Raw genomic sequence first — 72089 nt, 5'->3', positions numbered from 1 at the left:
CAACTTTTAAGACACAGCTCCACACCCACCATGCAAGAGCTGTGCTGGCTCCCAACCAGTCTAGCAGGAGCAGCTCCATGGCCTCAACAACTTGTCTGACTTTGTTGGAACCCTGGAAGCTGACAACTTTAGGCTTTCTGTGCTAACAAGCATTGACCCTCAAGCAAACACTGCATTTGACCTGAGGCCATGGAACAGGCTTCCAAAATTGAGTGACAGCACTGGGATTGTGGGTGTGGAGTTAAATAGAAGTGTGTGATATCACAGGGTGGAAAACTTAGAGTTTAAGGGTTTAATATATAGCAATATATATAAAGCAAGATGGAGGATTTAGGGTGTAGGCTAAAACCTTCTTTCACCTTCTTCATGAGTTTGGGGGTTTTTTTTAATTGGACAAAAAAATCCATATTGCGGGTTACGGGTGGTTAGTTATTGGGTTAAAAGTAAAAACAATATAGATGTTATCTCACTGGACAACATGTGCCTAAAAGACCTTGGAAAGAGTTAGAGACAGAGCCATTTTCTACGTTGCTACCTAGAACTCACAACTTGTGAGACTGTACGATAGATAAGAACTAATAAACATCTGAGTCTAAACACAAAACTTCATCTTCCAAGCTTTAATCCTGGCTCTAACTGAAGGAAGATAACAAACTCACATTACTTCAGCCTGAGCAAGTGGCTGCAGGTGAAAGGCTCTGCACTCCATCACCCATCACACTCCACCTGCTCCTGCCAGCATCCAGATATTCACTATGCAGCATTCCAAACAAGAGCCTGCTTCTCTGTCACTGCTCAAAATCAATCCTGCGAGGAGCAACCAGACCTCATAAAGAACAGCTAATAATTAATTACACTCCAATGGTCTTCCAGCTAGCTCCATACATCACAGGCTGCTGGATGCTTTTAATCAAAGTGCTTCATTATCATATAGCCATGTATCACTTTTATTTTTTTTTTTAAATAAAGGATGACATTTTTATAGCAGTAACCTTAAACTTTCCAGCCACACATCTTCCTAGCAAAGAAATGCCAAGAACAACTACAAATATTATAGCAAAATATTCTTCCCTTTAGTAAATGGCACTTTGGGGATATGAAGGAGGGAAGAAACAATGGGTACCATATTATTTCAGAAGAACAAATGTGCATGGGAACAATTTTAAAATAATTTTCCTCCTGCCCCCAGCCAGCTAGATCAGATCCCTGTTCTATCAACAGAGGGAGGTGCTGCTGAAGTCGCTGGTGCAGTGCTACAAACCAGTTGTTATTTGGCATCACTCCACATTCACCAATCTCAGGACCAATTCAGTCTTGGACAAAAGTGGTCAAAGTTTTCACATTCCTGCAAAGTTCTTTGCTGAGGGGACACACAGCACAGGGGAGAACACAAGACAGGAAACACAACTTGCAAATTTGGGTTATGAGACAGCCATCAGTCATGAGGCAAGCATCCTGCCTGCTCACCTGATACATTTAGTGCTCCATTTTTATTTTTTTTTCTTTGGAATAACCCAGAGTACTTCCCCTACATGTTCCTTATGGGTACCAACAATCCTCTGAAATAAATGATGTTTGAAAAAAGTCCCTCCTAAACAATTCCCAGCAGTGGGCTTTCCTCATTCCCTGCCTCCAGAAATATTTGTCTCTTATCAAAGAACTGGCCTCAAAAAATGCATCACAGAAAAATTTACGTTGGAAAATGCCTCCAAGATCCTTCCCTGGACACACTCCAGTCCCTCAATGTCTGTTTTGCTGTGAAGGGCCCAGAAATGGACACAGGATTTGAGATGTGGCCTCATCAGTGCTCAACACAGGTGACAACCACTGCCCTGGTTTTGCTGGCCACACTATTCCTGTTCCAGGCCTGGTGCCCTTGGCCTTCTTGGCCACCAGCACCCCCAACTCCTTTTTCTCTAGGAAACATTCCATGAAAATCTTTGTGGTGAGGGGCTTTTTTCCCCTATTTATTTCTCTCCTGCTGTTAATCTATGGGTAGTTAATACATATTTTTATGGGAGCTATACATATTATGGAAACTTCATTTGTTTTGAAGCATAACAAGAATCTGCTAACACTCTCCTTGAAAATTAATCACCCACAAGCAAATACCTCTAGCCTCCCTCTGTTCAGAAGTCAAGGGTAAGTGGCAAGCAAAATTCATATTCCAGGACCATGCCACCAGTTTCATGTTCATCACACACTCCCAAATCTGTTTGGGCTCCTAATGACAAAAAATTCTCACTGGAAAAATTGTATGGAATACAGCTTTAAAGATCCCAAACACCGTGGAAGTAAAATAGATCTCAGTCTAGACAGATACAATTTATTAAAATAAAGTAAGTGATGTAGAAATCATTCAACTGTTGTGCCATAGGACCTCCCCCATTTCTTTTCCATGGAGGCAGAAGGCACGCACCATTTTTCTACACAGGACACACTGCATGGTTTAAAAACTACGCTCTAAAGGTCAGTTTTTACCAAAGTGAGGCCACAGCTTCAAACCTTTTTCTAGGGCACATGGCCTTCGTAGCATAGTCAGTGACTGCTCCTGCAACAAGAGCTGCTCGGAGCTGCTGAGGAACAGAAAACTGAGATATTGTCTCTGTCAGTTCCCATAACTTCATATATGTTAGACCAAATCAAGGAGAAACCCTTCCACCAAACATTTGCATGGAAATGGATGGTTTCCTTCAATGAGCAATGCCTCACAAGGAAAAACAAACAATTCTCAGCTCCAAAGTACTTTAAACAATGGAAGTTAAGATGCCTTTCCTCACATAATGCTCCTCTGGGGCTGACCAGGCAGAGGATGGAAGTTTCTGTAGCACCATCCACTGCTGTTGGCACTTGACCTCAATTCTTGGCTGCTTGTGATAGGAAAGTGGGCATTCATAGTGTTCAGGAGCAATCAAGATGTAAAATAAAAAAGTATTTTAAGGAAGCTTTCTGGTCTCCTCTGTCCACCATGAAATGAATTTTAAATTGCCCCTTTAGCAAATAAGTTATTTCTACATACATGGGAATAGAAAGGTAAAGAAAAAACGGGCTGATGCTGAAACAGTGGCACTAAAATTAATGTACTGAAAACATACACATTTTTACCTTTATTCTTAACAAAAAAACAAACAAACAAAAAAAAAACCACCCCAAAACCAGAATTAGCATACAAGCCAGCTGGACAATCTGGAGTATCTTCTATTTGCTCAATCACATTTCTTGTCTTACAAGAAATTGTTATCTGGGTTCTGATAGCATTTGGTACTCAGACTGATGTTTCTGGAATGTTTATAAAATCCATCTTCCTACAGTCATTCATAAATATGTTTTCCAATCAGATATATCCTGGTAACAATGACCAATTAAGCTCAAACTCCTCAAGCTGCAGTGTCCAAGTGCTGGGGAACTGGAAAATTGTGCAGCTGGATGAGACAAAACTTATCTTCTTATATCTTCTAACTGAAAGTATTCTGGTTTTAAACAGCATGCATGCCCTCCAACAGCAGGATGGGCTGCAGGGAGTGCTCTCCATGCTCACAGCTGGCTCTTGGGAAATAATGACAGGAGTTCTCTCCCTACAAAACCAGGGATGTGGAGAACAACCTTTCCTTAGGCACACACACTTCTCATCCAGCATTGAAACATTAAATTGCCTCATAATCTGCCATATCGCACTACAGTGACTCCAGCTGATGGTGTCAAGCACACCAAGAGGTGAGGAGTTTCCTTTTTCTCTGAAGAAACAAGAAGCAAAGCCTTGCCCTCTGATGTTGACTTCTAGAGAGCTGTGCCCCCTCCACGCTGACAGAAATGGTGAGAAATGCTCACTTCCTGCCACACAAGCACAGTTTTGTCACAAAGCAGCTGGCAAGAGATGGCTCTTGTGAAGGACTCCCATGAAAAGCTAAAGTCCCAAGTTTTGGTTCCTGGAAGCCACCTCAAGACATGCTTCACATCTCCCAGCTCACACAGTCAATGCCTGCCCTCTGATCCACAGATCATGCCTATGCAAGAGGCTCCACATTTGGGATTTAACTCCTTGTCATGGTTACTTCACTGACAGCCCTGAAAAACCTGGATTTTGAGCAGCACCTGGCAACCCTTGAAACACCATAAGCACCTTCAGGTCCCTCTCATTACAAATATTTAAAAGCTAAAAAATGTTTAGACAGTGTCCTGGGGCATGCTCAGGGTGAAGTGCCAGCCTGGGCAATTCCAAGAGTGCTCACAGCAGCCCAGGTTCATTTACTGACAGGCTCTCAGACTTTTCCACCCTAGGCAGAAGTGTGTCCATGGGGTATAACTCACTTCCTGAAAATTCATTCCTTCAGATCTGCTGTCTGCCAATTGAGAGATGTCATTATTCAAAACAACAAGCCTAAAGAGGTAGAAGTCAGGAGAGTAATTCTGAATCAGGAGTATGAAGTTACTGCCACAAAAGAAAGGTCATTTCACCAATTATCTCCTGCACATATTTTGTATTAAATTCTGCATTATTAAGTTCACCAGGCTCTCTTCTGATTGCTATAAGGAGAACTGAATATTTATGTAGAGCAAAAGGTTAAATTATAAGTCATTGAAAAACTACGATGATGGATTTCAGTTTAATAAGCAGTGACATAAGGAATAAAATATATATGCATATATATAAAGTAAATATACTGTGCTTAATTGATTGAAATAACCTGCTTTCCTACTCTAGGTGATCTCCCAGCCATGCAAGGAAAGCAGCATCAGGAAGGGTTTCAGGTTAAGCACTATCCCCCACAGTGATTACGCACTCCACGGCAAGGCAATTTAAAAGAGTTTAATTTCCTTTACGATTTAACATTCCGATTGTTAAGCCTTTTCTAATTCCAGTGTGTTAACATAAAACCACCTCCATCTCCAAATTTTGATACAGAACAGAAGCCACATATAAAAGCAAGCTTTTGTTTGATGTTTTTCCCCTCCCCTCGCCCATTTCTTTCGGAGCAGGTCCCTGATTTTGCAGAGGAGCTGGAGGGCACCAGGCCCCCTCTCACCTGTGACTGATGAGGCTGGGAGGGGGCCAGGCTGGAGCCCAGGCACAAAACCCATGGGCTGGCAGTGACAGGGACAGATGCCTCTCTGTGGCTGTGCAGATGGCACCAGCAAGGCATCTCTGGCTCCTCCAACTCGGGGATGATGTTATCCCACGAAGAAAGTGTCTCTGAGCAGAGATAAGAGGAGCAGGGGGGAAGGCATCAGCTTGCCTATCAAGTGGGAGAGATCTGGAGGCAGATTGAATAGCAAAGGATAAGAAAATTCTGAGTGTTCCAAAAGCAACAATCTGGCCCAGGGGGCTGAAATCTGGGGAAGTGATAAGGAGCTGTAAGAGAGTCTATCAGAAGGAGCAGCAGCCTGACACTCAGGGAAGCTCGCTTGGATGTCTTTAGAGCAACCCGAGGAGCAGGGGAGAGAGGGAGGAACAAATGGGAGCTCTAATACTTGAACCAGCACTCGAAGAGATTTTTCTGGGCAAACTCCACAACTGAGCATCACTCTCTCTGTAGGAACAACACACGAATGTACTACATTAAATATCAAGTGTAATTCAATGTGAAATGACAAAAAAAAAAAAAAAAAAAAAAAAAAAAAAAAAAAAAAAAACCCCAAGGGTGATGTCACTGTTTACTATCATCAGACCTAAAGCAGCCCAAAAAAGAAGCCACTTATGCGTAGGGCAGAGAACTTCATCTAGGGATGTTGATAAAGTAGCACAGACCCACACTGACCACTTGGAATTCAATGGGATAATCTCTGGATAAACTCCCTTAACCACCTTGAGCTACTGAAAAAAAAAAAAAAAAAAAATTAGTGAAAGTACTAGAGGGGAGTTATTTCTGCTCCAGTCCTGACTAACAAGAGAATAGAAGAGAAGCAATTGAGAATTTGACATATGGGAGTAATAAATAACATTGTGAATTAAAGCAGTCAAAAAAAAGCATGTGTATATACATACATAATTATTTTAAGCAAAACAGCTTTTCTTCTGATAGAGAGGAACAGAATGCATAGCAAGACCATCACGGCTGTGCCAGAAAGAGGCACTTGAAAACAGAAAGAAACGTAAATCATATGTCAAAAACAGGTTTACATGGCTGAGGAATACAAAAGAACCAACATTAATCACAGTGCATTAAAGACAAGACACAAAGCTAACTAGAAGGGGACAAAATGCATCAGGAACAAATTGGTTCACATATAACAAGAGGAAACAAAGGAAAGCAAGACTTTGTTCCTAAAGAGAAGATGATGCATGTACTCCTTTGTGCCAAGGAGTTCACCAAAAGGGGAAGTGCTCCCATCCTCCTGAGGTAAGTAATGGGAGAGCAGCCCAAGGGCTTCCTTTTCCTCCTTTAGAAAGTCTTTGAAAGGATAAATAGACAGGTACTTCTCTGCAGTTCTTCAGTGCCTCCTTGATCTCCATGGGAAGTTCTCCATTGATAGGGGATAATTAGGGAATTGCACACTGCTGGGATCAGTGGGAGCACACAGCTCTGTGTGCAGTGGTTACAAAGTGGTAGGTTGGCTCCAATAAAACCTAAATTAGGGCAGCATTCCCCTATCATTATCTTTGACTTCTCTGGGAAACCAAATAGCAGAGAGGGAACACTGAACTGTCCTCTCCAATCCAGCTGTGTTTGCACAACTGACAAGGACACAGAGCCCAAACCCTGCTCGCCTCAAACACATGGAATGGGCACATCTGGAAAAGAAGAAAATTTTAAACAGGGCTGGAAGATACAGTGCAACCAGTAACAGATCTTGAAAACAAGTTGGTCCTATAGGACATGTGAGAAAGCACATTTTGAGACAGCAGAAGCTGCTTTTAATCTTGTATCTCACTGATGTGTTGTGTGGGTACACTGTTGTGTTGATACTACAAACATAGGAGGATTTCTGAAAATGCTCCTTAAATTTTAAGCAAACAAACTCCTTGGAAAATTAAACTGATGGAGGATTTCCCTATATTAGCCCTGACTTAAATCAGTTTTTACAGGAGAAGTACACCAGGAAATACTAAATTGAGTTTATGTTTTCAGAATGCTTAACAGTACTCAGTGGATGAGCAATGCCAGGAATACACCAGAACCAAGTTTTGAACCATTCACAGTGTAATAAATGTTACATTTTAAATGACTGTTATTGAAATGGTAGCTATAGTCTTCACATTGAATCAATTTTCCATTTTGTGGGGGAAAAAAGCTACTTCATTAGAGCTGTATCTCACAAACCTCAGTTTCAAAAGCTTACAACAGGAAATGGCCCAATACCATCTGATCAGAAGTTATTGTGCAAGGAGAAGACTTTGGCTCAATGAAAGAGGCTGTAGACATGAGCCAGATGATTTCTACCTTGCTATAGGCAATTTGTATACACATTAAAGGGCAAGGAAACTTTCATTTGCATCAAAACCCATAAAAACATACCTTGTTTAGGAACAGCGCAAAAAACAAGCAGCAGCCAAGGATCAGATCAGTCAGACATCCATCACAAATGACTTCAGTGTACTTGATGGCTCTCTGGTGCATTACTTTTTTTACAAGTTTCCTCTGCCTTTGTAGTTTGATCAATCTTTTCTCAAGATCTCCTAGAAATCAAGCAGGAGATGCTGCTGCTGTAAACCACAATCAGGCACCAGAATGGTGACGTGGGGGGATTTGCTGTCATTATTTGATCTCCAATGATCTTCAATACTGCTTTGCTGTGGCAATAATTTGCATTCTTATTAAGATGAATTAAGATCATCATGTTGTATCATAACATAGCCCATCAATACAAAGCAGCTTTGGAGCTTTATCAGTGATATTCATTTTCCCCAAAAGCCCCACACCCTCGCACTAAAAAGCTTTTAATGTTGTTACCTTTCTACTGCATGAACACAACAAATCCTTTCTATGGCTTCCCGATGTATTATAAAGTATTTCATGTACATTTTGCTCAGCATATATTGGAAGCACAAGGGTTGTGTCAATACTGCCCTTGTACTGCTCCTGGCTTTCATATCCAGAGATAACACAGTGCATTAACACACTCCACTGGATTTAGTTTTACAGCTGAGCAATGAAAAGATAACCATTTATAAAACTTGATATGATGCTGGATCCATTTGGAGCAGGACCAGGTATAGATGCTTGGTGTGATGGGGAACAGAAGACTTTGCCTCTACCCCCACACACTCTTATTTTGACTTGGGAACATGATATACTTTTAAATACACTCTCTTCAAGTAGCGTGGTGGAGAAATTTCCTCTCTAAAAAGCAGGAAGCTATTTTTCAAAGGCTACCTTTTAATTTTGAAAGGGACTGCATTCAAGCCAGAAGATCAGCTACCAATATTTTTTAAGTGATCTAAAGCAGGACAAGCTTAGCCAGCAATAGAAAACCCATACAATCTATCCGCTATTGTCTGAGGGTTAATATAGTTATACCAAGCCTATTACTTCTGAGCCTCCTAATGAAAAATGTTCTATTTAACAAAGTGAACATCAACATCCTGAAGAGGTTCTTCTGCTATCTGTCTTCTACCTTTAATTTTAATTAAGAAAACAAATGGACAGTAAATTTGAAGCAAAGAATCAACATTAATCTCTAAATCAAAACGATTTATATTGAGATTACAATTAATCATATGCATGAAATATCTTATTTAATAGGGTGATGCCCTCAGTTACTTTGTTTAATCACTAAAACAATTCAATTTCCAAAATTAGAATTTGGAACCATTCCAAACATAACCCATTAAGATTATCAATCCAGCAAGAACAGTGACAGTGAACCTCTGAAAAATAAACTCTTCAAAACTTTTTTATCCCTACATTTAAGAATGTAAAGTGGGCCCAGACAGAGTAAACCTCAATTAAAAACAGGGAGGGGTAATGCAACATCTAAACAAGGAGATGACCTCAGGACATTTGCCCTTAAACCTGCTGGTGACATTACTCAATCCCCATTCAAATAAAGGCCACCAGGCCAGATTTTAACCTTGAGTAAACAACTCAACTTCACAAAATTACTGGATTTACCTCCACTTACAGTGGTTTGGTTAATTAATAAAGGCAAGATTTTTCCAGCATCCTTAATGAACAGCAGAGAGGACACAACCTTAGCTTTGCAGTTGGGATCAGCAGTTCTCACGTGGGACATTGCACAGAGACCAGGTCTTGGCCCAGAGGCACACACAGGCTGTCACGAAAATGTACCAGGGTACACCAGTGGTGGCTTCTACAGCTGGATAAACCTTTTATTCAGGTTAAACATTTAAAAATGTCTCTTCAGCTACCTTATTCAAACAGTGTTACCACCATCGTGGTCCACACCCTCCTGTTGTAACAGGGAATCCGATGACCCTCACAACAGTCTCTTGTTGTCCTCAAAAACAGGTGGAGGCAGGATTTGAGCAGGCAAACCAAAGCAGCCAGCTTTGATTTAGCTGGGCCATAATATTTCAGCCAGCACATCAAAACATGGCTGGAACACTTCATGGAAACATGAATTTACACACACACACATCTTTTCCTCCAGCCAAATGCCATAAGTCTTGAGACGCTGCCTCAGCAAGATTAACACAAGACTATTCATTATGGGATCAATAAGCCTGTCCTCTCAGGGACTCTTTTCCTCCTGCCCCACTTAGCTTTCCACTCTGTGGCAGGGTGGATTTATTTAAAGGATAAAAGTCTTCTTAACTGAAGACTGCCCAACAATTTCTGTTCTTGTCTTGTATTCTAGCATTATGTCTCCAAAATTAAAAAAAAAAAAAAAAAAAAAAAAAGAGCAGGGAAGGGAATCAAGAAGAAACTGGGTCATGGTGCTCTGGACACCCAAAAGCGTGTTTGTATGTCTCCATGTCACATCTTAATAGAGAAGAGCAGTCGCGTTCTGCTTTTTTACTTACATGACACTTCTCATCTAAAAATTCATTTTTCAAGTAGATTTTCCTCGCTTCACGTGCTCAGAGTCACCCTGCCAGCAGAGGAGAACAAGCCCTTCTGGCTCCCTGCCCCCTCCATGTGCCAAATCTCCTCTGGTGGCACCTCAGCCTCCTTCTCCTTTTCTGCCTCACACGGCTCCAGCTTCTCCCTGCTCTGAAAATCCCCCAGGAGAGACAGCAAAGCAAAAAGCACCCCCAGCTCTAAAGGCAGAGCTGGCACTGAGACCCCCCCCCAGCACATCCCCACCTTCACACAGGCCACCAGGACTCCTGCTATGACACACTGATCCACCTCGGCCAGGGACAACCCCAATTGTCACAAGAGACAATAACATTCATTGTTACTCTTCAAACCATCAGCCCAGAAGGGGTGAGAAATGCCCCTCCATCCTCTCACCCTCAAGAAAACACAAGTTTGCCCATTAGAGCAAGGTTCTTCATCCTAAAAGCTTCTTGAGGTAAAAATGTACTTTTATGTCACACAACTCTCTCTGGAGGTTCTTTTTGGGAAGATGCCACATGGCTGTTTAGGGAACAGTCCTAACTCTAACCACTATTTCTCGCTTGCTGGAAAACATTATTTTGTTACCTCCAGGACACTACAGGCTCGCATTTGTCTGGATTGCTGATTTGTGTGGAGGAAGTACTTGCAGTTAATGTTAAATGGGACAAGCTACTGGAGGGGGCACTATTTTATTTCATAAATAAATAAATAAAATAAGTTATTCTCCTCTTGTCTTCTTGACATATCAACTCCCATGTTGTCTTCAGGCAAGAAATAACGAATATTAACCAACAAATCAAGTAAACACATTTTGTGTGCTGCTTTCAGAGTGCAGCCTGATATGGGTTTCCTAAATAATTCTCCCTTTTGCTGGTGCCAAACCAAAAGAGGGATAAATACAGCAGCAGCCCATCTCGCCTCTTCTGAGCATGCACAGGGATTGAAAGGGAGTCAGGAACAAAGTAGTGGACTGCTCAGTTCCATAAAACCCATTGAAAAATTCGGCAAGACAACACAAACACCTGAAACGAAGGGTCATGACAACAATGTGACACCTCATGAAGCTGGCTGTTGCTCCAGCAGGAGCACTTGTCCTTCCCAGAAGTCCCCATCCCCCTGGAAGCTGTGCCAGCTGCAGCTCCTCAGGGTAAGGACGAGGCCCTGTCACAGAGCCCGTGCTCAGCTAGAGGGGACCCAGGCAGCCACAGGCACCCCACACAGCTGCCCCACACCCCACTGATCCCATTAATGGGGAAATGGAACACCTTTTCCTGGTGGGGAACCCGATCCTCCTTGTTGGCCCGTGCTGAGGAGAGGGTGATTAATGGAGAAGAATTGATCCTCACAGTCCTTGTCAGGCAGCCAACTGCTGCCCCAGACAAAGAGGTCTATGTGGAGCGCTACCAGGCAGCCACTCAAATCATGCCACAGCTTATAATGCCTCCCCATACCTTCCCCTTTCCTTTTTCACAGCTACTTATGCGCTAAACAACCTCTTTTTCTACACGTTTCGAAGACTGACAGCGGAAACCCATCCCTGAGGTACGGCAGCCTGATCCACCCAGCTGCCCCCAGATCACCTCCCCCTTTCTCTCAGAAACAAGGCCATGAACAGTTTTCAGAAAAACTCAGAGGAGACCAGGCCAAATAAACTCTTCCAAAGAATAGAGACAGATGGGGGGACATTTTGTGAAGCTTCCTGGCTGAGACAGCCAACAGGTAAGGAAGGAATGGGGGGGAGGATGCGCAGAGCTTTCAGGACTGAAGTGTGCTCTGTCAAAACCCAGCTTGGACTAGACACAATGAAGTATTATCACTGTCTTTTGGCAGTATGCATCACATCCCTAAATTTTTTTTTTTTTTTTTTCAATCTTGACACATTTTTTTATTCCCTGAATTAACTCCATAGCATGGCGAAGCAGGAGAGCAGCATCAATCCCTGCATGAAGGGCAGGAGCACACCTCTCCTTCAGGTTCGACCCTCAAATCTCATTAACTGCAGCAGCCTCCTCAGGGCCCCGTGTTTGCACACGACATTCCCGACAGGAGAAGGGAGGGAGAGGAGATGAGCGCTCCCCACAGGAGCAGACGGCTGACTGCTCGCTCTGGCTCCCTTCCACCCTCTCCCTGGGAGTCCCCAGGGCAAAGCTCTGCTAACAAAAAGGGGCTCTGCAAATACCACGCGAGATAAGCACGGTAGCACACGCAGCTCTTGGCATCTGTTTATCATTAAAGATAACCTCACCTGGCTGGCTGGGGAAAAGGCCCACCTGCTCTTTAAAGATAGGTTTCATCTCTCCTCTCACAGCAATCTGCCTGCGCTGAGTGATGCTTTAAAAATATACCAAGACATGGTGCTAACACTGAAGCATTTCCTTACCCAGCCGGGCAGGGATAAGATCTGCATCTCACAAAAGGCCAACATATGGTGCTGATAGCTCCCTGATTATGTCAACATTTATTAGTTAAGTAAAAATCACCAGCCTTCTTTAAAGGAAGGAGCCCAGATGCCTGCAATTAATATTTCTCCACTCCGCCGAAGAAACTGTAATGCAACTCCTAATGTCTCTACTCGAGAAGGCTCAAAACTCACAAATTATGTCATTAGAAACTGCAACGGGGTAACGAAGGGTTCGGTATAATGTATTTTCATTAGCCGAGGCTAATTGGAGCCAAATGAGTAAAACAATGCAGGGAGGGCGAAGCAACAGAAATCCTCGGGTCTTTAGGAGCCGAAATAAATGAGGGTAATCAGCGGTGTGTGCAGAATACAGCATGTTCAATTAATATAAATGGGAGAGCAGTCAACTGCTGGTGGGCAGCAGGCGTCTCGTGGTGGTGGGCAAACACCAGCAGGATGGCAGCCTGGGACAGGGAGGATGCTCAGCTCTGAGGGACACCCAGAACAACAGGATTAGGGGGTGAAAACCCCCACAAGGCGGGTATCTGAGCAGGGAAAACTGACCTGGGGAGGAGATAGCTGCCTGGTTGTGGGGACGCCTGAAAAAACAGAGCTAGGGTTGAAAACCCCCACAAATTACCACAAAAGGGATATATATCTGAGCAGGGAAAGCAGCATGGATCTCAGGAGGAGGTGGAAAATGGGAGGAGACAGACATCTGTTGAAGGGACACCCAAAAAAACAGGATTGGAGGTTAAAACCCCAAAGATGGCTAGAGGAGGGGAAGCTGAGCAGATAAACCAGCATGGATCATTGGAGGAGATGGAGAAAGGAGAGGAGATGGCTGCCCACATGAGTGGCACCCAAAAATCAGTGAAAGGGGGTTAAAAACCCCAAAAATCACCACAGGAGGAAAATCTGAGCAGGGAAAGCAGCACAGACCTTGGGAGGAGATGGAAAAGGGGAGGAGATGGCCGCCTGTCACATCAGAGGAAAGGCAGTCGTGGCAGCTCTACCCTTGGCAGCTCCAACACTTGCCACCTGCACACACAGATATTTTGTGGGGGTGGATTCTCTGATCCATCCTCCTCCTCCTCCTCCATCTTTTCATCACGTCAGTTTAATTGTTACAGTAACCACAGTAAATTGATTTTGCAATTTAGCTTTCAGACCCTTCTGAAGCGAGAACAAGCAACCTTGTCTTTCGTTTCAATCTTCTTCTCAATAAGATCAAGGCTGCTGTCCTTCAATTTTTCTCTTCTTTTAGAAGAGAGAATAATGATGAGCTCTCTCTTCAGCATTTGCTTCTGGTCCAATCTGTGGCAGAGCAAGAATTTTTTTTTTCCAATTCCTGTTAGGCAAATCTCCTTTATTAATATTGTGCTTTGGGACTTAAGGGTTTAGAGATGATGTTATTTTGTAGCTCAAAAGACACAAAATGCCTATGCTTTTTCAAGTTACTAGCATTTTTATGCAATTGTTGATACACATATTTTTTGCCTTTGCCAAAGAAGAATTGCCAATAAATCTATTATTCTCCAGTACAAAGCTAAGAGGCTCATATACCTGTAAACACTGAATTTTACTGTACAAATCCTATTGAAATTAAGCAAATTATATGAAAGCTTAGTGAGCTGTCCATCACTCACAGCCATAGATACCCCGCCTCTTCTTCATATTCTGGAAAACAATAATAAGATTCTGCATCCATTAATAAAATTGCAATTTCATGATCAAGTCTGCACTGACTAACCTTGTCTTTCATCACTTCCCATCAATAAATGATGGTCTGTGACTAGAGCACTGTAAGATAAACATGTTTTCAGTCAAAGACCAATTTTATCTTAAAGCAATTAATTCATTTTTGGTTTAGCGTTTGGTGCAAGGGTTTAGATGGGGGTTGGTCTTAATTCCAAGATTCTCCTCCCTCCTTATTCTCTCCTAGAAAAAAATTAGCTTTCAGACTAAAAAAATTTGAGGGAAAAAACAGAAGTTAAATACTAGGAAGGTCAAAAAGTTTTATCATTGAGGAAAGTGAAGATGAGGCAGAATTTCCTTTCATGCCCCACTACATTGATTGTGTCTAAAGATTAGGACAGACAGCAAATTACACAGGAGCTATCCATGCAATACAATCAGACATAAAAAAATAGCCAAACATACAAGATGGCACACCAGGAGTGGTTTAGGAAATAATTAAATAGAGAAGCAAAGAGTTAAAGCAATTATGGGTCCTAAGTCCTGCAAAATTACCGATGAGCAGCTGAACATTCATATCCAGGAGCTGTTAAAATATTTTCCAAGTTCCTGAAGTTTGCCTGGGCATTTTTCTCTCAGCTCGGCTTGTGGGTCCCAGAAATCCATCTATGTATATCAAATAAAAAAACCCAAAGAGTTCCTACTGCAAAATCAAACAGCCCTGATCCTGCAGCAAGTTTTTGAAGGAGGCCTGAGGCTGCATCATCCTTTAAAACCCAAGCAGAGGCCAACTTCAGACCCTGCTAATGCTGAATCCAGAATAAGGGGCTCTTATGAGAGCAAATGCAAGCCTATAATGTCCTGGAGATAACAAATTCACAGAAAAAAAAAAATAAAAGCTGAAAAAAAAATCATCCAAATACTCCAAGTTTAACATGCAGCAATTGCTGGTATTATTTTATTTATTCTGCTCCTGCCCAATTTTGCTGAAAGATATTAATTTTTTGCTGTCCTGTGTAATTGAAATAGAATGAGTTATAAGGCAGACCATGCAAATAACCTGAAATAAGCAAAACTACAGGTCTGGCCTGACCAAGATTGTTGGCAGCACAGATAGACAATGATCAGCTCCTTGGATACCTTACAAGTCCTACAAAAGAAGTTTAACTTAGGTTTAATTTTTTTGTTTTTCAGAGAAAAACACATTCCAGGGATATCTCCTCCAAAATAATTCTGCCCCCTTCCTCCCTTAGTGATATACGACAACAACAGAGGAAGAATATACAGATCCAAGAGAAGATTCAATAACTGTTTTTAAACAGAGAAGAATCTGTGAGGATAGGGCAAAAAACTACAACACTTATTTGAGATTAAATCCTGGTCTCTATTAAGACAGTGAGAAAACCTGCAAGAAGTTTATAGATTTGCTTCTTCTGCTTTAATATATTCCTCCCTCCATTTTCATGCAATTAAACATTAAAAAGGTTAAAAGAAAAAAAATCCTGAAATATTCCTGTAAACCCTCCCCAAAAGAAAAAACCTCAAACCCATACTCAAATAAATAATAGTGTTTCCTCCAAAATAGCATGAATATGTAAAGCAACAGTTAAAGATACCTGTGTGAATACTTTGATGTGGAGGAACTACAGTGACATTTATTTCCATTTTAGAAATTAATCATGATGAGTATTTCTATTAATAAATACATATTTTGAGGTAAGAATAATTTTCTAGAAGATGGCAGGAAAAATACAAGTCTAAAGGTGTTATTCCCAAGCAGAGCATCCAAAACCACCTTCCAAGTCAAATCCTACAGATTTTACTATTTTAGCAGTATTTTGCTTTGACACAAAAGAGTGGGAGAAAGTACAGGGGGATGGTCAGTGAGAATAAGCTGCACATTTTTCAGCATATGTTTGTAAATACATAATATTAAAATATCTCAGTTAAGTCCCTGCTAGAAAAGTCCTAAAAGATCTGCTGAAAGTGAGGAGCCAGGTAGATTTCAGCTCCAGGAAGTCACAGAGGCAACTGGCAACAAACAGAACACAAACAATTCAGATTTTCCAGACAAACAGAACTTGGTGCAGAATCTGTTTCCCCAAATGACAGGGAAAAGTGTGTTCTGTGTAAAACCTGGTTCAGCTCTTACTATATAGGTCAGAGTATGTAGGGCAGGCAACTTGTGGGACACCAGAGGTGACACTACACAGTCTACCTGCAGCAACTCATTTTTCCAGCAGCCAGCCCATCCCAAAGGTTTCTCTGATAGATTGCTTAGGTTAAGCTCCTGCACTCCAACTCACCTTAATGTTCATGTTTGGGCATCAGTGCCCAAATGCTCCCTGTTTCCCACCAGCCCAGCATCCTTGGTTTTGTCCTTGCCCTATATTGTCTTTGGTATGGAGGGAAAAGGAAATTGTGGCTTTCAAAGACAATAACAGGAGAAGGCACAGTAATTGAAAATTACTCTCTCAGGCTTGGATATCACCCTTAAAAACAAGAGCTAACCCAGTGACCTGCCCATCAATAGTAGCTAGAACAGGGGTCTTGTATTATTATTTTTGTTCCTTGGAAAAATAAAGTTCAAAACACTACTGCTAAACCCACAGAGCCTTGTGTCACTGTATAACAGAAGAGTATTTTATGTTGCATTTTACAACATCAGCACTTGAAGGGGACAAAACCATCCAGGAGCATTTCCACTTCACCACAGACAGAGAAAAGCACTGGACACTTCCCAGTTTTATCTCACAGCTAAATAAAATGAAGATTGTTCACCTGATGTTGATTTGCCAGGCTCACAGCTGAGGGCTCCCCTGTGCAGTGCCCAGCTGAGCACATTAGCTGGACACCAGTGAGTGTTTCTCTGCAGATGCTCTTTATTTGCCAAGCAGGAACTGGAGCAGGGGAAGGCCTTTCTGCCATGGCAGGATATCTCAGGCTTTTGGGACTCCTCACATGCCCTTCCTTGCCAGTGGACACAGAAACCTGAGGGGTGTTCCCTAGCAAGGAGGCTTAGGAGGCTCCCAATATCCTTGTTCTGATCAAGAGTCCTGCATCTGTTATTTCCAAAGAGGAATATTTATTCTCTCTCTCCACTCCCTGAAACTCATGTCAATCTTTCACCTTTACACACTCCAAAAGAAAAAAGCTCCGCTACATCCCTTCTGAAAACTGTATTATCCACAGTTCATTGCTTTGCTTTGACATTTTTAGGATTTTCCTCCCAAGAACCAAGTTTTCTTCAGGGGCGGGAGGAGAATCTCAATCACCAGGATATCCCAAACTCACATCTCTCCTTTCACAGCTCCTGGCATCAGACAAGGAAGCAGTGCTGCTGGCATCACAGACGTGAAAAAAGCCTGAACAGAAAGTCCCAGACAGGAGCAAAGGTTGGGGTTTTTTTTCCTCCCCTCGTTTCCAACAAAGTGCTGATGAAGTTGCACATCATTCCTGTGCTTCAAACATTAAAATAGCAGGTAAAGGTCAGCATAGCTCCTAACTGCCCTGTTAGCATGCAAGTTTCAACTCTGATTTCTCTTTTAAAACAAGAGGTGATTCTCTGTCCCGCCTGTATTTAAAAAGAAGATTGATTTGCTCTCAAGCAATACCACTTGTGGTTACAGAGAGTAGATAAACCAGAGTATGGGAGCAGGAGAGAGAAGAGAGCACCAGGACTTTTTGAAGACACTTCTCAGAGCTGAGACAGGAGGCACTGAGATTTTTCAGAAGGGTCACCACCTGTGCTAAAGCACTAACGCAAACAGAGGCTATATTCTTTTCCAAGAAGACGCAGATAAGCAAAAAAATGCCTCACACTCACCAACACTAAATAATTTCAGAATACCTTAGCTCAGGCCCATGAGCCTCCCACAGACAAAGGGAGAACAAAAGCTGCTACTGCTGTTTATTTACAGGTCTCTTCTGAGAGAACTTTCACCATGACCATGAAGACCAAGCCAGCAAGGAGTAACTGCATCCCTCCATCCAACACCAGCATCAGCTTTGAATTTCCATGCCAATAGCCCACCACAAACAAACTCTAGTTCTAAAAATGACCAAACAAGCTCCTTCTAGCAATAATCTCTCTCTCCCTGGCCATCACTGCTATTATCAGGTCAGTTCTGGATACCAGACCCAGTTGGACACATGAAAGACCAGCTCACACAGACTGTGGGGGTGGTGTGAGTGTGAGAACACAAAAATATTCTCATCACCTCCTGCTTTCCCCCAGTCTCTATATTCAATTCACATAAACCATGTGGGATGAGATTTTTATACCACCTGAAGTGAGACATGTGCCACAAGACAGGGTTGTCTGAGGGCTCTTGCAATGCTGTTTTTCTTTGTTATTCTATCTGATATTGCTATAAAGCATTCCAGAAATGAGAGAGGAACTTTCACCAACCTTCTCTGCACCAGGCCAAGGTCAACCAGGGGGGTCCTTCTGCTGGGGAAAGGGCTCATTCCACTCAAACAAGGAATCTTCTAAAAGTTCCTCAAAGTAAAATCCCATTGTACTCCAGAAGAGAGAAAGAACCTAAGCTGCCTCGCTGCCTAATTTTTATATTACACTCCCATCAGCCCTTGCTATTGACAAGTCAGCAGTGATTAATCACCTGTGATTGATGGATCAGGACACTCCACAAAACACTGATTAATAGATTTGCAAATACAGATGACTGCTACCTCCAGCAGCACTTTAAAAACATTAACTGATCAAGGTTTCTTAAACTCTCTTCACTGTCTCTCACCTGGCTCCCTCCCATCTCTTTCCCCTCCTCTTGCTTACTTGCAGGGAAGCTCTTTCCTCTCCCAGCAGTGAAAAATCTGTATTCTGCCCTACCCACACCTTACTTGCTCCCTCATCTTCTCTTTTCCTCTTTTCACCCTTAGGCATCCTTGTTCCAATTAAAAAGCCCAGACGGAGCAGCTGGAAGATGCCTAAATATCCTAATGAACAGTGAGATGCAGCAAAAGAGATATTTCAGGCTTCACAAGGAGGTGAGCAGCACAGAAGGAAGGAAATGTGAGTGACAGAAATAGGGTAAGGCATGTTTGCCTAAAAATGAGGATAGCAGAGAGCTCCAAAAGGCAGAGAATAAGCAGAAAAGAGGAAAAGAACCAAGCCCATTAGCATTTGTCTTTCCTTATCAAGAAGGTTTCAGGTGTGGTGAGTTCTCTTGTTGCAAGCTGCCCGTGGAGACACAGCACCATGTAAGCCTGTAGGAAAGAGCAGAAGCTGATGCTGACAGATATTTAAAATGCACTGAAATTCAATAGCTCTGGTTTCATTCCCCATAAATTTCCAGGTATCCACAGAATTGAAGTGAGATGTGAATAAAATTCATTTTGTGTTCCAGAAAGAAGAAAGGAAAATTATACAATAAATACCAAAGTTTCAAAATAAGTTGTCTTCTTTTTGTTCAGGATGACTTAAAAAAAAATTACAATAGAAATTTCAATGAGAGAATAAATAATTTCATTTGAAGTCAGTGTGCGCACAAAATCACATTGTAATAACTTCATGGAATCATGGAATGGTTTGGGTGAACCTTAAAGCTCATCCAGTCCCACCCCTGCCATGGGCAGGGACACCTTCCACTATCCCAGGGTGCTCCAAGCCCAGTCCAAATCTGTCCTTGGGCACTTCTCTGGTCACCCTGTGCCAGGGCCTCCCCACCCTCAGAGTCAAGAATTTCTTTCTAATATCCCACCCAAGTATCTCCTATTTTAGTTTAAAACCATTTCCCCTTTCCTATCACTGTCTGTCCATGCAAAAGTCAATCTCCGTTTTTGATATAAGCCCCCTTTAGGCACTGCAAGGAGCAATGTGTTTCTCATGTCTGCAATTTCCAAAGCTCAGATGCAGCACTTTGGACTTCTTTATCACCTTCACTAATTCATGAATAAATTTTAAAGCAACCATCTGAAACTTTCTAAGAAGACAGAAGTTCTCAAAAGGCCTTTCAAGCAAGATGGTGCTGCAACAGCTCCAGCCTGACAGCCTGATGGAAATGGCTGTACAACCAAATACAATAGAGATCCATAGAGAAAAAATAGAGAAAAAGAAGTTCAGCTGGTGATACCAGATTCCCAGAATCTCTGAGCAGGTTCAGAAGGGGTGGATCACTCTTAGTTTCACCCTTGCTCATGCTGCAATAGTTCTGCACTGTCAGGTGCACTGTGAGTGTCCACCACAGGCTGCCTTTCTTCCCTTGAGACATAGCTTGCCTTTTCCAAGGAAATTTCCAAGGTTCCTGTGAGACGTTGCAGACACCAGACACCTCAGGTGGGAATTTGCAATATGCTTTTGGTACTCAGTGCCTGATTGTCTGGTCTGGGGTAAGAAAGGTGAGACCAAGTGGTGCCTTTCTGTCTTTAACTTTCTTTCACAAAAATATGATTTGATTTCCTAGAAAAATCCAGGAATTTGCCACAGGCCAACCTTCAAAGACAGTCACAATGCAGACAGGGACTGCTGTACCACAGAGCAGCACCTGCCCTGTTTGCACAGTGCAATGCTGATTAAAAACCAACCAGTAGGATGGCCATGCTAGAAGTTTTATTCTTGTTTTGCAAGTGATGGGAAAAAAAAAAAAAAAAAAAAAAAAAAAAAAAAAAAGCGCATTGTGGTAAAAGTGGCTCAATAAATTACGTGCAGCAGAGTTAATGCAGGTGTGCTTTCTTGGCCATGGAGCAGGCAAGGGACTCAAGAAGTGACTCCGAGGCAGAGAAATTTGAGACCAGTGGTGCTGCCTTCAGCAGAAAACTGATTATTTGGAATTAATGTTCATAAATCTAGCTCTCTTTTCCTATACCCACTCCCCGTTGTCCCAGCCCTGCCACAAAGCCTCTCTGCACACTGCTGGCCGATTACAGTATCCAGCACAAAACAATCCCCTTCCCCTTCTTTGTGTCACGTATTTCCACTGATACAGAACCTTTGTGTCTCTTGCCGTGGCTGACATGCCAGCCAGAGCCAGCAATCTTCACTTGGCAGGAATTTCCATGTGAAAGGGATATTTTGAAGAAAGCCTGTGGGCCGGAGCCAAGGTAAAAGCTCCTCGCTCTCTCCAGCAAATGCTGCTTTTCCAGTGTGAAACTATTGAGCCACTGCCCTCCAAAGCGCTGCTCCCATGGATTTGTCCCAGGTTGGAGCCTGTCATCATCACAGCAGGAGTAGGAAGAGGGTTTTTCAGAGGGATGGGGATCGCCAACAGCACAGACATTGTTTCTTCACAAAGGAAACAAACTTGAGCCCGAGGTTTTGGCCGGCAACACATCCCTAATGCAAACAGCCCTCGGTTCCATTGCTCTAGGAAGGGTGACTGGGCCTAGCAGGGAGAGGAATAACCCCAGGCAGGGGCTGACAGCTAAATCCAGGTCATTGAAAATGGGAAGCAAAGTGCACGTTTTTCACAGCTACCCCCTGAAAGGAACTGCCAGGGGGTGAAGCTGGGCAGTTCAGGTTTTGTTTAGACTTTTCAGATCAAGATTCGGGTGCCCTTTCTGCATCACAAGTTATTGCAGAGCTGAGCAGGACTGGCTGAGCTGCAAACACCCTGGCAGGGAGCGAGCACTGCGAAAGAATGAAGCTTTGTAGATAACCAGGGTTTCAGCGAGAATTAAATGACCCATATTGGCACTGCTGCTCTTTCAACTCCAGCCATGAGCTGGATTTGGCCTTGCCCACAGCGTCCCTCAGGAGGAGAGGCGGGCATTGGTGCCGGGAATGTCTTCACACTGCAACTTTCCCGGCGATGCCAAGCCCTTCGCAGTCACCTCAGCATCACCCCTCCTCTCCTGGCTTTCATCACTGCGTGCCACGAGCGTCACCATCGGCTTTCCTGCCGCCTCCCACTGCGCCCGATACCTGCTGCTCACGGAACGACGGCTGTGCCCCAGGGAAGTCCCATCCAGGAGTTTGCCTCCAGACTCTAAAGCAAAACGGTGGAGTTTTAGCCAGGAAATCTGACTGTTGTAGCCACCCGCTCCTGGCAGGACCAGGGCGTGAAGCGAGGCGGGAGAGGGCATGGGATACACGATTGATCCCGTCTCGCTTGCCCTGTGGAACTCGAACCCTCCGGCCGTGGCAAAGGGCGGGCTCTCTTTCCTGCCTTTCCCCCGGTTTTTTCCCGGTTTTTTTCCCGTCTTTTGCCACGGCGGGACAAGAGCTCCGCGGCGCGGCGGCTGCGCGCACTGCGGGTGGAGCGGAGCGGGGCTCTGCCCTCTCCTCCCGAGCCCTCCCGGGGACTCCAGCTCTGACCGACCGCCTTTGTGGCTCAGGTTTTACGGCTCAGGTTCACTAAATCCCGGGCAAGCATTACCCTGAGGGGAAGGGAGCGCTGCCTTCTCCATCCCGCCTTCTTCGAGCCACCCCTCGCTTTGTCATGCCCACAGAAGTTTCTTATCCCAGCTTTAATGCTGCCACTGAAGTTTTGTAGTCCTGCTTGAAGGAATTTCTCAGTTACCTGTAATATGGGTGATTTTGAGCTGTGTCCCTGCTGTCTTCGTAACTGCGGGAAAAACAAACTCTCCAACAACATTTTAATGTTAGAGAATCAAGGCATTACTTTATGCTGGCCAGGATGCTGTTCTGGACGGGATGGGCAACAGAAATCATTGCAGCCACACCGGGCCTGGGCTGTGCAGAGGAAATCGTTCCATCGCACATCAATTTTACTGGATTTTTCACATACTTTATAGAGTCAAAACTCATAGAAACTCATTGGTTCAATGTTCTTCGGGCCCAAGTTACACAGTTCTTAGTATTTGGCTCCTATTGGCTATCGATCTCTTTGCCTTGGATGTTAGTTAGGTTGTCATTCCTTAGTTCTATTATCAGGTTTTTCCCGACCAGGTGTCTCTGACCATGCCGGGGGTGTTGTTTGGAGCTGATGGTCATTGATGGTTGTTATCCTTTGTGTATCTTCTGAGCTACTCCCAGTCTGTTGAGAAATTCAGCTCATCAGGCCTTGAATGCTGAAACCGCTCTTTGAAAAGAAACTTAAAATTCCCTTCCCCCGAGGCAAAGGCCCCTGACTAAAGTTATATAAAAATATTTTCAACTCGGTATCACTCCCAACACTACCACTTAATACTAAGGGCCTCCTGCTTGTAGGGCTTTTCCTTACTGACCGGCTGGAGCACACAGGGCATCCCACATGGAACCACACACACGGAGTTTTCCACTGGCATTAAATCTGCCAGATGGGAGGCAACCCCACAAATATTCTGCACAGCACTCAGGGACAACACGTATTCCATGGAGAAAGGCAGATTTCCCCACTGTGACCCCTGGAGGCCCGTGCCCTGTGCCTGTTCCTGCTCTGCACCCTCTACCTCCATCCTCCTCCCCCAGCCCCTCAGTTCCTCTGCACCCTGTCCCCTTCACCCCATCAGCGACCCCTTATCTCTGCGATGATCTCTGGAAATGTCTTTTGTCTCCAACAGCTCATCGCCCTGCCCCTCACCTGCTGAGATCAGCTGCTTTCCTACTGGGAAAAAAGAATAAAAAATGAACCCTGGGAATAATGAGGAGTTCGGAGAGCTTTCAAGTTCCAAAAATAAATAAATAAAGGGAAGGAGGAAGGGAGAATTGCGTGCTTCTTTTGATTAATTCCCAAAGACCATGCAGTAAATAAAACGAAGTCCAGCCCTGACAGACACAAACCTTGACTGTCTGTTTATAGATGGTGTGAGTGCCAATATTCCAGCGGGACTGTGCAGAACGAATCTGTCAGGGAATCAGAGCACATGTTACAGAGTGTGAAGGTACATGCTTCACATTAAAAACAAATCCTTCAGAAAGCGCAGAATACCCTAAATCTACATCTGCCACGCCGGTTATTCCTGTTGCGTTCTTAAAATTCATCCTGAATTTTATTTGCCACATCTTGCAAGTGTTGGATCTGCAAAACAGCATTATAAGTGCAGCTGTAGTGAAGTTCAGCTCTGCATAGCTATGGAGCTGAATGCTGGCTCGAATTCTGATTTTTACCTCTGAATACTTTCCCATCTTTTGGAAGCTGCCCAGTTTGAGAAAAGCATCTCTTGCGCCTATGATCACTGATACCATCACATTTCAGGGTGACGTGAGGTGCCATCTTTTCACATCTGACTCAACCCAGCTCTAGCACCACCTTATCCTAATTGCCTCAATTCCTCAGCACCAACTCCCTGTGCAGCTGCTTTTGCTTCTGTATTGCCATTACTGTGTCCCCAAGAGCCACATTCAGTGCCACTGATGTCATTGAAAATAACGTCAAGGAGCAGAAAGAAGCCTAGTAAATGACTAATTTATTTTTTAAAAAAATCCTTTGTCACTATCACCATCTTCTGACAAAGGAAGCAGACTTGAGGAGGGTCTGTGCTATTTGCAGCAATTTACAGTGTAAATTTTGAGCAAGGTCTTTGATCACACTGGAATTCAGTCATCTGTATTACCAAGCAAATACAACACAAAAACCTGCCCAGTTCTGAGACACGGTTTAGTATCAGCTGATGACCCTATTGATTTATTTTGTATTTTTCATAATGAGTTATAGCTACATTATAGAGTTGCCTGCATTGGATTGCAGTTTGACTTTCCAAGTGCTATTTCTCAGACATGAGGGTTTTATAAAAGCTTTCCTCACAACAAAAGCCACACACCTATAATCTTAACAGAACACTGTTGCAAGTTTGTACCTACAGTTCAATAACAAATTAAAACCTTTTTATTTTTGTCTACACACCCATGAGCAGAGGTTGGACCACAGCAGAACAGGCCAACGTGCTCCCTCTGATCCCATTTTTCCTTATTTTTCCTTGGAGGTGGAGGAGAAGAACACTGACTATTTCTCCTCTGCTCCTACACATCAACACTACTGGAAGCTATCACCTCTCTCTGGTTGGACTTTGCCAATAAAAATAGAATAAAACATTTTAGCTCAGCATTCCTAGCTCACAGCTCTTCCTACAGGACTTTGCCTGAAAAATCTGTTTCCTCAGCCAACAGTTCATCCCCTTCCCATCCTTCAGCTGGAACTAACACCAGCCAAAGGCACCAGTACAACTTTGCCAGGTCTGAGTTGTGTCTCTGAAGACTGTACAATGTCCTGACACAAAACAAAGCTTAAAAAACAAAACAAAACAAAACAAAAAACTACCACACTCCTCCCACACGTTATGGATTCCAAACCTTGGCTTATGTGTCAATTCATAAGTATGAAAAATGCCACAGGGAAGGAAGAGCTGGAAAATATTCTTTTCCCTGATTTCTCAAAATCAAGGTCCCAAGTGCTTGCTGGTGATTTTGTATGATTGCATGTTCTCCTCATGTGTCTGTCTGTCACCAGCAGACCAAACTCCCTGGCCCCTGCATTTCCCCAGGGCCCAGAGCAGAGGGAACATCCCCTCAGGTGGGTCACTGTCCCTCACAATTATTCTGCCACTTTGCTTCCTTCAGGACATTCAGAGTGACCAACACACTGAACATGCAACTTGTCCTGAGTACAAACAGAAAACATCCCTTCTTCTGCTCAGGAATAGGAACAGAGCTTCTTGTTTCATCCCAAATCCTTCTTTCAAGGAAACACAGAGCTAATGGTGCTGTCAGAGATGAACCACCAGCCCCCAGACAAAATTTTTGAATAAGTCTTTAGGGATGGCACAAAATTAGAAATAGAAAGTGACTTGATCAATGTAAAATGTTATTTCAGCTGAGAGGGAAAAGGGATACTTCTCTCTGTACATTAAAAAGGAGAACAAATGCATACAGGTGCAACATTTGCTACCAGCAAGGCAGCAACCCCCAGAACTGCTCCAAGAGACAACTTCCTTCCCCTTCTACTCACCTCAGGTTTTGGGATACACAAGAGGATTTAAAATGGGAAAAAAAGAGGAAAAAAAAAGAAGGTAAGAAGGACCCTAATGAGCTTGCAATAGTCAACCTGGCACTGTTCCTTGAGGATATTTCCTAGAGTGCACTCAGTAGTTGAGAAAATACTGACAAGATATTCTCTCTATTCTCTCAAGAGCTCAAAATAGCTTTATGGGCACTTTAGAAAAATCAAGGAAGTTTGGCAAAGGGTTTCCCACAACATCCAGTCTACATAAAACACTTCTCAGAGCATTAACTTGGCCCATTCAATTTAGCAAACTTTAAGCCCATTTGACATTAAGTTACCCAAAATGCTCCAAAAAGAGGGAATTATAAGAGGAAGAAAGAGAGGGAGAGACAGGAAGACAGAAAAGACACAGAAAAGCACACAGGCCACATACACATTCAGAGAATGCAAGAATTTGAAATTTAAACATCCTGAATACCATTCAGGAGCACACAATTAATCAGATACCTTTTACCTGCAGAGATCAAACTACATCAAAAAAAGTAGCTACAAATAGAAATCCAGTCCAGCAGCCCTTCACTTTTGACCTGGGATCTGTAGACGTATTTTCCTGGTTTAATTTTACTTCTGTTTAAAATCTAGAATACTACAAAAAGCCTAACTTCAGACAGTAGATTCCTCAGGTTAAAAATAGACATTGAAGGTGTTCTGATTAAACTTCTTTGTTTAATCACTGGGACTGGGAGAAGGGGAGCAACCTTCCAGCAGCACCATTTTCCTATTACACAGTGAAATTGTTAGGGATTTTCCAATATGGACTGTGTTACTATCTTGTGGGGACACTGAGAGCAGAAGGAATCTGTAAGTGAAGTGAGGAGCTCAGAATTTCAAAGTGAAAAGGCTGAAAACTAAAAGATAAAAGAAGTGAAACTAATTTTAAGCCCATTCCCTAATTTGTAATGCTCTAGTTACTGCGAGCAGATATGGAAATGCAAAGCCTCTGATTCCCTCCAGCCCTGCCCAAGATGCAGGAGGCCTGGGGAAGCGCACAGGGAGGTGGAACAAGTGCCTTCTGATGAAAAGTCCAGATTTAGGACACTCCAAGTGAATTAGACAGAAGGAACTGTCCCATGTAACTGCACCACCTCCATGCAATTGAAAGATGGCACAGTTACTAATTAAACTTGCACATTTATAGAATGCTTATGGCTTCCAGGACATGAGAAATCACAGCTGACATCATGCAAGCAAGAGGCAGGACACTTCTGCTCAGCAGCTTCCCACATGTGGAGTCACAAGTCCCAGAAACACATTTTAGGATAAGCAGACACTTTTATCTCTTCCCAGGTCCCGTGGAGGACAGGGTGGGTGGTCTTTTCCAAAAGGCTGCAGAGCTGTCTCCTTGTTTCACAGGACCACTGGAAGGGCTCATCCACACACCAGCTTCTCCCCAAGGAACCCACAGCCAGATATTTTCCATGGCAGGGTTTAAAAAAATCCTATCCATCATGCTTAGCTGTGTCAGCCTGCTGCCAAAGTTTGTCAGCTATAGCCTGGAAGCATCCAACTTTTTTAGGTTGGAATCCAAGCCCTCTGTTCCATATGTAAAAGCTTTAGGGCAAACACAGTGTTTGCACTCCAAGTGCAAAATTTTTTGTGGGTGGTTTTCTCTCCGATGCAAAAACTCGTAACAGTGTTTGAATTAGAATGTTTTCAACATGTTAATTTCATGATCTAGTGGTTTTATTGTCACCACTGACACTGCTGATGTTTCCCATCCTGGGCTGAAGCAGGAGCTGCTTTGCCAGTGACAAACCAGCTCTCCTGGGCTCCTACAAAATCTGGCAGATCCATAACACAATCCCAGTCCGGGTCAGTAAAATGGAAGACCAACTAGCACTGAAATTCAGGGAATAATTTGCCCTTCTGTTGCTCAGAAAGCTTTTGTCCTTGTTGTTAACCCTCACTGAGCTCGAAGTCAATTGTGTGATGTTCTCCTGCCTCCAGCAGAGTCCTTGCCTGTTAGATCTAGGGAAAGCAGCTGCTGGAGACAGCTGGAAGGAGACTTTTATGATTATTACAGTAGCTGCAACATCATCTGTGCCATGGTAGCACTCAGATATTTATCAGTTTCTGCCACCCACACAAGTTTTAATGTAGAAATGGGTCCGCAGGCAGCCAGGGGAACCCACAACAGCCCAGCCCAGCCACGTCTCAATAGAGAGGCAGCTGCAAGGAGCTGGCAATTCCCCAGAAGATGCATGAGACATTGCTGGGAGCTCGTGGTTTGGTCACTGTCAGGATGCCACAGATGTGACAAAATGGAAAATTGAACTGTAAACTGTAAATACTGAGATCCTTTTAGTGTCATGAGATGGATTTCTAATGGTGGCATTTAAAGAGTTTGTGTCTCGTAAGATGATCTTTCTAATTTCAGAGAACAAAAATGACTGCTCATCTGAGCCCTTCAGATGCACATCAGCCAACAAGTAATTGAAGACAAAGTGGTTTTCTGTAATAAACCTTCATAATGAAGCACCAGAGGAAAATCCTAAAGTTCAACTCAATACATCATGCTTATCTGCAGAATGGGATTTTCCTGCCACTAATCTTGTTAGAGCTGGGGCACTGTGCAAATATATCTAAACACATAATTACTGAAGAGATATTAAACGGATCGATTTATTTCAATAAAAAATGCAAACTTCGAGGAGAATTCATTAATACTCAAAATCCAGCCAGGCAATAAATAACACTAATGAACTGAGAAAAAGGAATAGATGAACAAGTACTGACATGATGTCTTATGCTTATTGCTGTTAAAGAGGAGCTGACAATTACTCCATTTGAAACATAAATCCTGCAAGGGAAATGCTAGAAAGTGAGTGAAAGACTTGTCAAAAATATCTATGTACATATATATACACACATTTTAGGAAGGCATTAGGATGAAAACTAATTTAATTTCATCCTAAGGAGGCCATATTACCATTTTCATCACCCTTAAGCTGTGTTTACATTAGCAAACAGTGCTGTGCAACAGGAGCATGAAACAGCTGTTGCTGAGATGCTGCCAGCACACCATCTCTAAATGTGTTGGGGGGTTGTTGCCAGCCAGCTCCAGGGTGGTCCTGCAGCCCGAGTGCCTCACAGAGAGCAGGGTACCCTGCCCACAGAGCTGCAGGATCTCCCTGGCCCATTTTGTCCCAAGGGAATTCCAGGAGGAATGCTCTGTAATGTGAATCAGATCACAGGGACTGTGGGTGTGGCAGCAAACACAGCACTTTCCTCAAGAGCAGCCTCCTGGCTGGCACTAAAATGTTTCCTGCAGCAGAAGCACTCAGGGCACTCTAAAGGGCTCACCCTGGGACAAAAGAGCCAGACACAGCAGAGACCTCAGTGCATCACTCACCCACACAACCCAAATGACCCAGTGACAACCAGGGGTATCTAAAACAGCCTTTTCAGTAAGGGCTGTAAGCACTTGTCGAGACAGGACCCAAAACCACGTTTTTCCTTATGCTTGGGAGGTTCTACAATTTGCCAACAGAAAAAATCAAAACATTTGGTTTGCTATTTTGGAATTATAAACATGGTATTCAAACAGCACACTTGGGAGTTATCCAGGCTGTTTCAGAGGACACTTGCAGTGATTTTCTACAGTCTCCTGAAACAGAAGAAAGACATTGAGGGGCTGAGGTGTGTCCAGAGAAGGGAACAGTCTTGGGGAAGGGTCTGGGGCACAAGTCTATTGTGGACTATTGTGGACTAGCTCAGAGATCTGGGGTTGTTTAGCCAGAAGGCAGCTCAGGGGGACATCACCACCCTCTACAGATAACTTAAATGAGGGTGTTGTGAGGTCAGGGATAGTGGTCTTTTCCAGGGGAAAACGACAGGAAGATGGAAATGGTCTCAAGTTTTGCCAGGGGACGCTTAGATCAGGTATTACGAAGAATTTCCTCACTGCAAGGCTGGTCAGGCATTGGAACAGGCTGCTTAGGGAACTGATGGAATTGCCAGCCCTGGAAGTGGCCAACAATGTGTGGATGCGGCACCTACAAGTTTTAATCAATCCCACAGTTCTTATGGCAAAGGAGGTGCTGCCACCTCTCCTGGTGGAAGAACCCCAGTTTATTCACTCATTCTTGACCTGCTCCTGCCCATTATTTGGGACAACAGACTTCAGCAGCTGAGGAGGAAGAAAGCTCAGATACCAAAGATGAGCCTGTTTTGTTAAATCACAGTCAAGTTATTAAAAATCAACATTTCCTTTCAGTAGTCTTATGTGGGAAAATGCTGGCAAAGCACCCAAACCTCATCTAGATGAGCAGCTCAGGCTTTTACTGGTTATAAAATAAGTGATTTATGGCAGCATGTACAACATGATGTTATTTCCCTTGCAATTTATGCTCTCAAAGGGCAGAGAAGGGGAATTACACATCCCTTGCTCCTTCCAGCAGATGCCTCTCTGCAAAAACACTTTTACAAAAATCTTTTTTGTTCTAACCCACATCTCTACAGAGTTTCTGTGAGGGCAATTACTACTGGAAACAAGCCAAATAAATGTTGTAATTTTGTCATTTCTTTAAGTTTATCCTGGAAAGAGAGGATGTTTCTTAGTTTTCATTCTGCTGAGGAATCCCCTTCAAGCTTTCCTTTAAACCAAGGCAAGGGGGAACCTGGCAATTCCAGGGCTTTGCTGCCAGCAAGGAGTGGGATCAAGCAGCCAGTTCAGCACAGTCTCCTCGGGACTGCAGCTCCAGGCAAGTGATGAATCTGCCACCAGATGTCACCCAGTGGCCACTCCTGTCACCTGCTGAGACTCCAGCAAACCCCTGGATTTCCTGCAGGCAGCAGGGATGGTCACAGCACCATCATCACTCCCTGCAGTTGCACCCACATTTAACTACAGATTTCTACTCTGTACCGTGAAAAAGAAAAGAAACTTGCAAAGCCGCAGAAGTTTTCAGAATGCTTTGAAAACTGAAATATTTTTCATGACCTAAAAGCAAAATGCTATGGTTGTTGATATCTTTACTGGAGGCATGTATTTCTCCTTTTACAGAATTTTATCACCTTGCAGAGTTTACCCTTATCTAACTCTTAGGGGAAAAACAACAAGCTACTGAGACAGGTAATGGTTTGCAAGAAAACAGCAGGCAATGCTGAAAGAAGCAGAAGCACCTTGTGACAAGGGAAGATAAAAGATTTCCTGTCATAATAAAGACAATTATAACAGGAAAAAACCCAGCAGAATAAAAAATTATAAAGTCTAAACAGAGGGATTATTAGACACCTTTTACAAACTCCTGAATACAATTAAAACCTTCATTTCATGGGGAGCATCCAAGGAAAGCACAGAGGGACATAATTTCCACTCTTGCACATTCAGAAAGTTCCACGTGCTTTGCTACAAGTTAGAATTTTGCTTTTTATCAAATTATTTACCAGAGAGAGATCTAGAAAGCACAAATTTAGCACTGCAGCTTCAGTGGTAGTGACAGACATAAGAAAGAAACTGTTATTGAAAATACTTGTTGTGATAAGGAAACAGGGGGAAATGGATAACACTTTTGAAGGAATTTTACTTGATTTTTTCAGTCTCCTAAGTACAACTAAAATGTCCAGTGCTTCCAAGGGTAAATCAACAATTAATTACTTCAGCTCTGAATAGCAGCATCTAAAAAGAGGGATGAAATCATTCCTGTAAATATTTCAGCTTTTTGAAACTTGTCCAGCTCCATTTAAACAAGTCCTAACTTTTCCCTTATAGTCAAGGTTAAGGTAAAAGTACCTTCCCAAAATTGTCACACAGTTAATGTTTTTCTACTGTTAAACAGCTTTGCCTGTGACAATGAACAGAAAATTGAATTTGGAACTCTCAGTAAGGATATTTATTCTAAACAACAGAAAAATGAGAAGCCACAACTCAGCTGTTTATTGAGAAAGAACATTCCAACACAGTATCTGAACGTTTGCTTAGAAATTACTTCATAGAGAAAGCAAGATTGAGACTGTTCCTAAAAATCAGTTCTGTGCATACTTGAACCTTCTTGTTTCCTCTCATCCAGCCATACTTTGCCATGACAAACCTGGGAACAGTTCCTTTGGTTCTGCTAAGTTATGGGGAATGTTTATGTTTTCAGAACTTTGAATAGTGAAGCCACAAAATTAAAACAAAACTCCCAAACAATCCAAACAGGATGCAGAAAAAGAAGATTTCACCTCTAATCCCCTATAAATAGATAGATTTTTTTAAAAAAATCAAGTTTTACACTGGCAATAATTTCAGTTATTAAGCAGTAATTTTCTTTGCATGACCTATCATTGTACCACCCAGTGGTAACAAATGGACTTTCAGTACCTGCAATAAAACAGCTCAGAGTAAACAAAATACTTATTTGGAGAAAAACATACAAAAATCACAACTATTATATTAAGAACTCTGTTGTAATTATACACAAAATAACTAACAGAGCATTTGGTTCATACAGTGTTGCTGCAAGTTTTTGAAATCAAGTTCTTGATCCAAGACAGCCAGTGCTAGAAATGGGCAACCATCTCAAGCTTGCCTGCTTGGGGACACAGACAGAGCAATCTGTGTGCATTCATGACAAAGCTGGAACCATAAGGTAAAAGGACAGGAAGGAACTAATGCAAAGAAACTAAAAAAAAAGACTTCAGCCATGCCAAGCTCCCTGCACTGTCCCATTAAACCATGTTTAGAACATCCACAGCAGCTGCCTCCATTCACAGTGTTTTGGTTTGGGTTTTCTATTTGTTTTCTTGGGACTCAGATGTCCATTTAGACACTCAGCCCTCCCAAATTTCAAAAGCCAGATGCAATGACTTCCTGCTACAGCCAGGTAAGAGTTTCAAGTGGTGTCCTGAAGAGAATCTGCAATTTGTGAACCCCTCAATACACAATGCTGCCAATCCATATTTAAATGTAACCATGAATAACCCAACTCCGCTCTAATGACAGTGCAAAACCTGAAGGAATACCCATGAAACATTTGTCAGCTCTTGGAAAGTGCCCACAAGCATCACCTGTGTTAATAATACCCTGTAACTCAGCAAATCTTACTCAGAGAAGGGAAACTGCATGGCAGCAACAACCCAGCCCCTCACCCAGCTGTGACAAAATGCTCAGAATTTCTGAGGTTCAGACAGTGAGTTCATTCCCATCGTAGAACTCTCTCAGTTGGTTTGGCTCATATTTTACGCAAGGTTCTTCCATTCGCATTCCAGGCTCCATGGCATTCTCTCCTACTATTTTAAGGTTCACCAGTTTTATTTTCCAGGTGTAATTCCTCACAGGGCAGCTGATGAGCCCAAAGATTTGCTCAAAAACACCCAAACAAGCATTGTCCCTGTGCACTGTGCCAGCCACTGCCACCAGCACCAATCCATGAGGGGACATGGCACATTTCAGGCCGTTGGAATGCAGATTTGGGTTGAAGAGGAGACATTCCTCTTTAACCAAGGACAGCAGGCGCAGGCTCACCATGTCTGCACCCACATATTGTTCCACGTTTTTTTCCAAAGTGTTGTAACTGAGCTTCAGTTTGGCATCCTCCCAAAAATGCTGTGGTCCCCATGTCTCTTCAGATTTTACTCCCAAAGGGTGCTGAGAGTTCAGGAGTTCAAAGTACCACTGGCAGAATTCTCCTCCCAGACCACCAATGTCATCTTGTGGTGGCTTCTGTCCGTTTCCACGACTCTGCAGTCAAGCAAATTTTTTTCTTAGAACTGTTTAGCAAGATTATCACTTAGAAAAACATCAGATCATGCACATACTTATATTAAACCTTTTAAGTGTTCTGAGCCAGAGGGCCTGAAGAGAAGCACTGAAGTAAAATCTCGTTTATTTTTACAAACCTGATTATCTAATGTAGAGAACCAGGACAGGATCCTTGGGTTATACCTAGAAACTTCTTCAGTATCTTGGGCTTTTTACAAACAAAGAGGAAAATCCTAACTCCACTGAAAAAGGGCAGGGGAAGGATGTAAAGTGACATTTTTTGGAACTAAATGTACAGTAACTTATTAGGACTTCTCAGTATTTATGACTTGACAGTAAGACTGTTTTAGAAGTAAATTAAATGTCAAGTTTGCTCACACCGAAGTCTAGGAAGTATTAAATTGTGTTATAAGAGAATTCTGTGTAGAAATGCTGCATTTGTTTCACCGCAAGTTGAAATTAATTTCCAGTTCTGTTGCACAGGTTCAGGTTTTCCATTTCTTCAAAGTGGTGAAGAAATAAGAGATGAGAATTAAGAGAAAACAAATACAAAGAAAGATGTATGTGACAAATAAATCAACTGATTTTCTTTTAAATTTTTGAATGTGTTTTAAGGACTTCATTTATGAACCATCGACCACAAAACTTTGCTAAGAGAAACCTTTTTTCTTTTCTCGAATTATGCATGTGGAATATTGTTCTGAAAACGATTCTCAGCTAAATCCTAACTGACATCAGTTAATCCCCGAGTGAAAGCTCAGTGCAATAGGCTCTCAACAGGGACAGAGCTCTCACAGCCCAGGAGGTGGGGCTGCTGCCCATGAGGGCTCTGAGCTACAGCAATTAGAGCCACAAATAAACCCTTTCGAGTTCATTACACCACAAAGATTTGCTAAATGGCAAAGATTTTAACTTCAAAATAACTTATTATTGCCAAAACACATTTCCTTACACTGTAATAAGTATTACAAATACCAAGGGAAAACAAATAATCCTGACCTGTCACTGCTGGAAACTGCACATTTTATCAATATATTAACTCACTAAAATCACAAGGGCCTCTGCAGGATTTCTGTGCCACTCATGCTGATTTCAGTTGTCCCTGAACCCACAAAACTATTTGTGAATATCTTCTATTTTAGCCTATAGGACAATTTAAAAATTCAAAGCATGGAGAAGACCCCACAACACTAGAGGTTCGAATACTGTGGGGAAAACAGAGCAGACACCTTCAGACGCTGTAATTTAAAAACCAACCAAACAAGCCCAAACCAAGCAAGAGTTTAAAATATTTGGGACCCTCCTAGAGGTGCAGAGCCACATTTGCAGCAGTGCTGAGCTCCCTGAGGATTTCCAGCGGCAGCACTGACCTGTGCAGGAGGTTTCCTGTGGCCCGGCCCCGCGGCTGAAGCCGAGAGCTGCCCGCTCCAGAGCTGCCTCACACGCTCGATGAGGAGGTGCTTCTCCGAGGAGGGAGGCACTGCCACCCCCTGCGCCGCCAAATACTTGAAGATGATTTCTCTGTAGACTTTCCTGCGCCTCAGGAGCTCTTCCACGTTCTGGCTGTACACCAGAATGGCCTGAATGGCCTCTGCAAAGAAAGGAACTGAAGTTAGACTCACCTTCTTTCACAATAAAACCTCAAACCTAAGCCATTTCTTAAACTCCTGACCTCCAAACACCGTACAAGACAAGGTGACAGGACACAAAGAGACTGAAAGTTCATCTGTAAACTGAAATCTCATCATATCAGACACAGAATACACCCACAGGCTTGCAAATATGCTTCTTGGACAAGAATTCCAATGAAGTGTTTCAGCAATGCACAGCAGCTTGTGAAAGTGAAGTTCCACCTCCTTCCTGAAGCCTGCTGGAAACGGAATTAAATCTGTTTTATTCCTACACTAAGGCAGTTACAACTCCCATGTTCATAAGGAAATGGATCTTAGCACAACAACAACGCATCGAATGGCAACAATAAACAAAATTCAGCTACAAGGCTCTGCGACAAAATGAGGAAACATGACAAACTTAAATTCACTTTTAATGCAGTCACAGCAGACAGTTCCCACCTGAACTGAGCCTAGTACTATAAAAACCCTAAATCTAACCAGAAAGAAACAGCTAAAATAAAACACAATTTATATTTTTTTTAATGTAACCTACAACCATTGTAAAAAGCGAGGGGAAAAAAGGTAAGGAAAAGAAAAAACATATAGGCAAAAGACCTTTAAAAAAATGCTTTGGCCAAGTCTTAGAGGCTTTAGTTACATCACATGAAACATGCTCAAGGCCTGCCATATATATCACGATAACAAACCCAGTGGTCTCAGGAAAGTCACATTAAAAAAATGAAATCTTAAGAAACAAATGTCAACAAAGTGATGGGGGACAGTCACAACTGGAAACGTCCTGCAAAAAAAAAAAGGAAGTTCAATGTACATTCGCATTTCACCCTTTCAAAACCTGAAAGCAAACGTGCCTGACGCCAACAGCGAGAGACTCTTGAACTTTGAATAGTTTTAAGCAGTACGGGCACGGCCGCGCTCGCAGCTCGCTGCAGAGCTCTGGGAGGGAGAAGATGCGCGGAGAGCTCAAGATCCGCTACGAGCCGAAGACCCGCTACCAGCCCGTCGCCACCGCAACTTCCCCGGGCCCCAACAACCCCAAGCTCCGGCAGCCGACCCCCAGAACCGCTGGGCTGTGCAGGAGAAGGCTCCCGGCAGGCAGCGACCCCGGAGCCCCGGCCGAGCCCTGCGAGCCCCGCCCGGCCAGCCCCGCCAGGCCCGGGGATCCACCGCCCAGCTCGGGGCAGGGCCCGGCCCCGCTCCGCAGGCCCCCGACCGGCGCTGCCCGCGCACCTTGGCGGCTCTCCGGGTGCACCAGGCGGTTGGTGACGGTGTCGGTGAGCGCCAGCAGCTCCTCGGTCTGCAGCAGCTCCAGCAGGTCCCGGCAGCCCGCCCGCTCCCGCTCGCTCAGCCCCGAGGCCGCCATGGCCGCCCCGCCCGGTGCAGCGCCCGCCGCCGGCTGGAAAGAGCGGCCCGCAACGGAGGTTCCGCACGGGAAAACGGCCGCGGAGCAGCTTCGGTGTGTGGATTATGGATTATACACTGAGAGAGTTTGTGACTGACTGTGTCCTGCCCTGCCAGCCCGTCCTGAATTAATGCTGAGCTCTGGGGAGGTGCTGGAGAGCAGCGCCATGGAAAGGGATGCGTCATGGGTTCAGTGGATGTGAGCCGGCAGTGCCCGGGAGCCTGGGGTGACAGCCCTGTCCGGGGACATCAGGGACAGCACGGCCAGCCGGGGGGACATCCCTGTCCTGGGGACATCAGGGACACACAGCACAGCCATCCAGGGGATTGTCCTGGAGACATCAGGGACACACAGCACGGCCAGCCAGGACAGTGAGGGGATTGTCCCGCTGTGCTCTGGGCTGGGGCGGCCTCACCTCCAGGCCTGGGACAGCTGTGGGCACCACGCTATCAGAAGGTTATAAAGCCATTAGTGGGTCCCAGGGAGGGTGACAAAGATGGGGAAGGGCCTGGAGGAGAAGCTGTATGAGGAGAGCTTGGTCTCGTCAGAGGGACACGAGGAGGCCTCGCTGCAATTACAACATCCTCATGGGAGGGAAAAAGAAGGGCCAGACACTGATCACTCTGTGGTGACAGTGACAGGACCCGAGGGAAGGATCTGAAGTGCCAGGGAAGGTTTAACCTGGATATTCGAAAAAAAGGTTGTTCTCCCCAGCACCAGGCTGGCAGAGTTCAAGCAGTGTCTTGCCACTGCTCTTGGTGCAGCATGTGATTTTCAGGGGGCTCCTGTCTGAGGCCAGGAGTTGGACTCCGTGACCCTTGTGCATCCCATCCAGATCAGGATAATCTCTGACAGTCATTCTGTGATTCCTACCACTGGTCACCTCATCTGGACTAAGCCCTCTCTGAACATCTGAGCTGCAGCTCCCGTGGGCAGCAAGCAAGTCATCCACTTGTGACTGAGGCAAGAACTGCATGTTCCCAAGTGATGCATGTCCCCAGGACTGAGAAATCCAACACACACCGCCTCTTTAAGGAAATGAAGTCCTGTGAGCTAAAGATGCCTTCTTTTCTTTTCTTTTTTTTTTTTTTTCACTAAATGCAAACTTTCGACCTTGTGCTGCTCTTCTACTTGGCACTATTTTCTCTGTCAGAGGCAGAGCAACCAGTGATGGACACTTCATAAAACAGGGAGAAAAGAGAAAGGAGGAAAGATGAACAAAACAAGGAATAGAAGGCAGCAGAAGCTTCCAATGTGCTAAGCATCATAAACTATATGCCAAGACTAATAAAGTGCTTGACTTCTCTGTGGCAGAAAAAGCCAACACTCTCCTGCACCCCACGCTTCAATATGGATGTGTAAGGAGACCACCTTTTTGTGCTAAAGCTGCCTGTGATTTCAAACCCAGGAAGACCCAGATTCTGTAAAGACACAAAGAAGAACATTTGAATTACTGATGATGCTTTTGCACAAACAACTGAACTCATCATTATGGTGTGCTCTGTTCAGAGCTGCCCTCAAGATCTGAACCTACAACAGAACACTGATGGGAAGAGAGAACACTGCTTATCCCTGTATTTTAGATGATTGTTTCCTCTTTGAGATCTAAAAAAAGTCCCTGCAGATGTCCCAGGTTGATCAGAAGGAAACCCAACACACAGAGCTGTTCTCTTGAGCTGCTGCAATGAATTCCATATAAGCCAGAAACAGCTGAACAAAACTTGCCCATGAATTTTAAGTTCAACATTCAAATAAAAATTCAATCTGGAAGCATCTGAAAAGTTTTAACATAATAATAATGCTTATTGTCTGCTGTGCCAAACTTCCCCTCACGTGTACACTGATTTAATATTCTTGATTAGTATCAATAGTGTAAAGTACAAATTAGACAATGCATCTGAGAAATAGAAATTATCTTTGCTTCATTTTGCCTATGTTTCAATGAGCCTTTATTTAGATTTGCAGGCTTCAAGGAATAATAGCCAAATTTTCTGGAATTCAGGAGAAAAAAAACCAAACAAAACCATCAGGATGCTATTTTGAAAATTAGATTGAGATGTTTACTGTGTTTTCAGCAAGAAATGAGAGGGTGGGAGGGCAAGGGAGGAGGCTGCCTCAGAATGGTCACATTCCCATTAATCCTTATAGAGGAAAAGTACACTGCCATCAGGGAGAGTGGAGAGAATTTTCTATGTTCAGGACTGATGTCTCCCCACAGCACCCCACCCTTCCTGTTCTAAACCAAGACCAACCCTTTCAGCAGGATTTATAATTATTTATAATATATTTATATATTATTTTACTTTGTAAGTGCTTCCCCTTTGGAGGTGATGGGAGTGGAAAGGGGATAATCTCAGAAGTAGGTTTCATTTTTTCCCTCTCTTTCTCGTAACTCTGAATTCCCTTTAGAGTTTTTATTCAACCTTTTAATTGACTTGAGCATTCAGCAGGAACTGGCATTCCCAAAGGGGAAGAAACATGAAAATTATTAGCCTATATAAACCAAAAGGTGAACAGTACTCTTGTACTGTAAGAATAAATTGCTGTCGTAATTCAAGAAGTTACTACAAGGGCTTTTGTTGTATTTTCTCTCTCCTGTTCATCAGAGGAGGGGCAAAGTTTATATTTGATGTTAATATATTTAATGATGAATTTATTAAATTGCTTATGTACACAGTGCCATTTTAATAAATATTTTTGCTGGCAAAAGGTCCCTGATGCCCCTTACCCTTATACCCATGCTTAACTTCCCCAGGCAAGGTCCTTGTCAAAATTATCCAAAGTAGAAAATAAAGGTAAGTTTGAAGTTACACACACAAAAAAATCACCATCCAAAAATTTCCAGAAGACAGTCAAAAATCTGCAGTCAAAAGACTCTAGGAATTTACAGGGCTATGAATGAGAAATCTAAATTATCCAGTCATTTCAGATGGCAGTATTGAACTTTCTGAAGCAAAGAAAAAAGCAGCTGCACTGTCTTTCTGTCTGAACTTACCTCTACTTCTAGTCGGTTGTCATCTTAAAACAGCTGCACCCAGACTTGTCTGTGGCCCCAAATCTGGATTTTGAGCCCTAGGAATTAACTGCTGCCCCCATGTTGAAGCTTGGTCTGTTCAAATCCAAATATCCACACACCTGGAAAATCAAGACCTGGCATCTTCACACAGGTGCCACACAACCATCATGTACCAACCATAACACAGTAGCTCTGAACATCACAGTAGCATTTCCCGAGTGATTCTCCAAAAGACAAGATCAGTTTCTATCAACAACAAAGACAATGTTTTATTGAACAAATCTATGTACAGTACAAAAGGTTTTTAAAATGAAACACTACTGTAGATTTATTGCAGTTTGATGGCTCAGTTTTAATTTGTACTCTTATATAAAATGCAAAGTAAAATAATTTAACATTCAACAAGGAAGCACAAATTTCCTTTCTTGCTGAACCTGTAACAGCTTTTACAAATTAAGAGTCCCAAAATGCATACACTGCATTTAATCAGAAAGGTGTTATACAGTACCAAATAAATTAAGAAAATAGTAACACTACCACCCCCTTTGGGTCTTTTGTCCATAGCACTGGTGTTAAACAATAAAAGAAATGAGTACAGCTGAACCTTCCATGTGATATTAAAATCACAAAGTTTAATGTTATAAATTATCCAAACTATACAATTCATATAATTTTAATGAATATGGCTAAATAACCAAAGTACCAGTGACCTTGCCCCACAGATATGACCACTTGCAACCTACTTTCAGTATTCTTCTTTTTTTTTGTGAAAGGTGCCTACACCAAGTGGCAGCTTTTGCAAATTGGAAATTACACGACCTTCACAGAGAAACATGATGGAGTTAGAGGAGACACTCTTAAAAGGAAAGTTCAAATCCAACTGGAGGAATGTTATTAAATACAATTATGAGCACTGAATTGCACCAACTTGGATCTAATAAGGCTCCTAAGCTCATGTATAACTTCAGGCAGCTTTAGGGTAGCTGGAGGCTTACATTACACATGTACTTCAGGATTTATTGAATCAAAGTGATACATCTTCAAGGATTTCCAATTATATCACACAATTCTTAATGTCTAGGGGAAAAAAATCAACTAGAAAACCTCCAACTTTCAAAGCTTGTAACCTGTTTTCAGCCTTAAAAGTTGCAGGCTTAGTATGGGGTATACTCAAGAGAATAAAGAATCCTTAAAAAGCATGGAGAATTATTCCACACATGCTCAAAATTATTCCACACATGATCCAATTATCTTCTTGCCTCTGATTTAAGTTGCTTAATACTGCATCTGAGAATACCAACAGGTATCAGAGAGTAGCTTAAAGAAAATGCAGTGTCTTTTGAAGTGAAAATAATTACTTTAAGATGTTACCACCCACTTGCTACTTTAAGTCAATTTAACAGAATCCTGATAATTGTTAGGTGATGCTCATCTTCACCTATGTAAGAATTCTTATTTCCTGTTCTTCAGAGTGTACACACTGAATACATGAGAGAAACAAATTGTGGTGTCCCAGAAAGCATCTTTGAACAAAAAATTACTTTAATGCAGGTACAAAAAATTATGGTCACAGTTTATGCATGTACACAGATGCATTTATCTATACACTTAAACCAAAGATAATACAAGTCTCAATCATGTTTTTAAAGCATCTTCAAACATATGGAGCTCCAGGGAAAAGGCAAAAAAGCACCAAAGATGAAAAGGTACATTAAAAAGATTTTACACAAACATCTTTGTCGTATCTTTGTTGACTCAGTTTTCAGATTTTCAGAACTGCAATACTTTAAATTGAACCTTTTTGGTTTTTCCCAAATATCTTTAAGCAATGTCAAGCAAAGAAGGGGGAGCCTGGGAACATTCAACACAGCAACCAGGTCCTTCAAAATTAGTTGGTATCTTGAAAGTAAAAAGTGTGAAAGTGCATTTGTCTGATAAGGACCCCATTAACTTTATGTTTAAAACTTTTAATGTATTTATACATGTAAATCTATATATAGTGTGTATATATGTATATATAATGAACGATGCAGTTAAATCAGGCTTTTTGCAATTGCAAAAAAAAATTCTTTGGTGCCTCAAATATCATACTAATCTCTGGAAGTGGGCCATAACTGGGATTCATGTAATCCACACATACCTGTGATCATAATTTTATAACCTTTTATGTTAATCCAACTCAAAGTTAAGGCAAAACTCTTCTAGAACTCAAGAGCATGATTTTGAATTTGCATTCTTTTTACCTTGCAGGAAGGGGAAAGCAAGCAGAATCAATGCAAATATCTGTTTACTTCCACAGAGGGTTATTAGCGGAGGCATTACTAAACTACTGAGTTTGTGTTCCAGAACTACTTCACAGCCAATCTTACAGAGAAACCCTTGGGTACGCAAGAGTGAGCCATTGCTACAATGAACAGGGGGTTTTATGCACCCTCTGATTTTTTACACATTAATTTTCACCCACCTGTTGATTTAAGCCCTGCACACACACTGATGAACTCTTTAGAGTTGCTCTGTGCTGTGCTCCATTTCTGGAATGGCTCTGAACATCAGTTTTCACCCCTGTGCCTTCCCTGTCTGCAATCCCACTACAATTTTCATAGAACAGGATTCCAAATATTAAGAAAAAAAAAAGTTATGTGGCAAGACAGAGTGAGATAAATTAGAGGATAAATTAGCACAGTAATTGGACAATGTGCCTATTTGCCACACCTCTGCCTTAGGGTAGGAAGACCAACAATTATGGCGGCATCTTTTTGGTTTCAAAATCCTCTGTATTTCAGTTTTCCATACAGAATTGAAGGACTCCTATTACCTGTCTTCACATTGTGGTTGTTTCTGTGAACAGTGAATTGTGAATAAAGTGCTTAACATTTAAGTAACTCCTTCAGCAGCCTCTGGGAAAGGCTCTCCTTTCAAGGAATGCTACTAAAAAGGACTGCAATATGTCTTCAGGATTGAGGATCCCTATTTTCTCCTTCCTAGACAGTAATTACTGGGTTGGGCCACTGAGTTCTGGCCCACCACCATTAAGCAAAATCACAGATGTGAAACAGGTTTTTCCTGACCTTTTTGTTCACCCCAACCTGATGTGCTATGCTTTTGTTTGCCTTCTCAAGTTCTTGTTGCTCCTACCAACAGCTGAGGGATCTCTGTCCTTCCAGAATATTAGTTTAACTCTGCTTAGTAATGCAAGCTTAACCCTCCCAACATTCTGGATTTGCTTCCATCAGCTGCTGTTAATATCCACACAATCTACCACTTGTGTTGGTCTTCCCACACCTACAGCAGATGTTTTACAGGACACTTTTACCTCAGCCTTGCAAAGGGCTTCTCTTGCATGCATCTGATTTCCACTGTGTGCAAGCCTCACACCATATCACAGCAACTCACTTTTTTTCTGCTTGTTTTGTATTTCAGGTTTTTGGCTATTCCAGCATTCCATCTACTTCAAGATTTCCTTCCACATTCCTCTTTGGATTCTGAGTAGAAGTTTATGAAACAAGCTCCATGCTTTTGAGCAGGTAATGGACTCACACATTCAAACTTAAAAAAAAATAAATGCATGGATTCTTTATGCATTTATCCACAAGGTAAGAATGTAACACTTCCTTGAATGATTCCTTCTCAGCTGTGTGGACAGATACCCATTAACCACACAAACTAAAGCAGCTTCCAGAACAGGTTGGCTGGATTTCCACAAGGCAATGAACACCTCTGCTTCCTCTGCCTGCTCATCTCGATGCCTCATTGTCCTTCAACTATCATGCTAGAAACGCTGTGCCATTAAGCTTCAATCATACATTTGGAATGAACATGGCTTTTTTGGATAACTGGTACTTTGGGGGTTTTGTAGCAACTTTTCTGGACTCAAGACCTGCAGAGCTCCTATTACTCCTCTGTGAGTTTTGTCTAGAAAATGTGCTTTGTCTTTATCAAGGTCATGTTTTTCTATAGGAATTTGAGACTGCTTCATGATTAAGGCCAACTGGGAAACAAACTGATGCTGCTCCATGTAGTGTTTCCTTACACCACTCCTCATCTGATACTTTTCTCTACTACATTGAATCAGGCACCTGTAAAACACAAAAGATCAGAATGTAAATAATTCCTTAATCTAGAACACTTACGTTTTCCACCACATTTAGTTTCAAACATGCAAGGAAATACTGATTGCATTACCCCATTCTGTTTTATCAGATGTCTCTTCCATTAGTTTGCCTACAAATTCTCACCACCACTTTCTTGTTCTGAACAGCATGCCCAATTTCAACTTCCAATTTAGCGGAGTACTGTGATTTAGTGTCTGTCTTATCTATTCCTGTTTTCAAAGCCAATTTTCTGATTGCTATTGACTGCCAAAGAAACCAACAGGGAAGGACTGCAGGACTTACTTTCATCATCTGAATCGAATCCAAAGAGCGTCTGACACTTCTTTTGTGCAAGGTGAGCCTCAAGTGCTTCTGAATTACAGTAGATGGTCAAGCAGTTGCCACATCTAAATCTTTCTGTTGATTTGCTACAGATTTTGTCTTGTTCGGAATAAGCATCTACTTCATCAGTCAAAATTTTTCTCCGTTTTGGCATGCTAATGTAACGTTCATCAAGGTAACTGGGAGGCAATGGCCTGACGTAGGGTTTTGTTAAGATGACACCGTATGAAGTAGTCTCTGTTGTCTGATTTGGTTTAGAAGGTACTTGTGAGGCCACAGGAGCATTATTTTGTGGTGCATCGTGACAATTCTGCAAAACCGGTAACACTGACCCATTTTCTGTCCTTGTTTCATCTGCTACTCTGTCCAAAGGTATCTGGGCTGCCTTGGATGATGTCTGATCTGGGTCACTGTGCCCATTGACCAGTTGGTCACTAACAACATTACAGTTTTCAGGATTTGGCTGTAACACAGGTGTCTTTTGGTCTATCAAACTTAAAACTGGAGCACTACCCTCAGATGAGTTTTCGTTTCCATTGTGAATAACATTATTTGCTTTTTTCTCCACACTTTGAATATATGTCTTTGGTTCTGCAGAATCCTTCCTTGACTTCCAGGTTGGAATTGGTAAATCTACAGTTTCTTTTTCGTTAACGGATTCGTCATTGTCTCGGTAACTACAAGGTTCTGAAGGATCATCTGAAGAATCTTTTTCACTTGCATCTTCTGAACATTTTGGGGTTTTATTTAAATAATGCTGAGCCTCGTGTTCATACAGCAAAGGGAGCTCCTCAAATAGCTCACAGCAGTTTGAGAAATTGCACTGAGCTTTAAACACACTGTGACTTTTTGTATGTTCTGCAAGCTCAGTCGACAGTTTAAACCTCTGATTACAATTAAAGTGTAAACAAAAGTAAACATTTGGATACACGTGTCTCTTCAGGTGGTCTACAAAATGTTGGGAATCAGCAAATTTCCTCTGGCAGAAGCGACATTTTCCTTTATTCCATTTCATTATATGCTGCTGCACCTTCAGATCAGTTGGATGAGTTTTTCTGGCATGTTTGTTGAGGAATCTTATTTTTTTAAACACTCTAGCACAACCATTAGCAGGGCACTTAAAGGTTCCTTCCTCATCCAAAGCATCAATGTCTTTTTGAGGGCAAAACACTCCATTCACTTTATGCAGAACAGGTGACTCTTTACTGGAGCTCTCATCATCTTCAGGCAAACTCTCTGTACTTAAAATATCAGGAACATTATTAAAACAGCTGTCACTACTGTTTTCAGTAGCATCATCCTGGTCACTTAGATGGTTTTCCACTGCATCTAAAACCTGTTCTGCATTCTCAACCTCCGCTTGGACCTGATCAGAACTCGGAGCTACTGTAGCCTCTGGTTCATTATCTTTGGAACCCTCAGAATTCCCATTTTCAAGAGACACAGAAACACCAGAACATTGCACTTCATGAAGAGCAGGAGGCTCCTGACCAGCCTCAAGAGCTGCAGCAAGATGTTGCCTTTCTATCTTCCTGACATGATTCCTTAAGTGCTTCAGCATGAGCCCTTTCTGCCTGAACTTCCTGGTACAAAGTACACAGGAGAAGCTGCCCTTTTTTTGGTGAGCTTGTGCGTGTTTCACTATGTGATCCCCAAGGAACTCCTTGTTACAGATCACACAGCGGTGCCTTAGTTCAGTCTGATCCAACGTTTTGGATGCCTCAAGAGCTTGGTGGTTCTTTCTGGCATTCCCTTTGGAGCGGGCTCCAGAGCAGTTTCCAGGGTCAAGCTCCCCATTGCTGACATCTGTTAAACAGCCACGTTCCTCACCCAGAGCCTTGTACTCTGCTGTTTTCTCTGTGTTTGCAGGAGAGTTTTCCAGTGTACTTTCACTCAAGCCATCCAAGGCTTTATCCCCCAACAGAGCTAAACAATTCTGCTTGATCATCAAGAAATTCCAGAACTCTGGGTCGAAAAACAATCCTTTCTTCAGGATGGGCAGCAGCTCGAACCGCACACGGTTCTGAACAGAACTAGTGCACTCATTGTACTCTTCGTCTGCACATTTATACAAGTGTTCAACAGTGTAGTAAGATTCCAAGGTGCGCTCCAGGAAAAAGATGGAGAGAGCACAAATTCTGAGGATCTCCAAGTCATTTGGCAGAAAATGAGCGATTGCTTTATAAATAAGACTTTTCATGTTGGGATCTTCACGGAGGTCCAGCTGTAGGGCACATCCACATATCTCAACACAGATCTGAAGGCCATCTTCACCAACCTGCAGGCAGGAAATCATAGTGTGCATAAACCATGCCCAAACATCCCATGTATTTATATTCACCTACTGCAAAACAGGAGCTTGGAAAGCATCCTGCTACTGAACTTCATCCAAGGGCATGAACATTTTTAAATATTGCTCAAACAAGGCTGTAGGTGCAGATACAAAAATGGTTTGCACTGAAAGCTGTACAGCTACAAAGCTGCAGCTCTGCCCCATGCAGTTCTGAAGTTAAAGACAATTATTTGGGGATATAAACCAAAACTGCAAGAGACTATACCTGATCTATCAGTATCTTCTGCCTGACCCTTCATTGCCTAGGCTGTTTCACCCTGTAATTGGACAGTTCCTCTATATTTTGGCCATTCTAACTTTTTCAGCTTGAATTACATAAAAACCATGGTAATTTTGCTCACAGTTTTCAACAACCAGCAGGAGAACCTTAACAACCCATGGCCAAGAATTCTAAAAAGCTTCATTTTCCAAAACTGATGACACAGTCTTCCAATGAGCAGAACTCCTATTCCACACTTCAAGCTGGGGGCCCTGTCATGAACATGGAACTCAGAGGAATGATCAGAAATGCACTGCCCAACAGGCAGCAAATTAAAGTCAAAAGAGGCATGGGAAATTCAGAAGTAATTAATACCTCCTATATTTGGGGGTTTAACAAATACAGTCAATGCTTCATAAGTAGGGGGTTATTAAAAAAATAAAACTATTCAGATGCAAATAGAATAATATCACCACAAGCATTTTAGAATACTTACCCTGGAACAGCAGCAAATTATTGCATTTAGATCTGACAAAATAATTCAGAATTCACTTAGGGCATAAAATAAGGAGCTCTGTTAGGTCAATGATAAATAACATTTGTTGGGAAACAACTCAGAGGCCTGTGTGCAAAACATTGCACGTGACATCTTTTGCAGATGAGGCAGAACAAGACTGAGATCTGAAGCCTGAAATACAGCACAATTTTCTGAAGCAAAATAATGTCTTCTCCTGTATTATTCTGCCTTTTTCTTTATGTTAAATTAAGTAATTTTTTCCAGATTTGTTTTGAATCGGTAAAAGGATTTGGAATTTAACAAGGATGAAGAGTACATAGAATTACATAGACCCTATTTCCTTAAGAGGTCAGGCTGAAAAAACCCAGAACCCAACCAATAAATCATTCACATTTATTCCATGGACTTATTCCTCAAACTTGCTGCAGAAACAGAAAAACTCAGAATTCAGTTTAAAAAAATTTAAAATCTTAAACCCACACAAGCAATCATAATATTGAAACCCATTCTGGAACCTGACAGAATTTTAAAGATAATATTGTGTCCTCCCCTAACCCCTCTTTTTAAACTTTCCACCAAAAGTGGTGATTACACAACACAAACATCACTTCTCTTTACTTTAACTGGTTACCAAAAGAATTGTGGATGAGGTAAAAATAAACAGAACTTACTTCATCCTTAATGACTTTCATGAAAGGGAAAATTACTCTGACATTTGTAGCAATCCTTAGAAGCTGGTAGCACTGGTCCACAAATACTTGTTTTGATGGGTTCGATTTGAGCTGAAGTTTACTCCAAATGAAGATCAGGTCCCTATTAGGTAGAGAATAAAATACTCCAATTACACTGAGTTTTAGAACTTTCTCACTAAGCACAATGCATTAGTAAAGACAATTATTTGCATATTCTGTGACTAAAATCATATTCGAGGGTGTAATACTGATCTAATTAACACCACAACCGCACGCAACGGAAAATGCAACTTAATTACTTTGTTAAAGCATTCAGGGTATCTCCTATCACCAGCCAATTAAATATTCAACAAAACATTCATGTATTCAGCTCAGTTTCAGAGAAGTGCTCAATAAAATCAGATGGAACAGCACCTAGCCCTCAACACCACAGGCAATAAACATCTGTGTGCTCTTGGGATTAAGTCACTCCCAGTACAAGGATGAAGAGTCCTTCAGGAAAAAAAGCTTTTGAATGTGAAAAGTGGAAGCAGCATAGAAAGCTCCTGATGTGGCAGGAAATAGTGATGTCCTCCAGTTATGACAGCACAATTTTCTGCCTAAAGCAGTTACACCAAAGTTTCAGGCTCTACAGCTATCCTACATCTCCATGATCTGCAGCCAAATAACATTCCCGCCTGAGAAAAGGAAATGTAAAAACAGATTAGTGCTAAACTCTTCGCAAGTGATGTGTTAGCCTATAAAATAGAGTTAACTGAAGTTTACAGCATAAAAGTTCAGTGCACTTTAATTCAGACACTTAGGAAGGCAACTGGGCTAACTTCTAGTCACAAGAAGATTTGCCAGCACAACAATCTCCCTCAGGGGTAGCTCTAGTTAGAAATCCCACCACAACGTTACAATGAAAGTAGGACCCATTGGCTTTCATTTTCTGAAGGAAGACACTTTTCTAGTCCAGCAGCCTCCTCCCTCAGAAAACAAACCTGGTTACCGGTAAAATATTTGGCTGATTTCCAGAGTCAGACAAACCTTTTGAGATTGAGCTTCTCTTAGTGAGCTCAGAGCCTGAATGAAGGGAAGTGACAGAAATGCCTATGAAAAAAACAACTTGACTTTTAAGTTCAGGACAGCTCTAGAATTCTGCTTGACATTGAGACCTTGATTTCTTTCATTCAGAACCCAAGTGAACCATAGGTGAAAGAAAGATCAAGCTTATGGGGAAAACTGAAAAGGGAGACCTATAAGCAGCTCTACACACAAAAAAAATTAGTCTTTCTGGTTTTCTAAAGATACAAACTGCTCACCTCTGCCTTTACCAGGCTGGAAACCTGAATTCTACATATTTGCAAACTTCATATGCAAGTTTGAAATTAGGGTCTTCATGCACTAAACCATTCTTAGCAACTCAGCAGAAGTCTCAACCTGAAGTACAGAAGTAAGAACTGAGTATTTTTGCTGTTATATGTTACAATTCAAAAATCCACCTCATTCTCTGTTTTTCCTCACACCATTTCAGAGTGAGCCATTTCAATACTAATCCCAGAGAACATGAGAAAAATCAAATTATTCTTCTAAGAGATTAGTGGTTAAAGGGGCTTGCTGTGTGTTCTGACAAGTGCTAGGCTGGTGCAAGGAAGGAGCTGAAAAGAGAAAGCAGAAAACTGGAAGTAGAAGGAAGAGCTGCACAGGTGAAGAACAAGGTGTTACCCACCATTTACCTAAACCCTGCATGAATCAGTATTTTAGTACTTTAGTTTTATTTTCCTATGTCAATACAATGGCTTCTCCTTTTCAAGTACCTTTCTGACTTTGTTGGGACAATTTAAATTGTTATTGGAGATCACAGAACTCGGCACCTCTTTACCGGAGGAAACCATGCATTCCAGCCTCTTGACTACCTCCGAAATACCAAAACCACACTGTGCCTCCACCAGCAACATGAAACAATGGTTAAACCCTCCCTAACTTAGGTGGATCTAAACCCTTTGCTACTCTTATTAAGTGGAGAACACACTTTGCCAAAAGACTGATCAAACCTGTGGTAAAAATTCTTTGACTTACTTAACTTACTGCCTAGGAATCACCTGAAAAGAGCCAAAATAGCATTTAAAAATCATCTGTCAGAGAAGGAAAGCCATCTGTGCCTGCTCCATCAAAATACTGTGTGTCTTCCTGAAGAGACAACACTTGGATAGAAAGTATTATGAATTGATTTCTTACCAGTATTTTGCACAAAAATATTTATAGTATGACCAAGCACAGCTTGCTTGATAATTTCATTTCAGAAAAATAATTTCTTCATCTGAATCTAGAATTCATTCTTAACATCAGAGAAAATTTGAGTTTTGTGTCCAAGCTGCTTAAAATGATTCTTCCTCCAAGATGACAGCTAATGGTTCTAGCTTGAAGAGTTCATATAAGTTGTAGCAAATATCTGCTATTTACAGCTTTCTAATCTGTTTCATTGTTTTATCTTGGCTTGTAATGTAAGCAGCCAGATCTCTGTTAGTTCTGCAAGGCCCTCAGTTCCAGACAAGGTGAGATGATTTATACTGTGCTGGAGACATTAAAATCATCCCTGGGGAAAAAACAGACTCTGTAGGTTAATTTAACCTGGCTCCTACTTCTTCAAAAAGTTGGATTACTGTATAGTCATGCCTTCACAAGCTTTGCTGCATCTTCATGATCTATTAAGTATTACACAGAGTTCTTGCTGGGAACACAATTGTTAAGGCCCAGCATCTGTGAAGAATCAAACATCTGTTTGAGCTGCACAGACATAACTGCTCTGAACTCTCTTCCAAAGATCCTCAAGTTCTATATTCTGGATAAATTAAAATACTGAGAGATGCCAAGACTATTTCCCAAAAAACAAGGTATCAAACAGTACTTGAGCCTCTACAGGAATTTCATCTTTGACATCTGCTTTGCCAGAACGCAGAGAACGTAAAAAGAGATAGACCTTGCCCTGAACAGCAATTTCAAAAATGGATGATGCAAAACTCAATGATCAGCTGGATAACAGCAAGGTCAACATGTTACTATTGCAAAAGGAGTTTTAATGACAGTATTAAAAATGCATCTCTTCCAAGTCTGAATGCCCCAAACAGAAAGCATTAATCCATGGAGGTTACACCTGTAATTTCCTAGTAAGAAATAGGGAGATGCAGCTTTTGGGAGGAATCAGCAAAGATGGATTCAATTCCCACTGAGCTCACACAAACTCTACCTTTTTGGTTGAACTCATCTTTCCTATAGGGACAGCCCTATCCATCTTTTCCTGGACAGACTAAATGAAAAATGCCAGTAGCTATTGCCAACACATAAATGGATGTCATTATCATAATCCCAATGGTTTTGATTGAGCAATGACTCACCCAACAGCCCAGTAGTCAAGGAAAAATATTAATATCCAACCAAACATTATCATATCTAACTTGCATTAATTTCTCAAGACAACAAAGCTCTTTGTTTTCCTGGAATCTTGGAACACAGAAATCCAAGGTAGCTCCTGAACTCAAAATTAGTTAGACAGATGGATAATTTGATCTCTACCAAATCCTTGCTAGGATGTTTTGCTTTAACTACATAAAGAAAGAAAGCATTTTTTAGCAAGGAATGTAGATGTTCCTTTAGGTACAGAAATTATACAGGCTCAATAGGATTATATTCCTTAGCCATGTTTCATTCCTCAGAACGATGAAATTCATTGACAACGCTCTAAAAACACTTCTTAGCCCTAAAAACAAGTCCAGGTATCAAGATAATTGAATGTGTATGAAGACATTTGCAATGTTTTTCAAAGAACCTCATCTCTGTCCATGACATCCAAGTTTCCATAATTAACAGCACACTTCCAGCACCATACATTCTCTTTTTAGGCACATTGGTGACACACTACACTTACAGAGCAAAATATCTACATGACTAAAGCTTACAGACTGCATTTTGCTAATAATAAATGCTACATTTCTAGGTAAGGTATGTAAAGGTCCACTTTTCTGTTACTTTGAAACAGTAAATAAGAGTTATAAACCATTAGGCTACCCTGTATATGACTGTGTGTAAAAGGGCAAAGAGGCACAACAGAAGCACCAGGAACATTTTAAAATCATTTTTATCTGGTATTTTTAAATTAGGTGAGTTTCATTTTGGCAATAAGCATGTACTTTCTGCTCAGCTGCTTCCCCAGAAATAAAGTATTTACCATATACAATACATGTCCCCATTTTGGAGCTGTGGGACTAGGAAGGATTCACAAAGCTGTAAGGCTAAGGTAGTCTTCCCTTCTTTTTCAGTGTTGCAGATGATCTCAATTCCACTCTTGCAATCAGTCCTCAACAAGTGCTATACAATTAAAATAAAATCGATTTAGATCAATTTGCTGACATGAAATCAAAACCATCAGACCTCGATCTACTAAAAAACTTCAGGAATTGCTATTAACACAGGAAGGATGTCTTTGGAATGGCTTTTGTGTACATTTATAAGCAAAGATTTTGGAGGTATTTCAAGTTCTTTCATATTTCTTAGAGTAGTGACCATCAGAATAACTGTCTGAGAAATTAAAATATTACACAAAAGCACTTCTTTGCTTCTTCTTACCACCTTTTGATGGCTTGTTCTTAGAACAAGGTTAAGAAAAGCACTGTTACATACTAAGTGCTATCAGTGATAAAATAGGGCCACATTCAGCTCAAGTGTCATTTTACACATTGGGGCATCATTATAAAACTTAAAACTATATAATGTATGATTAACATCAATTAAGCTCAATAGTCAATACACTGAAGTTACAAAACACTTAGGGAATATATCTACAAGAATACTTGATCAAAAAACTGCATTTAGGTCAACAAGATCTGTAGGCACTTCACATTCAACTTTTCCCAGTTTAAGCCAGCACTAAGTTTAGCACCACCAGTGTGGCTGTCTGATTTTATCACATTTGGTTCCACAAAATCAGAGTTCCACATGCTCCTCTTGACAACTTGTACACAGCAAGTATAAAGCACCACTTCATTTTAAAAAAAGAAATGTATACTGACAAACAATACCTCCTGGAATAGCTGATCTTCTAATGGTGACATATAAAGACAGGTGAAAAGAGCTTGATGGAAATACAGATCTTTACTGATATCTGGATGATTTATGCAAGATTTGATAAGAGCCATTGCCTCAGGGATGCGTTCACAGGCAATAAGGTATCTGGCACGGAGTTCAAAGAACAGTGGATTTTCAGAGCTTAAATATTTGTTAACTGCACAGAAAAGAAAGATTTAAAGGTAATTAGAATATGAAGTCCAAACAACAAATATATCTAAAAGTAATGTTGTTTTTAATAACAAATTATACTAAGGAAAAATAAAGGCTCCACTAAAAAAGTCTATCAAATATTAAATTAAATAGCATAAAAAAATCTGTCCTTCTGCTTGGAAACAAATTGTTATTTCTCTTAAACCAGTAACCTAATTCAGTATTTTGTTTCTAACAAGTTAACACAAGGTGCTGCAAAAGGATTGGTAAAATTTATATTAGATGTGAGCATTTTAAAGAAAGAAAATTCCCTCCTTTCTCAGCAATGGAATCCATGTGACTGTCAGAAGTACAGGATTGACATCACTTCCTAAGCTGTAATTATAAATATTTATAAAAAGCTCAAGATACTCATTATCCATTAAAATGTAAGTCCCCAAAGTGGTGAAAAAAGTTAACTACAATTCACGTGCTATTGCCTTAAGAAGTTTTGAATGACTTGATTTTGCTTGCTTGGAAAACCTATCTTCCTCTAAAAGCGCTACTGGGCACAACTCCTATCTAAAAACCTTTAAATTCTGGCTTCTAATTTCTGGAAATTTGTTTTTCAGCTCTAAAAGATAATCTTAACACTAATACTTGAATGAAATAATTTCACGTGAGGTACTGAAAATACTCAACATCGAAGCAACCGGAAATTCAGAAATACCTAGAAGACATGCTTTGCATCTTTATTATAAATGATCACACAGATTGTAGTATTTCTTTGGATTAAAAGTCAAAATATCACTCAAGGCTACAACTGTAGTATTTTAGTGTTTCATGTTTTAAAGAAAGAATGAGATTGTCAATTTAAAGTCAGTGAAAGCTTAAAGTTCCTCTTTTAGAAGGAACCTGTATTAATTACAAGCAACTTAAAGTGATACTTAAGAAATGGTTACTAAAACCCACAATCTGAACAAAGATTTTTTTTCTCCCCCAAAATGAAGAGATCACTAGTACAGTAAGCTTTCAGTTAAAGCTTTTTTTTTTTTAAGAATTGAAATCATTCCTTACACTCAAACCCAAGACTTCTCAAGACTTCTCTATCTTTATTTTTATGCAAGCTAGCAGTGTTCCATGCTAATGAACATTTAAGCAGTATTACTCAAAGAAGGCATTACTCAAAGACATTAAGGTGTCAGGTTTCAATTTGATTTGTTAACAGATGCACTATAAGAAAGAAACATCCCATTCCCACTATCCATTAGCACTTTTGAGAACAAACTCAGAAAACAAGAGGACTAAAAGGAAAGCCAGTGTCTAATGGTGGTGATGAACTGCAAGAAAAATCATTATATTGAAAAGTTCTTAGAATAAAGGCCTCTCCTTTTCTGAATTACCACCCTTAGGATAATAAACCACACCCTCTGTTCTGTATGCAAGCATTACCTAATAGATTACTGAAAAATAAGACTGGAAATACTCAGCTTTGGTAAGTGCTAAAGGTAAGGAAATGCTGCCCATCTAACAAGTGGCTGTAACATCCTTTTTCCTTAAAGGAGGGAGAACTGCACTCCACAGCACAGCTCAGTTTATTCTATCATTCCCACTCAGTGTGGGGAACTCTCAGGTCCCTTCTGCTCAGAAAAGACTGACAGCCTCCTGTCCCAGGGAAGGGCATACCCTACACCACTGCCAGCAGGAGCTCCCAAGGATGGGGGCTCCCACAGCCTCCTCTGTTTTCAAAGGGTTTCACTGATGCTGCTGGCAGGGCAGTGCTCCCTCCCTGTCCTGCAATGTCCTATTTTCCCAGGGCAGCACACAGAGCTCTTCTAACCCCACAAGCCAAAGACAACTGCCAGCTACAGCAGCGTTGGGCCAAGCCTGTGATCCACTAAGAAACAACATTTACCGAGGCAGTGATGCTTTGCTTTAGAGCAACAGACATCCACCACCACCTCAGAAACTCATTTAACTGCTCCATTTGACTCTGTCATGCTCTCTTCTAGCTGCTCACCTTATTCTCCCTAGTCCACTACAAGTTGATTGTTCCTATGTTTCAATCCCACTATTTTTTTTTTCAACTCAATGAGTGCTTTGTCTTACAGCCATCTCCAAAGAGATTGTGACATCTCAAAGGTTACTACAGCTCATGCAAAGACAGACACAGAGAGGTCTGTCTTGGCTTAAGCTTCTCCATGGAGTTAATTAATCCAGGACAGGATTATGTAGTTCACACAAACTGATTTTTGCAAGGAGTAGTTTGGTGATTCAGCAATAATAGGCAGTTTTTCTATTTAAAATAACCCCTGAGGGAGCTACATGGCCAAGTTTCAAAATAAACACTAAATACTGCTAGCCTATAAGGCAATGTTTGCTTTGTGTAAGACTACACAAGAATCACATTTTAGAGGAAGTGAGAGGAAGAAAACTACATTCAAAATATAGTTGTCTAAAATAAAATATTTGTCAGCACAGATGAGAGTGTCAAGGGGATATCAGAAGATAAAAGGAGAGAAAATCTCCCAGCAGAGGGGAAGGAGATGCAGCCTGAAACAAAAGGACCAAAGTGCTTATCTAGTGACAACAGGTCTCATTCCTGCTCTGCCAAGTTAAAAACAAACATTGTCAAACTATTACCCATCACAGAGAGGATTCATGACAATCAAGAGAATCATTATGGCAATGGACTGAAGTAATTCTTTGCTGGAGAGATGGAGATTGAGACTTAATTCCACATCATAATCACCAAAATCATGTGATGCAGAACAAAACAAGGTTCATCTTGGTTTTCATTTCAGTAAGCATTTGACCAGAACTTTATGAGACATCTAATAAAAATCATGGGTAAATCTGTTGCTCAAGCAGTTGCTTCACAAAAGAGAACAACAAAGGCATAATCACATTAATTTGGTATCCAAACCCTTGTTCTGGTTAAGGAGGCAGCTCACTGAGCTGTCCTGACTTGAGTGCTCCTCCTCCCTCTCAATGAACACACTGTCACAAACACAGTGATGAGTTTGTATCAGGCACTGCCCCATAATAACTAGAGAAGAACTGGCACTTTCCATCACTATCAAATAACTTTTAAGAGCTCCTCTGTGAACACTGTTGCTTAATATGTTAGTAAAAAATTCACTGTAGCTTGGGTATTTTTCCTCTTAGGACCCTTCATTAACATTCCAGTGATTTTGTTCCCATGCACTGCATCTTTCCCAGCCCCAGGAATTACAGATCCATAAACAGAAAGCAGCTGCCACAGGTAGCCATGGGCATCACTGGAAACAGAACTAAGAAAAGCCACAAGACCAAGTATTTACAACTGAAGACAATAATTAAATGAGTCAGAGTGCCAAGAGACAAATACACATCAGATCCTCTCCAATTATTTTCAGGAGTCTAACTGAAGTAAAGTTGATCTCTATGCTTGAACTGTACACTTAGATTTGGGAAATCCACCCTAAGAATTTTATAAACTACTCTATATCTGCCTCTGCCTGACCAATCTGATCTCTACATTATAAAAGCAGAATTAAATTAGAAAAGAAATTCAGTTTTCTTTCAAACAAAAAAAGGGATCAGCACATTTTACTACAAAAAAGTAGTTAAAACACTGTGCAATGCCAGCTGATAGCACCTGACCTCATATATTTTAAGAAAGCATAACTGAACACATTTTTCAGTACTCTAGAAAATTACTGTGATAAATGAAGTACCTAATTCCTGTGACACAGGCTTTCCTTTAAGAATTGCTTGTAATACTGGATCTTCCCATGGTCCACCATCTCGAATGATTCGAGTCACTAGTTCCAGGTTCAGATTCCTGTATTTATTTAGAAGGTTCTGACATTCCTAAGTGTAAAAAGAGAAACAATTAGAAAGAATAAAAAGATGTTTTCTAAAAATAGTTAGGTTATCCCAAAGATACAAACCAAGAAACCCATGTATGGCTGAGTATTTCCTCAGTCAGTAATTTGAGCTACTAAGTCTTTCCTTGACCATAGAGAAGGCCCTAAAGCAACAAGTTTAGATGTTATCTAAAAACAGCAATAGAGAACTGCTGAAGGTCAAATTCATGGCTTCTCCAGTCCTCAGAAAGAGCCTTCCATTTGTCTAACAATGCAAAACAAACTTGGATTGGACATATTGCTGGCACACACTGAGACAAGTCTTCACCTCATGGCAGCCTGCACAGATTGAGACATGTTGAGCTGAATTTGTGATTTCTGAGGAAAAAACTCAATTAAGCCATGAGTCACCAGCCCTGAAGCAATCATTTTTCTCCAGATTTCTACGTAACAGGAATTATGTTTGCCTGTAATATCATAGAATGCTTTAGCCAGCCATGATTTTCACATGTCAAGTTCCCTCTCATCCCTGCACTTTATTTGCTGTAAAAGTGTCAACAACACCATTAATCAACAGAAAAATTTAGTAATGAGAAAGTTATCTAATATTGAAACAAAAAATGCAGCAGAAGAATGGCTTCCATCCACATACAATTACATGCTTTTCACTGCCAGTTTCATTACACAACTGATACAGAAACAGTGCTGGCATATTAATTTGTAGAAGCAGTAATGAACAGGTATTAACATAAAAATAGCAAAGGAAGAGCTTTTTCTCAAAATGCAGTTCCATGAGCAGTATTAATAGAGACATAACCCTGCTTTTCATCCTTCTCATCCTTGCTTTCCCTACAAAGTTTCCTTCCTAAAAATCCGTTCAGGTATTAAAAAAACCCCAAACTTGAAGTCCCACACTTACCTGACAAAACAAGTTTTTAATCCAGGGTCATTTATCTTATACAGGTGTGCATAGACATAGAAAACTCTGTCCCAATCTACCCAAGGACAGAACAATTTAAACTCTCCATGTTTATGCTGACTTGAAGACTTCATTAAGATGAAGCTTCAGTTTGAAATTTACTGTTTAAAACCAGAGGGAAAACATGAGATTTTATGTCATGAACAGAATAACATTAAGCTCTAAATAGACATAAACAAGCAGAGTTTCTTTCACTATAATGGCACGTTTCCTTCAGGTCATATATTCACAAAAACTGCCTTTACATGTACTGAAACAGTATTAAAAGTTTATATGAAAGTAGGCAACACTACCTGGATTGAACCTAAAATATCTTTCAAAGGATCTTCATAGAACTCATCCTTTCCAAAGAACAGCAGCAATTCAAAAAAACTCCTAAAAAACAGAAACAGTGACACATCAAACTAAAAACACTGATTCAAAAAATGAAACTACTTTAAGTCTCTTACTTTTCACAGCACTCAAACCAAAATTAGGAATTCTGTGAATTCTAGACTTGTGTCCATGTGGAATCACTCAAAGGTTTTACAGTGGCCAAACAATTCATGTTTTCAAGTGCTTTCTACAAACACACTTTATTTCATTTCAGCTGTCTTGCCATAACTGAAGTCTCTCCATGAAGACGTTGCTTTAAATGTATTAATTATTTTATCTTTAAAAAAAAAAGCTTTTGAAGGTTGTTTAGAAAGGGACAGTTTTTGTGCAAATATGCAAACAAAACTACGTTCACCTTCTGTGTGGCATACAAATTCATACAACTTGAATTTTACCACCACCAAGTTTTTTAGGCAGATCAGGTCTCTGTCCAGCAAGATGAATTCACAAGTGTTACCCTAAAAAGAGGTGGCATAAATGGGTGAAGAAAGGACTAACACCTTCAACAGCTGCTTAGATTCAAACTGATTGGTGGCCTCCATGGTTTTTATCATCTTCAAATACTGATCAAGCATTTTATTTCTTTTAAGTCCTGTTCCAGAATCAGAGAGGTTGGTAAAAAGCAGTTTTCCAGATCTCTTTTCAATTCAGGTTTTCATTTATAAAAGCCTCCTTCCAGACAATGCAGTTGAGTCAATTCAATTAAAAACTTGGCAGTCAGAGGAGCTCCTGGATCTGCAGTGCAACTGTTACTGCTCTGCCTGAAGATTCTGAGAAATTTCATTTCTACTTGGAAAAAGTACCAGGCAGGCATTGCACTAATGAGCTGCAATTGCTGATTGAGAAAGTCAAGAGCAGCAGATTCTTGACTCTCAGAGGGACAAGCAGGACTTCAAAAACTATTGTGCAAATTAAAGGCTTTTTTTTCCTCCTCAGGAACACTTTAAGGAATACAATGCATTAAAAAAGTCTTAATACTCACAGACAAATTTAAGTTTCTATAGGAATAATAGAAAAGTACCATAAAATTAGATTTCCAATAGATTATGCTGAAGTTTTTTTTTTTTTCTAACCAATGTTTAACTATGCCAAAAACAGGCTTAGAGAAATAGATACAAACTTATTACGTTCAGTGACAGAATTTCTCCCAAGGCTAGGTCTTTGAATCTCAATTCAAATATGCAATGGAAAAACAATCCCTACCCAAATAAGTACTTGGTTCTGAAAAAACATTATCTCATTTCATGTTAAACAAAATTTTGCAGGATACTTGACTCTCAGGAAAGGTCAGCCATGAGTCATCTGGCAAGCAACCAAACTGGAACTTAAATAATAAGACAAAACTAGTTAGAGCAAGTGATGCATGCATGCCTGCATTTAAATTTGCTTTGACTGATTTAAAAAGAATAGGATCTTGCAAAAAAAAAATAAAATCTGGAAATCAACAGTGAACAAGTGTAAACTATGATTTTCTGCTTTATCAATGCACCTGCTCACAGTCTAATAAAGGAACCCATCATAATATTTTTTATTTCCTCATCACCAGTCTCCAGTTAAAATTACTACAGTCAGTTCCAACTTTGTTTATCTCAAAACTGTCTGCAGCACTGCATACCCACATTTAGAGCCATCTAGATTGATCACATCATTGCTTTGGCATTAGAAGATTGCCTAAAATCATCAGTGTGGCACCATTATAAAACCCCTTGATATTAATGCAGATGCTGCTTCATTTGATAGGAATAGCAAGAAGATTATTAAGTATAGGAAATAAAGCAGTTGCTCCTGTTAAGAGTTTATTGTCTGGTTACCAAGGCAATCTTACTCAAAGATGACAATACAGTCAGGCAGAGTTTTGCTCTCCAAGAACTAAGATCTAATATGCACTGAATTTTCAAAAGAGATTCGAGCCAGGTTGCCCAGGTAACTGCAGCTACTAAGCCCTGGGATCCCTTTATATCACATCACATGCAAAACTGTGCCAGCCAGGCAGAAGAATAAATAATCTGACATCCTGGAATGGAAGCAAATCTCATGGAGTAAACCCAGTCTCAAAAATCCAAATAGACAAGGGTGACAGGAACTCAGTGACCAATTTACTTCTCAATTATCTCAATTACCAAAAAATACCTGAATTTCCACCTTTTTACCTCCCAAGCTTTGCCATTTAAAAGTACATATAAACATGGTTTGAACTTTGAGGTTTTTTTCCTTAAAACTAGTTAAAAAACCCACAGCAACAGATGTCACCATGTTTTGATGTAGCTTTGAAAACTGTGGTCTTATGATGCCATAAATAGTCCTCTGTCAAATAGTTTCACACACACAAAACAGGAAATGTCCACAGTGAAGCTTCACCAACATTTCAAGACAGCATTTATTTTTCCTTATGTACCTACTACCCTGACACTTCTAGTCCTCATGTGAGAAAATGACCAATGCATCAAGAAAATTGAAATTGGAGCAAAATTTATGACACAACCTCCTGCAATTATTGAAGCTGAATGTGACTCTGGGTCAGTTAACAGAATGACAAGTAATTCTCACAAGCATTTTGATGACTCAAACATAAAAATCCACACAATTTTAAAGTAACTGATTTCTTTCTTAAGAAATTTATCCTAAGAAGTACTTAGCTTATTACATCACTAGAAGTACAGAAGGAAAAATTTGAGATAAATGATTTAGAATTATCTACTGGCAAAGGCTGGTCTTCAAATACTCCAAAATAAGGTTATGATGATCATTTATTTCTTAGATTATTCATTTTGCCAGACATCCCTTATGACAAAACAGCCACAGCCAACTGGAATATTTAACAAAGATACAAAAAAGATGAAACTAAAATAACTTCTTGGTTCTGTGTAGCCACACCACCTGTAAAGCCCCTCTTGGGAGCTCTGAGGATCTGAAAGCCCTTTGCTGTGCTGTTGTAAAGAAGGAATAATAAAAATGAAGAAGTACTCACAGAGCAAGGCTGCTCAGCACATACTGCACGTGCTCACATTCGGCCGGGAAGGACACGCAGGCAGAGGTGAAGCAGCACAGCGCCGTCTGCAGCACCTGCAGCTGAGGCAAGGGCACCTGCCATCTCCCAGCATAGTCTTCCACAACCTAGGGAAAAACATGGAAACATGGGTTATTATCCAAGACACTCTCCTTGGGCAGAAAGAGGAAGCTGTTAACGCTGTACCTGCTTTAGCTCCCCTCAGGAGCAGAGTTTGTAACCTAAAAATTCGACTGTTTTCTGGCTTATATCTGGATCTATATCATGAAAGGAGCGTCACAAGGGACCTTCAGCTATTCTTCTCAGAGGATAAGACAGGAAATACTTTCTTCCTATGCTGTACCACAGTAGACATTGCACTCTGCATTTAAACAAAAGTTTTTATTTTGCAAGGGGATGCAAATTAGAGGGCCTGTAACAACATCCAGACGTTCTAGTCTAAAACCTTTCCAAGAGGGGAAAGAGTAACCTGCACTCTTCCAGCCTTTATGTCAGCTGAGTCACAAACATTCCACTCTTCCTTATCTGATCTAATGAGTAAATTTGGCTTTATTTAGACATAGGATGAATCTAAAGCAATCTAAGCAGCTGAGATGGATTCATACTTTATATGTAGATTCTAAATTTTCCAAACTCATTTTAATAATTAGTTTGAAAAACTTGGCTCAATGCAGCAATAATCTAGGTCAACTGAAGAAGACTTAGCAGACTTGTAGATAAATACTCTTCCTCTTAAGAAGACTAAACATTTCATAAGATAGCCCTGCCCCACAGATCTATTAAAAGTTCCCTGAAATAGTTTTAGCCAAGTTCCTTTTATAGAAAACCACAAAAGCCTTAGAAAAACAAAGTAGACAGAAAGAAAACATCCTTTAGAGGTGTGAGCCTCCAAAAGGTCAAACAAAGGTGGAAATAAAGCATCACCTCCCACCAGGATGTTTCACAATGCTTGCACCTGATGGGCACAGTACAGATGTGTTCATAAATGATTTCAAGCAACAAAACAACATTTTGTGTCCTACTGCAGAGCCCTCATTGCACCTCCAGCACTCACCTGTACACAGTGTAAGCTCTATTGGAAATTAATGGGCAGGGAACATCCCCTCCCCAAAAAACGCCACCAGTCCCAGTCTGCACCAGCTCCTCTGCCACATAAACACCAGAGTCAGCAGAGAAAGGAACACAACAGCAACACCACCTTGACCTGGCAGCTGGTCTGCAACTCAAATATACCAAAACAGATTCACAGCAACAGTCCCCCCAGCCCAAACTGTTCAGGAAAAACAGGAATAGCAAACTTTTTCCTCAATGTAGATAACCTGAAACCATGAAATCATCAGTTGCAGGGAAAGAAGTCTAACTGGTCGATTCTCAGAAGACTTACAACAATCAGGAAAAGATGGGGGTGTGGAGAGTGTGCGGACAAAAAGCTAAACTAAGTATAAAATAAATTCCAAACCACACTTCACACACATTCTATACAGAAGGAGGGGCAGGGAATACTGTATACTTCAATGTGTTTTTAAGTAGTCTCATGGAGTAACTTTTTCTGTAATAGAAACCAAGCTCTTTTTTTTGTGCAAAATACTCAAGATGCCATGATTTGAAACAGGACTGCAAAGCAGAACATAAGTTAAAGTTTATCAGCACATTTGGAACAGGCACACTAATTTCAATATAATGAAGTCAGACAAAAAAAAAAAAAAAAAAAAAAAAAAAAAAAAAAAAAAAAGAGCATGACATTGCCAAAGCACAGTGGCCTGTTCCTTGTCTAATTCACAGGAGAGAAAACTAGAAGGGAAGCAACCTTTTTTTATGTGACTTTCTGCAATGGTTGGTTTCAAAGTCTCAGTTAGGGTGCAATTTTTAGTATCCTTAAAGCACCATCACCCCCCAGTCTGTGTGTACCTGCCATTGCTCACAACCCTGAAGAGACTGGGCCTTTTTGCTTTCCCTCTCTCATTCAGAGCAGAAAAAGGTAATGAAAGAGGGAAGCACCTCCCTGACACCAAACTCCCCATTCAGCTCCACCTTCTCCCACACCAATACAGTACTTCCCCTCCTTTAACAGGTTTTAATAATTCAGAGAAAATCCAAGACTCAGATGTGTCCCATTGAAACAAAATCAAGACCAGACTCATCAAAAATTTCTGAGCACACAGCTAAGGCAGCTAACCCCCAAAACAACAAGATAGTAATTAAAAACCTGGACTAGTGAAACAGCAGCTTTTCTTGGAATATTACATTTTAACTGATTAATTATACACATATATTTTAAGTTATTAGTATTATTTTATCACATAATATTTTAAGTGATTAAATATGCACATATAAAGTGGCTATATTTCAAAGACTTAAGAGAAACAGCATTGCAAATAATTAGATTTGCAAATACACAAGACAAAAACCCCAAATGTTTTATGCAGTGCTAGGCCAGAAGTTGCTACAGCTTTTCCTATTCCTCCACACAACAAAAAAAGAAAATACAAATCCCACTAATTTGAAAAGTTTTTCATTTCTAGGATTTCAAACAAAGTTACTCTCATAGCTTCTTGTGAGATTTAACAGTAAAGTCACCACAGGATTAAAACCACAGCAATTCTGTGAATTTTTCTCTTTAGAGTTTTCAGACACAGAAAGCTTCTTGGCAAGTATAATGGCTGCCATTCATTATAATAAACATATAATAAACATTCATTATAATAAACATACGTAAGGGTTGTCACACAAGAGGACAACTCCAAAAAGGGCAAGCTTAGAAAAACCAAGCTTTCCTGAAAATTAAAAGCCATCATTAAAAGCAACACCTACCACGGTTGCCTGATCAGCAGAAATACCAGAGCAGCTCAGATACCAAAGTTCAGCTCTAGAACTTGAGTAATACTACATCTACTCTTCCTGGAAACATCACAAGAAATAATCACAGCTTTTTAACTGTCTTTTGAACCTGTTCAGTGGAGGAAGAGCATTTTGTTTTGTTTCTATATACAAACAAAGCCAACCATGTCTCTACAAATAAAGATTTTACCATCCAAATAGAGAGTAGGAAAAGCCTTATGATTTTAGGGTAATATGAAATATTGCTTAAAACATAAAATCTTAAAATGGCTTTATACTAAAATATGTAAGCAGTGGCTGCAATTCACATGTGAATATTACATAAGGAGTAACCAAACAATCACACTTCTGGCAAAAGAAAACACATCACCCAGCAACAGAATGAGGCATCCTACGAGACAAGTTTCTACCCTTAAAGCTAATGCTTCCCCCCTACTCTAAATCACCAAAATCTCATCCATCTCCTCAGCCTCCTTGAGGCAAGAACTATTCCCAGGACCAGGCACCATTTGCCCACTACAGTTAGCAAGCCAAAAAGTCATGTATGTTTATAGTCTGTCACTTGCTCAACAGTGAAAACTATACACTAATTCTAAAAAAAGCATTTGGGGCTGATTAGAGCACTGTAGTAAGTGTTCCTATGTCTGATTTATGGCTGAGAGATAAATATATATACAGAAAAGTAGAAAGATTCCTCCTCATCTTTTGATTAGTACCTTATCCCCCAAACGAAGGTCAACTCACAAAAGGAATTGTTTTGCTCACATATCAAAGTGAGAACTGCCCATCTTGTGAACGCACAAATACTCACATCTCCATCACTGGTAACAAGTAAACACAATTTATTAGGTGTATCAGTGAAGAATTGCAATTATTTCCTCACTTCATCTAAACAAAAGGACATAACTTTTGGATTTTTGTGTTACCTCCTGCACGAAGTGTTGCCTCCTCTAACTTGAACAAGCCCATGCAGCAAAGCCTGTATCAAACAGACACAGGCATCTCTCAATGGAGATCCTTCCTTTAGTTATAAAAACCTGCTACTTCTTTCCAAATTATAATCCTGATACATTTTTCCAAGGAAAATCACGAGCTTGTTTCCATACAAAATCTACACTTAATAAAAAGGCATTAAAACCTGGAGAAGTAGCAATACCAGGAAGTTTGAAAGTGTCAAAGAGGAAAGTTTCAGAGAAGTAAAAAGATGTTACTTTCAAGATGAAGAAAAGTCCACAATGTGTTGCACAAATGTTTCTTTTGGAACATAGTAACTCCTTAATCTCACTTGTAAAACATAATGCTCATTTCCCAGGGTACAGCTAAAAGGCCAGCAGGCACAAAAGCTGATGAGAACCACCCAGAGTATGTGAATAAGAAAAGATTTTATGATGTTAATGACAAGAGCACTGAAGACTGGAAGCCTGGAGGAGTCAATCCTCAGATAAAGAGGCTGCGTATCAACTGCTATTGTGAATTCTCCTGAACTGACAGAGCAGCCAAGTGCACTTCACCCATCGCAGCTCAGTTTGGCATGAGAGACCCTTATCAGTTTTCCCATCAAGTGTCAGAGGAAGGAGTGACAACACCTAACCCAGGACCCTTCTGCACACACAGGTAAATCCTCACCACAATTGGAAGCTCACCTGGGCATCCAACTTGGCAATGAACACCACGTGGGTTTGTCACATCTATTTCACAAGGACTCCCTTTTAAACATGAATTCACTTGAATCTCAAGCAGACAACACTAAACTACCAATAAATAAACTGAACACGCTGGTTTCCACCAGTCCCACAAGAAAAAAACACCACGACGTGTTAATTTTTAAATTTAAATTGTTTCAAGTAGCTGTGGTACTCTGAAAATTAATTACTGGAATGTATGATTGGCCCTTTGCAAGCTTTCATGTAACAAGCAGTATCAATATTCAAAAACATGAAAAAGTCAAATGCAACTTAGAATGGTGCTCTTAAAATTTGAGCCATTAACAAGGATAAAGCATATTTGTCCAGGAAGGTACAAAAACCCCAAAACATCAACACCACAAATTATTACACGAGCAAATAGGTGGTGAAAAATTACAGATTCTGCCTTTTCAGAGAAATAGGCTTCAAGGATGTTAAAGAAATCACTTTTCACTCCTAGTATTCATGTGAGCAAGACTTGTGTAGCTGAGCCTTAAAATGGAGTATGTAGATCAAATCTGGATCCCAAAGGTCCAGAATTTGATAAAATAAAGGTCTGGCATAACCTAAAGGTTTGGGGAGGTTTTCTTTCAGTTGTTTTGGTTTTGTTTGTTTGTTTCTAAATATAAAAACAACCACTATTGATCTGAAGTCCAGAGTAATTGACAAAAGCAAATACTTGCAAATTGAGGCCAAAAGATGTGACATGATATTAACCCAAAGTCAGAAGAACAAACATCTACAGTTGTATATTATTTTACTTCAATCACCACAAAGCAAGACAAACATTTGAGTCACACACCCCTCCCTGCCTTTTTTTGCCTGCTAAAATAAATCCAGGAAACACTATCTTCTCTGGTGTGTTACTATATTTTACTACTTAACCTTTTTATAAGCCCAAGAATTGTTTTTCCACCAATTAACGTAAGCAAAGGAGGTAACCTTTCTTTCAGGAGTGGGATCACCCTGGAAGACTGTAAGCTGATGCCACAGGAAGAACAGATCAAGGAGTGTTTACCCCTCACAGCATCACCTTGTTACTTGAGATGAACTCACCTGGTGTTTATTCCAGTCAGTACCAACAACAGAAAACAACATCTAGTACAGTTTGGCAGCCCTGAGGACAAGTACAGAAATGCTGGAAGCAACTTGCAATATTTCGATACTATTTAAGGTTATGAGAAAATATCTCAAAAAAGAAATTAATTTCTTTTCCCAGTTAATAAAACTGTACCCACTTCCAGTGCAATGAAGGAAGCTACGTCCATTTTCCAGCTTGCCATTTAAGTTTGTTTTTAAGCTAAGTAAAATCGGAAATTCATCCTTCCAACTACAAAAGTATTCCCTTTAACTGTCATACCAAAAAAGGCACCATCCCTGCCCTTCACCATTTGTATTTCAGTCTCATGAGGACCTCTCAATGGCTACAGTTCCTGAGAAACCTCATGAAAGAAATTCTGTGTACAAACACTGAAACTCCTCCAAATATTTAGGCTGAGGGAGTTTCTTCTCGGTGCCACCTTGCAAATGTCTTTAACTTACAAAGTAGTTACAGATGCACTGCTCTTTTGCCTGCCAAAGCTGGGAACAGCAGATTTGCTTTTCCCAACATCCAAGTGGGTTTGGAACTCCACAAATAAGAAGAAAAGCCACATCAGCAAACTGTAGAAAGTAACACAGAAACAGCTGGTGAGATGCATAAGCTGGGCACTTGACTCATCTTCCAACTGTCTTTTTTCCCTTTCAGCCACAGAAAGCCGTGCGTTGCCCATGTCATTAATCTCAAATAACATTCCAAAAAAGTGTTTTATTCCATTTTGCCTTGAAGGATTCAGGCTGTAACGACTCTCCATGACCACAAACACCTACAAGACACAGATCCCAAAATTACAAATGGGCTTCAAGATGCCACATTCCAACTGCATCTCGTATCACTAAACTGTGATTACCCACAAATTTATGGAAAATGCTCTCATAATCCTGACATCTCATCTTTTTTAACTGGTACTTACTCGATCCAAAAGTGAAGTTGAGCTACAATACTCCAGGCCTCAAGAGAACTGAATCTGGCTGTTTATAGCAGCTTTGTTACCTTTCTAACATTATTCAAGGATGAAAAATGTGTACACCAGTGCATTTCAAGCTATAAGCCAGTCTCTTAAAGATCAGTGGGATTTTCTGAGCACAGAAACAAATCTACAGACTGAAAAAGGCTTTATTTACACCTTGCTTCATTTCTCCTGTAGTTCTTATTGAAAGATGCTCACAGACTTCATCAGTTTAACTACAAGCCATCTAAACAACACTATTTACAGGTGACAGCAAGCTTCAGCACCATGTCTGAAGCACAGCCAGGCGTTTTGATAGGTTGTTATTCTGAAAATAACAATGTTTCTTTTGGGGAGTCCAAACTCACTGCACCATCACTAAGCAACTATTTCTACAACTGCTCTTCCACTTCCAACGCAAAACCAGGAGCACAGGAGGCAAACTGGGACATTCAGAAGGGCTAAATGAGTGTTAAGACAAGCAAAACTGTGTTTTCAGTGCAAAGTGGAGTGAGGTGGAAGGGCTCAGTCTGCACAGCAGCCAAATCTATCCTTCAGAAGATCTGGATAGAAAAGTATAAACATAAATTACACATGTAATTACACAGTGTCAGTCCCATGAGGGAAAAGAAGCTCATGTGGAGCACATACAACTTCATTTGTTACCAATCCATAAATGTCACACAGCTACAGGCTTTTCACACCAGCACACCCCTTAGGATCTTGTGTTTGTGTAGTTAAATCAGTAGAAAAACCCATTACTAAAAAACACGGTTAAACAAAACACTGATTACCTTGAGTGGGCATATGACTGCTGCTCACACCAGGCCAAATTTACACAAAACAAGAAGAAAAAAAGAAACCCTGGGGACAAACTGTTAATATATTAACTTACTCTCATCAGGATTATTTAAACTGTGCATTGTTAAAACGGAAGTTCAAGAGAAAAGGAGCAGAGCTCTTTACTCAGAAAGCACTGGCTGCTTTTCTGGAGAGTTCATCAACTCAAAGTAGGGGAGAGGGTTTGGCAATCTCCCAACACAAAAAAAGCCCTGCAGGAGAAGTCAACACTAGAGATCTAACACATAAAATACTTGTGATACAACTATTCCACAGGAAAACTCTTCCCCTTCTCTTGTCCTCTTCTGTTTCCTACTAACCCATACCTTTCCCTGGGACTGACATTAGTACATGGAGTTACCACCTTGTCTGCACTTCCTCAACACAATAAATTCAACATACAGTAAGCACAGGGAGAAAAATTTAAGATAAAATCCTCAGCATTGAGCAAAAGTAAATGTCTTTCCAAGCAGCCAACATAATCAAATATGGTTGTCATTCCTTACAGTTGTAGAAAATGCCAGACTTTCAAAAACAGTTGCTTCTCCTTTTACTGGCTCTGCAATTTTTTGAGAGATCATGAAAAAGAAAAAAATACGAATGGATCAAGAGTCCCAAAAAGCAACCTACGGATTTAGTGAGTAGAATGTCCCCCGAGATGATTGTAAGCACACAGAACAGCAAATAATATTTCAAACAGGATGTTTCACTGAACGATGAAACAGGAACAAAGTGACAACATGGCAGCACATTTCTTCAGATAGCAGAAGACAACCGTAGTGGTGAGGTAAGCCAGAAAGTTGATAAAATGAAGCAATTCCATATAAAGTGACCTCTGGGCTGTGTTTGGAGAAGCAGAAAGTGGCGTGGCTGGAATACACCAGAGCAACTGATGTTCCATCCACACCTGCTGGTGAAAGCGACCAGGAGAAGCAACCTGTTGGTGCTTGTTACTTTGCAGGGCACACCTAAAGGGCTCGCGAGGAGCACAAGGATTTCGGGCCCGCACCAAGAAAACGCTGCTTTTCAAAGGACAAAACCCTAAAAATGATAAAACACCCCGGTCTAATCCGGCCAGCGAGGCGAGAGCTGCTCCCGAGGCCCTTCTCGCCTCTCTCTGCCTCCCTGGGCCGGGCAGGCGGGGCCCCCGGGACGGCTCTGCCCGCAGCACCGGCAGCTCCACGCGTGTCCCCGCGGCCGCCCCCGGCCCTCCCTGCCCGCTCCCGCTCCGGCCCCGCGCCGGGAGCCGCCTTCCCGTCCCTTCCCTTTCCCTCCCTCCCTCCCCTCCCCGCCGGGAGCCTCCCTGCTCGGCCCGGCCCCAGCTACCCCGGGCGGCGCCCCGCTCCTCCTGGCCCGGCCCGGCCCGGCTCCTCCGCCGCTGCCCCCGGCGCTGCCCCCGGCGCGGCGCTCACCTGGCAGAAGCGGTGGCAGTAGTACTGGCTGCGGAGGAGAGCGGGCAGCCCGGCCGGGAGCCCCGGCGCGGCCAGCGCCTCCAGCTCCTCGCTGAGCCGCTCCGACTCCTGGTCGCTCTCGTCTTCCGCCATGGCGGCCCCGCCGCCCCGCGCGTACCGAGCGCCCCCGCCCCGCCGCGCCGGAAAGGCCGCCCCCGCTGCGCCGCCCGGCGTCCGGCCACGCCCCCGCCGCGCCGCGCTCCCATTGGCCGGGTCGCCCCGCTCATCAACGCGCCGCTCGCCGCTGGCTCCGCCCCTTCGCGGGAGCGCGCTGCGATTGGTGAAAAAGTCTCGTCGTTACTTCAGTCCCGCCTTTCCATTGGCTGTTCGCCCCGTCTGTCACGCCCCTCTCCGCCGCCGCCTGCCCGAGCTCCCGTCCGCTGCGCGCCGCTGCCCGTGCACTGATTGGCCGGCGCTCGCCTCTATCAGCGCTACCACCCCCGTTCCCCATTTTCAATTGGGCACAAGCCACGCCCATCTCCCTGGCGAACCAATCGGCGAGTGACTTCCGGCGGCGGGGGCGGGCCGGCGGAGTGGGCGTGGCCGTGCGGCTGCGGCGGAGCGGCGCGTCCGGCCCGGCCCGGCGGGGCCCAGCGCGGAGCGGCGGCGGCGGCGGAGCCCCGGGGCGGCCCCGGGCAAGGGCGGGCGGAGCGAAGCGGAGCGGCCGCTGCGGGTAACGGGGCCCGGCGCGGGGCCTGCGCGGATCCGCGCGTGGGGAGGAGGCTGTGGGGCCTCCCGGGGAAACACCCGCGCCGCGGGGAAGGGCCGCGGGGCCTGGGGTGCGGCCCGGGAACCGCCCGGTGGTGGAGATCCCGCTCGCTGCGCTCCCCACCCCAGCGGGGCCGGGGCCGACGGCGGGGCCGGGTGCGCTGACAGCGGTCACAGCCGAGCGCCCCGAGGCCGCCCCGGGGGGAGTGTCCGGAGAGCGGAGCCGGGGGCGCCGGGCACAGCGAGCGGGGGGAGCAGCTCAGCAATCACACCGAAACCTGACTTGGTGGGCCCTAAAAATCAGCCTACCAAAAATCCTGCCTTCTGCTGCTCAACAAATCCCGAGAGATCTGCTGCAGTAGCACTGCAAACAACTGGTTTGATGGGGTTTGGATTTAGGTGTTTGGGGTTTTTTGCCTTTCAGAAGCCAAAGCAACAAGTTTGTGTTGGGTTAGGACTTGTTTTCTGCTTGATTCCGGGAAATGGTTGCTTAGGAAACTCGTGTATAAAGCAACAAAAAGAATGAAGAAGTTTTACATTGGTGCTGAATAAAGATTGTTTATGTTTGTATCAGTCCTAAGACTTACAGTTCTGCAAAGCCGCAGTGAGAGCAAAAGTAATTCACTAGGAAAGTAGCTCATACCGAGATCTTAGCTTCCTTTATCTGCGGGAGCTTGTAAACTCTTCAGGTAGCAATGGCTTAAGAAAAAAGAACATGTTGAAGACAGAGTTCTCTATTCCTTAAATTCCAGGGTGGGTGAAAACCATTCTGGACAGCAGAAACTGTATTCAACCATTTTTTAAAAAATGTAGCAACAGCAAACTGGGTAACAATAGAAAACAAGTAGAGAGAAGTGCATCCAGAGGTATCTGGATACTTAGAAGAAACACTGTTGCCTTTTGGGTTTTTTTGTTTAGGTTTGTTGGAGTTTTTTTTAAGAAAATGGGTAGTTAATGGGTAGACCATAAATTTTGCTCAGAAAACCTCAAACCTGAGCAGAGCTATTACTTGACTTCAACTTTACTTTAAAGAGGAGTTAAATTATCTTTAGCTGAGATTTGCAGCAGCTACCCTATACCTCAACAACAAAAGGACACAGGTCCTGTTTGATTTCAGAGCACTTAACTGGGTTATTGCCTGCTTTGGTGACATGGTCTAGTTTAGAGTGATGTTAAACCTCCTTGAA

At 41.8% G+C, this 72089-nt stretch overlaps 2 protein-coding genes across 2 annotated transcripts; both read right to left on the bottom strand.

Annotated features, from left to right (window-relative positions):
- Positions 1 to 31578: 31578 nt before the first annotated feature.
- Positions 31579 to 36636, bottom strand: LOC310921783 (uncharacterized protein C3orf38 homolog; the record flags this gene model as incomplete). Its single annotated transcript, XM_083882013.1, has 3 exons — positions 31579 to 33621; positions 35013 to 35233; positions 36504 to 36636. 3 exons carry the CDS (start codon positions 36634 to 36636, stop codon positions 33064 to 33066), a joined length of 912 nt encoding a protein of 303 aa, XP_083738139.1. The 3' UTR covers positions 31579 to 33063.
- Positions 36637 to 39963: 3327 nt separating this feature from the next.
- On the bottom strand, positions 39964 to 70314 carry ZNF654 (zinc finger protein 654). Its single transcript, XM_083855918.1, has 9 exons — positions 70156 to 70314; positions 61294 to 61439; positions 58244 to 58325; positions 56840 to 56975; positions 52943 to 53145; positions 52093 to 52232; positions 47865 to 48006; positions 44086 to 46402; positions 39964 to 43767 (listed from the first exon to the last, which is right to left on the bottom strand). The coding sequence occupies exons 1-9, from the start codon at positions 70285 to 70287 to the stop codon at positions 43760 to 43762; spliced, it is 3306 nt and encodes a 1101-aa protein (XP_083712044.1). The 5' UTR covers positions 70288 to 70314; the 3' UTR covers positions 39964 to 43759.
- Positions 70315 to 72089: the final 1775 nt, after the last annotated feature.

The sequence above is a fragment of the Zosterops lateralis genome (genome assembly GCF_965231275.1).
Source record: "Zosterops lateralis genome assembly, chromosome: 2".
In the NCBI taxonomy this organism is placed as follows: domain Eukaryota; kingdom Metazoa; phylum Chordata; class Aves; order Passeriformes; family Zosteropidae; genus Zosterops; species Zosterops lateralis.
This window is presented reverse-complemented; position numbering and strand designations above follow the sequence as displayed.

Excerpts from the sequence above, each read along its gene's own strand:
- ZNF654 (XM_083855918.1), bottom strand. The coding sequence starts at position 70,287 with ATGGCGGAAGACGAGAGCGACCAGGAGTCGGAGCGGCTCAGCGAGGAG. Across the intron at positions 58,326-61,293 it reads GTGCTGAGCAGCCTTGCTCT|GAGTTTTTTTGAATTGCTGC; the intron begins GTGAGTACTTCT and ends TCTGTTTTTTAG. Across the intron at positions 48,007-52,092 it reads GGGGACATGTATTGTATATG|GGACCTGATCTTCATTTGGA; the intron begins GTAAATACTTTA and ends TCTACCTAATAG.